Here is a 72089-nt window from a genome sequence, read left to right as displayed (position 1 = left end):
GCAACCTCTCGAGCAAAGCCAGTAGTACCTACTTGCAATAAGCCTTCACAACTTTTGTCCATATTAGGTATTTTTTCCACATACTTCTCTTTGAAAATTATGGTTTTTTTAAAGAAAGACAAGTCTTTAATAAGGAATACCCGTGAATTTCAAAAGAGTTTTCTTCTATCCCGACTTATGCTTCGTTATTGGAGCTTGGAGTTATGGTTGACAGGTGACAATATTTCCCAACTAATGGTGTTGGTAATGGCAAGGCATTTATGCTGATTGCTTTTCTTTCTTTTTTATTTCAATGGCTGTCTTTTAGTGTTTTATTTTTTTTGTTTTTAAAACGTTGGTGTTTGGTATTATGGAGGCTTGAGGGATGGACTGTTTGGCAATGCTATGGAAGCTTAGAGACTCGTGTGGTATTGATGATAGTGGTGGCAATAGATCTGTGTTGATGGTGATTGTTCTCATGTAGCATTGGAGGTTGCAGCAATAAAGGTGGTGTTTCGACAGAGATGGCAGTGGGATGATGGTGATCTTTGGTGATTTCTCTCTATTTTGCTTACGATCGTTTTATAGGGAAGACCACAAATCCAAGCAATGTTCCACTAGGATTGGATTCTTAAAAAAAAAATCCAATTTATCATCGGATTAAAACTTTGATTAATTATCCAAAAAAACAAAACTTAAAAGTTTAAGTTTAATCAGACCTCAACTGGTTAACCAAATCACTGTCTTTTGATTTTATCCATTTTTTTCTGGTTTTTTCCTTTTTTTAATTATTTATAATGTATATAAAAAAAACAATTGGACTTGAATCAAATTTGAGATTAACAAACTCAAACCTTGGACTAAATAGAATATCTACAACGATAATACGACACGAAAACAATATATAAAAAAATGTATTTGTATTTTTTAAAAAATATGCTTCGTATTTATTCGTATTAATATGAATTTCGACATGATATAATTCATGTTATATGTGTTGACACATCTAAGCACGTGACACGATACAAATAACGTGTTTAATTTAATTTTATCATACGAGTACATATTAATATATTTAACATGTTTAATACATTTTTATATTTATTTGAATTTTATATAAACATATAAATATTATTTTAATTTTTAATTTTTTTAATTATGATACTTAATTAGCTATTTAATATCATATAAAAATTATGTTAAACATTTAATTATGATACTCATTTAATAATTATTATAAAATTATTTTTTATATTAATAATATAAATACAATATAAATATTAATATTAGTCCCATACATTATTATTTTATTCTTTAATCTTTAATAATTTATCATTTTGAATTTATACTAAAAATTAATATATTTATATAATTTAAATTTAACTTTAAAATATATATTAAATACATATTAAATTAGTATTAAATTTTTTCATTTTTTAAATATGTAAGTATTTTTTATATATTATTAATATGCCAAATTTATTAAGTTGCAAATGATTAATAGTTTATAGTTATTTATTATTTTAGTTGTGTTCTTATATATATTCATGTTAGTCGTATCTATACATGTATATCCATGTTAGTCATGTCTATTCGTGTATACTTGTATTATTCATGTTTATTCGTATTATGTTTAAACGAATTAATTGTACATGTGTTGTAGACACCTTTTTTCATCTGGGCTTACACGATATTTTTTATTTTTGATTATCAGGCTCGAGAGAGGCCTATTGGGCCTTTTGGACTTTGGATAAGCCTACTCTAGTTTCGAGCCCAGTGGAGGGTTTTATGTTGTTTAAGTTTTAGGCCAAATTTTGGTAGTTTTGGTGTGGGCTATAACCCATTGATTGTTTTATTTTTCCTTTATTTTGGTGTAGGCTATGGCCTACTGATTGCTTTATTTTTGTTTTTTTTTTATATGTTTTATAAAAATTAACTAAAAAAGGGAAAGAAAAAATCTAAAGGTCTTATAGGATTCAATCAAGAAATCAAATTTGTAAAATATGAAACTAAATTACAGGATGTGATTGAATCTATTTTTAAAGAAATGTAAGAGAATCAATAGATTAGGGCATGGTTTAAATCCAAACCAGGAATGGCGCGATGATTGGAATCAATTTTAATAAAACCCTAAATCAATTCGTGAAATTTGATTGAATGAAATCTCTAAAATCTCTGTGAAAATGAACCTTATAAATGAATCTTAAATCACACAGAAAAAGAGAGGAGAAAAATTTTGGGCATAAGGAAATTTTCTATTTTTCTTTGCTGGGATACTTTTACAGATTTGGGTTTTGTTTGTGTGAAAATTGATACGTAGGATTGTGTTGGATTCAACATGATTGTTGGTTTCATTTGAAAATTTTGGATTTCTAGGAAAATTTGGATTTTAGGAAGAACATTTAAATTTTCTGGTTGAACGTTTCGGTCATACTTGGGGTTTTCGACCAAAGTCCAACAAGTTTTTCATAAACCAAGGGCTAAACTTAGTTTCTGGTGATCAAATTTGGGGAATTTAGAAAGAAGCGAAAGAGAAAAGAGCTAATGAGAGAAGGGGGCTAAGGCAGATTGAAGGAAAAGCTTGGAAATTAGGTTTTTATACCCATAGGCGTTGTTTTGCACACAAGGTTGACTTGCATGACTTATGAAGGTTTGTGCATGACCCATTTCTTCAGACCTACCGTTTTGTAGGTTTTTTTTTTCTTTTTTCATTTTGTTTTCTATTTTTATTTTATTTATAGATTTTATTATTATTATTATTATTTTCAATTATTATTTTACTTATTTTAAATTAAACAATTTTTTAAATTGCCTTTGTGAATTTTATTTTATTTATTTATTTTATAAAAAAACCAAAAAATATTTTTAAAATAAATTCATGAATCTTACCAAACTATTGGAGGATCTTTCATGAATTTAATTTTTTTATGAATTCTACCAACTATTAGAGAATCTCATAAATTAATTTTTATAAAAAAATTATTACTAATAAAATATTTTGTTTGGATCCTATCAAACTATTAAAAGATTTACATATTAAATTAAGTCTTATTAAACTATTAGAAGATTTAATATATGTTCTAAAAATAAATTTACAAGAAAATCTCACCAAACTATTGGGAGATCTGCATCAAAGTAAATATTACCAAACTATTAAAAGATTTTTACTAATTATTTTCTTGAATAAAAATATATTAATGAACTCGATAACAAAGCCTCTTCAGAGTAGGCCACTAGTCTCTATAAATACTTCTGAGGTGAAAAAATTATCTTAAATTGCTAACTATTAGAGCAAATTTTGGATTAGTCTCCAATAATTAAACGATTTGATAAAATTATAAGAATATTTTAAGGCTTAGATAATTTGAAATCAAACTGGTACCATCATTTGGATAGGTGCTGTGAGGGTGCTATAACCTTCTTCATGCGTAATCACACTCCCAAATCAAAAATTTGATTTCATAGATTAGAATATACTATTTAAATATACCTAAGTCAATCTTAGGACTCAATTTTAAATAGGACAGATTCTGATAAGTAATCAATCACACCTAACCAAAAAAGATTAGTGGCGACTCCTAAAATCCATATTTAGCGATAAGTCCACTGATTTATGCGTTATTACAGTTTGACAACTCCATTGGGGACATAATAAGTCAGGCCAGTAAATGATTTTTAGTTATCCAAGCCTAACTTAACAAATTCAAAAAATTTTTTGCTTGTATTTTATTTCTTTATTTACTTATTCATTTTGTATATAACTATCACTCATTTACATGTGCAAAACATGGACTTTACATTCGAGTTTTGTCATTTAAGAGAGAGTAAAGTACCTGCACTTTCGTGAGATTTCATGTCTTCATATGCACTAGAGAAATACTCTCACTTAAATTGAACCTATTCTACTTGTAGCCTATAATGGACAAAGATTAGGATACCTTACTAGTCTGTGATGAATAATGATGTAAGAAATAATTTGGAGACCTCTTAGAAGTGACCCAAGCTACATATAGTTAACTTTATGAGCTTAACCTGTACGTAGAGCCATGTTCCTTTACCATTCATAGTTAATCCAAAACTTAGAGTCATGTTGTTGTTGTATTTTATTTGTTGTATTTATTTTTTATTTTATATTGAGATAATCAATTGATTTGTTTATTTGTTTTTCTTTTCTTGCATATTCATAAACATACATACAGATTACATATTATTCTTGCCTTAAAGATATCTTCAACAAAAGCTTTCATGGAACCCACGAATGTCAAGTTTGCACCTCATCTATGTTCTTCAAGTGTGAGTCACCTATTGATGTGAAGGTGGAGCCAAAAATGAGACAACAAGATGAAGGAAATTGTTTACCATCCGTTATGTTTCTACGTTACTTAAGGAGATTCAATTGCTTTTTAAATAGAATGATTTGAAAAACCTAGCAGACATATGGAATAACATGATTCCTTTAAGACAACAAGCCTTTTGTCAGAAGTTTAGGTATGTTGCACATCTTTTATCGGTGAAAGTTAAAAATTTACTCATTAAGGCTATGGTACAATTTTGGGGTCCTTCATGTCATTGTTTCATTTTCAATTAAGTCAATTTGGTACTAACCATGGAAAAGTATTCAATTTTGATGGGTATGCATCTCCATTATCTGGATAGGGTATACATGAAAAAACAAAAACTAAGGTATCATAAAAAGTTGGCCCATATTTTAAGGATAGAAAAAAAGCTCAATGATTCACATATTTAAAAGAAAGCGTGCATGAATATATTTCATGGGAATTTTTTTGACATTTCATTGTTAAACACCTTAATGATGACCAATGAATGAATATGATTACTCTAGCAATATATGGGATAGTGATCTTCCCTATAGTCCTAAGCCATATTGAGATAGAGGTGGTGGATTTATTTGAACATATTGAAAGAGGATGTAATCTTTTATCGATGATATTAGCAGAAACCATTAGATCTTTAAATTTTTACAAACAAAATGATAAAATACATTTTCTGAGTTGCATATCACTATTGTATTTGTGGATGAAGAGCCATTTTGAATGCTAGAAAAGTGTTTTCTCCGAACTTTATTTCTGCAATCAAAATCCAATTAAAAAATTTTGTTAGAGTGAATGGCTAAAAGCAAAGACCTAGAAAAAATGAGAGTATTTGATGCAGAAGCTCACAAATTATCAGGTGAAATGGTTAGTTCCATGGATGAATCAAGAACCCATGCTATATCAATGTGGAGATGAGATAAAGGTTTCACTTTTAAGCTTATAAGAGTCAACAGGTTATGCACCGTTAATGGTAAGGAGATAGTATGGAGCTGAATAGTTCATTTCTATGACATACAAGTTTAACCAATTTGACTGTTTATATGAGAAACCTAAAACATTTCAAAAAATTGACAGTATGATTAAGGCCTAGAAAAAGCCTAAAAGAGTGAGCCTTGGATTATTTACTGATAAAGACACTTATGAATATTTAGTATGGAGAACCAAGAGAGGTAAGGAGGTTGTGTTTACATTCAAGGATCATTGCCAGTCAGTAAATCAAGAGTTGGATGAGGTACTTTCAAAGTTGGAATTTGCAAAGAAAGAATTTGAAGTTTAGAAAGATAAAATGAAATAAAATATTTTAAGGTTTCAAGAAGAGATGAGGCAATGGACAAATAAAGCAAAAAAGTTAGAAATCCAAGTCTATAAGATTTCCAATGAGCGTGATACGATAGTTAAAGATTTGGTTAAACTTCATTAACAACACAAAAGATAAGAGGTTGATAGCAAGGCTCAAAAGGTTGTCAGAGAGCATGACAATGCCCTTAAAGAATTTATGGAGCTGCAGTAAGAGTATAAAAGACTATGCATACAAGTAAAGGCCAAAGAAATAAATATTATTGATCTGACTTACGAGAATGAAAAAAATGAAAAGAGCATGTTCCCAAATGGAAGATGATTATGTGAAAGCTCAATAAGAAAATGAGATGCTTAAAAGATATATCCAGACACTAAAATAAAAATTAAATGAGCAAGGGGATCATATCATGGCACTCACAAATGAACATAAAGAGTTATCCTATCAAGTATGGTTTGGCAAAAGAGAAGGGTTGGGAAGGCAAAGGTTCATAGAGCATCTTGCAACCCAGATAAGCAAGGTAATAATTAAAGTAAGAGAAATGGTGAAAAAGGCTGAACATTGAGAACTTTGGTCACACTAACAGGAGAGCAGGGGCAACTACTGTTAAACTTTATTGAGAAAGTCAAAGATCAATATAAGCAAATTAAGCATTTTTACAAGTGAAAAATATTAGACTTGATGTAAAATAGACTTTTGTGGAATGAATAAAAATTTACTTTTGTTGAAATCTTAAAAAAGGGTAAATATTTTTCCTTTTTCTTTTTCCATGCGTTACATTCCTTCATTCATAAATAATTCTTAATTATGTTAGTCCATAATAAGATCACTAATTTTAGGTTATGGTACATAAGATTCAAGGATAGCTCAATATCAGTATAATACATGGGCTCAAGTAAGAAAAATGGAACAAGACAATACAAAGCCATATTGAGAGATTGGAAAAAGCTCAGGAAAAAATCAAAAAAGAGTTTAGTAAGATCTTTAAAGTTTTAGATAAGCTAAACAAGGGAAAAATAGTAGAGGAAAATGTTTCACATGAAGTCATTGACTTATTATATCTTTCGAGTTATGGCCTGAACTAGGCCCAATCCACTCAAAACTTCCCACTACAACAACCTGCATTCCCAAGCTATAGTTATTTGGGAATGCCATATGTGCCTAGCCAAAGAAATGTTTAGAATTACATTAATCTTGCTTTCACTGAAAAGGTAGTTGAACCAATCCAAGTTTCTAATATGGATGAATCAAAGGAAATATTAAAGTTGAAAGTGGCTGAAGACCCTAAGGCTGATCATGTAATGAATATGCTCGATGAGAGGTTATGAGCTATAAAAGGCATTGATTTTTATGGATCTATTGATGTCATTAGGGTTTGCTTGATATAAGATGTGATGATACCTCCAAAGTTTAAAGTATCAGAGTTTGAAAAATATAATGGCATTAAATGCCCTATCACCCATGTCACGATGGATTGTCATAAAATGGTAACCCACGTTAGTAACGAAAAGCTACTCATGCATATATTTTAAGATAGTCTAACATGGTTTGTTTTAAGATGGTATGTTTAATTAGACAAGACTCACGTTCAAACATAGAAGGACTTAACCTACTCATTTATTAATCAATACTATCATATTATAGACATGGCTCTTGATCGCCTTTCTTTGCAAAGTATGAAAAAAAACAATTGAGTCCTTTAAGGAGTATACTCAAAGATGATGATATATGGCTATTCGAGTCTAACCACCGTTGACAAAAAAAGAAACAATGATTCTATATGTGAGTATTATAAAGTCGCCTTACTATAATAGATGGTAGAAAATGTAATTAAGAACTTTGTTAATATAGTGATCTCGAATGAGATCATTGAAAATGCCATAAAAATTGATAAACTTGAAGAAGAAGAATCTTTGGTAACCAAGAAAATGCCCAAGCAAAAGGAGAGTGAAACTCAAACTATGAGTTTCGAAGGGCAACAATTCAAAAATTACATTCCTTATCCACAACCTATTTACCAAACATACCATTCCACCATAAACAATGCCTTAACTTTCTTATAGCCATCAATGCCTCAATCTGCTTATCTATTCCTTTATCAACCATCATTCCAACCACCTACCAACATTTACTATCTTAGTACTACTCTCATAGCAAGACATTTCGTATGCTCGTCCAACTCAATAAGTTGTCTAAGGGAACCATGGAATAATAGAAAAAAGCCTATTTTTGACCTCATTCCCATGACTTATATAGAGTTATAATGAGAACTCTACAATAATCATTTGATTGCTCTTTTTCGTATAAAATCACTCGAACCTCCTTATCTTAAGTGGTACAATCTCACTACTCATTGCAATTATCATTATAGAATCACAAGCCATTTCACTAAAAATTGCAACGTTTTGAAATACAAGGTGTAAGGTCCGATCAAAGAAAAGCTGATTAATTTTAATACTAATGGAAAAATAACACCCAATGTTAGTGGCAATCTATTGCCAAATCATGCAATCAATGCTTTGAATGAGGATAAAGAATGTATAAAGAGAAAAGTAAAGAAGATCAAAATGCCATTCAGTTATTTATATAATGCTCTATATAAGGCTGGGATAGTACAACCAGTAGACCCATGCACCTTTCATGAGAGATGTGTTCTAAATTAAAAGTGCAAGTACCATAGTAGGGCTTCAGGTCATTCTATTAAAACTTGTAAGCAATTTCATGAAAAGGTATAAAAATTGATAGATTCATACCAGATTGAGCTATATAAGGAAGGAGAAGCCTCAAAAAAAGTAAAAGTTTTTATGACCAACAAATCAAAATTGGTACCAAAATCGATAACTATATATTATGGCGAGAGGCTAAAGTCAATTATAAACAAACCTATCCCGAAGCTAGTGACTTTTAAGGTTTCGAGTCCATTTCCTTACGAGAATAAAAAGATCATACCATGTAGGTATGGCTGTGAAGTGACAATCCAAGGGCAGAAAGATATCACACCTAAGCTAAATGTCGTTAACATAACTAGTGTAAGAAACATAACTGAAAGTAGCAGATGCTACACTCCGGATATGTTAGAAAGGGTAAGAAAAGAGAAGACGATAGTGGCAAAAAAATAAGTTGAATTGTAGCTAACCCCAAAAAAAGATAACGTAAAGCCTGTGTCTGAAAAAGAAGCTTATGAGTTGGTAAAACACAGTGAATATTTTATGGTGAAGTAGTTAAACAAGACGTTAGCTATAATCTTTTTGTTGTCATTGTTATTGAATTTAGAATCGGACTATAACGCCTTACTGAAGGTGTGAAATTAAGCTTATGTGATACATAATGTGTTTGTATAGTATGTGAATCTTCTAACGAGAAATTTGATGGTACCGCACTATGTAGCCTTTAGTGATAATGAAATCCCAACTGAAGAAAGAAAAAGCAAAAAGACTTTACACATTATTGTCAAATGCAAGAGTCACATTATAGCTAAGGTGCTTATTGACAATGGTTGTGCTTAAATATTATGCCCATTTCCATGTTAGCACGGCTATCTATTGATATGTCTCATATAAAAAGTAGTCATATTTTCATTCGAGCATATGATGGGATCAGGCATGAGGTATTAAGAGATATTGAGATGCCGTTACAAATTGAGCTTTGCACTTTTGATGTAAAGTTTTAGCTTATGGATATCTCTTCATCATATAGTTGTTTGCTCAGCAGATCATGGCAGGTGTTGTTCCATTTTACTTATATAAAAAAATCAAGTTTAATATGGAAGGGCAACTTAATATGAATGGAAAAAAAGACTTATTAATGACCCAGCCCATAAATGCTCCTTATGTGAAGGCAGCGGAAGAATCCTTGAAATGTTCTTATTGATTCTTTGAACTTGTCAATACTGTAGGTGAAGGATCTAAGCTATAGTGACCAAAGTTCAGTAGAATTATGATTAGCCAGATTGTCGATAAAAATTGGTATCCAAGAGTTGGGTTGGGTAAAAATCTACAATAAATTAAGGAGCCTCAAATAATAATAGACAATAGTGATAGATTGGGCCTAGGATATGAATTCAAAGACTATGAAGTGAAGAGGATGTGGGACAATAAGGGAAGAAAAAGAATAGCAAGAAATATGTCGATTGTCATACCGTATCTATATGAGATTTTTAAGCTAGAAGAATATATGTATCCAGGGATAGAGAAAGATGTTGAAAACAAGTTGAGCATAGAAAAAGCTTTCACTAAGATGTCCATCCAGATGGTAGAAGAAGAATTTCAGAAGAAAGAGATGTTTATTCATTCATGTTTGCCAAGCCTTGAACTTACAAATTGGAGCATCATTGAGATGCTTGCTATCCTTGATACCCATCCAATGCAAATACAATTCTCAATTGTTTATGCTAAAAAGCATTAGGATAATTTTTTATCTATGAGCCTCTTATTAATTATTATTTCAATAAAAGCATAAGGTTATGCATCTCCATTCATTTCTCCAATTCAGTTTCCATTTTTTTCTCTTTTTAGTCAAAGCATTTTGTCAATATTTTCCATTTTATTTTAGGTCCTTAAATGAATGTGAGGATAATCATCATAACAATCAGGGATTTAATTCTGAAAATTCAATTAATACTGATGAACTCGACACTGACAAAGGCTTTGAAAAATATACTTTACCTTCGGATCTAATGAGATTGATTGAACATGAGAATAAATTTATTGAGCCCCATAAAAAAACTACTAAGATGATCAATTTAGGGGATAATGAAAACAAAAAAAGAGTTAAGGTTGGCATGTTGCTTTCATCTGCTAATAGATGAATGTTAGAAAATTTATTTTAAGAATTTATAGATGTGCTTACCTGATTTTATCAGGATATGTCGAGGCTTAGCACTAAAATAATAGAACATAGGCTACCCTTAAAGCCTGAATGTAGTCTTGTTCAACAAAAATTGAGAAAGATAAAACCTAAAATACTGTTGAAAATTAAAAAAGAGGTAAAAAAATAGTTTGATATAGGCTTTTTATAAGTGATCAAATATCTTGAGTAGGCAACTAATATAGTACCTATTCTTAAAAAAGATGAAATGGTACAAATATGTATGGATTATCATGATTTGAATAGGGCCAGTTCGACATATAATTTTTCTTTACCTCATATTGATACATTGGTAGATAATATGACTCGACATTCTATGTTCTCTTTTATGGATAGATTTTTAAGTTATAATCAAATAAAGACGGCCTAAGATAAAACAGAAAAAACCATTTTTGTAACTATAAAGGGATATTTTTTGTTATAATGTTATGCCCTTTGGATTAAAAAATACTGGGATAATATATCAAAGGGTATGGTAACACTTTTCCATGATATGATATATAAAGAAATCGAGGTGTATGTGGATGACATGACCATAAAGTCCCATAAAGGAGAAGACCATATAGCTAACCTTAGAAAATTGTTCGAGAGATTAAAAAAGTTCCAACTCAAGTTAAATCCATTCAAATGTACATTTGGAACTAAGTCAAGAAAGTTGCTAGTCTTTGTGGTTAGTGAAAAAGGAATCGATGTTGATCCAGACAAAATAAAAGCCATCCAGAACTTATCTCATCCAAGTGCACAAAAATTTTTTTGAGTTCTTTTAGGCATATCGAACTACATTTCTAAATTCATTTCCTAACTGACCTCCAAATATGACCTTATCTTTAAGCTTTTTTGAAAGAACAACCCTAGTGATAGAATGAAAAAATGTCAAGAAGCTTTTGATAGCGTTAAGCAATACTTGTCAAACCTTTTAGTGCTAATACCACTTGTTTCGAATAGACCATTAATTTTGTATTTAATTGTACATAAGAAGTCGATGGGTGTGTGTTGGGGCAACAAAATGACTCTGGTAGAAAAGAAAAAGCTATTTACTACTTAAGTAAGAAGTTCATAGAATATGAGTTAAAATATTCATCATTAGAAAAAATGTGTTGCACTTTGGCTCAAACAGCTAAGAGACTCAAGCGGTATATGTTTTATCATACCACTTAGTTTATAGCCAAACTGGACCCAATCAAGTAAATTTTTGAGAAATCATTATTGCTAGGAAGGATTGCAAGGTGGCAAGTAATGCTTTCGGAGTATGACATTGTGTATGTGAGTCAAAAACCAATTAAAGTAAGTGCCATCTCAAAATTCCTTGCAAAACATGCTTTTGAAAGCTATAAGTCAATGAAATTCAATTTTTTGGGTGAAGAGTTAATGACCATCTCAAAATTAGAGGAAGAAGATACTGAAAAGTCATGGAAAATGTACTTTGATAAGGTCGTTAATGTTTTGGGGCATGAAATTAGGGCAATTCTAATATCTCTTTAGGGATATTATTATTCTATTACAGCAAAATTAAACCTCAATTATACCAATAATTTGACTGAATATGAGGCATATGTTATGGGTTTACAAGCTGCTTTGAAAAAAAATTAAAGCATTGAAGTTGTTTGGGGATTTAGCATTTGTTATCTATCAATTGAAGAGTAAATGAGAGATAAGAGATTCAAAGCTTATCCCATATCATAAGTACATTTCAAAATTATGCAAGCAGTTTTAAATAGTCTAATTTGAACATTTGCCTTATGAAGAAAATTAAATTATGGATGCCTTGGTCACTTTAGTTGCAATGATCCAGATTGATAACAATATTGAAGTTCAACCCATTAAGTTAAATGTTAAGGACATGCCAATACATTAGGCCAATGTGGAAGAGAAAAAAGATGGAAAGCCTTGGTATCATGATATCCTACAATATTTAAGGAGTTAGTAAAACCCAAATTAGGCAATAAAAAATGATAATAGAGTCTTAAAAAGATTGGCTATGGGATTCTTCCTAAACAGAGAGGTTCTTTACAAAAGAGGTAAAGATTAGGTGTTATTGCGGTGTGTAAATGCAACTGAGGTAAAAAAGATTATTAAAGATGTGCATGATGGAGTGTGTGGAGAACATGCAAATGGATGCATGATAGTAAGATAGATTATGAGAGTCGAATATTACTAGTTAACAATGAAAGCTAATTGCATCGATTATGCTCTAAAGTATCACAAATGTCAAATTTATGCTAACAAAATACATGATCCGCCTATTGCTTTACATGTTTTGGCATCACCTTGGTTGTTTTCTATGTAAGGTATGGATGTCATTGGGCCTATTACTCTAAAAGCATTAAATAGGAATAAATTCATTTTTGTAATGATATATTATTTCACAAAATAGGTTTAGGTAGCTGCTTATGCAAGTGTGACACAATCAGTAGTTTGCAAGTTCATCAAGAGAGATATAATTTACAAATATGGATTTATCGAGAGGATTATTTTAAATAAGGCTAAGAATTTAAATAGTAAGATAATGCAAGAAATATGTACTCAGTTTAAAATTAAGCATTATAATTCAGCATTATATCGCCTAAAAATGAAAAGATTTTGGAGAAAATGACCAAGATGTATAAAGATTGGTATGAGAAATTACCTTTTACTTTAAATGCTTATCGAACGTTAGTACGCACCTCTATTAGGGCAACTCTATTTTCTTTGGTTTATGGGATGAAGGCTATATGTTCAGTAGAAGTAAAAATCTCATCTCTGAGGGTTTTATGAAAAGTGGGGTTAGAAGAAGCTGAATGGGTTCAATAGCGCTATGAGCAACTGAATTTCATTGAGGAAAAGAGATTGGCATCCTTATGTCATGGTCAACTATACTAGAAAAGAATGATGAGAGCTCATGATAAGAAGGTTTGACCTCGTCAATTCTGAAAAGAAAAGTCAGTTTTGAAAAATTTTTTCTGAATCAACATGATAATAGAGAAAAGCGTACACTAAATTGGGAAGGGCCGTATATTGTAAAAATGGCTTTTTCAAGAAGAGCATTGATCTTAAAGGAGATAAATGGAGATGATCTTCCCAATCCCATAAAATTTGATGCCATGAAGAAGTACCTTTATCATATCCAATTATTATTATTTTATCTTCAATTATTATTTTACTTATTTTAAATTGAACAATTTATTTCTTTTTTTTTAATTGTCTTTATGAATTTCATTTTATTTATTTATTTTATGAAAAAAATGTTTTTAAAATAAATTCATGAATCTTACCAAATTATTGGAAGATCTTTTATGAATTTAAATTTTTTATGAATTCTATCAAACTATTAGAGAATTTCATAAATAAATTTTTATAAAAAAATTATTACTAATAAAATGTTTTGTTTTGATCCTATCAAACTATTGGGAGATTTACATCTTAAATTAAGTCCTATCAAATTATTGAAAGATTTAATATATTTTTAAAAAATAAATTTACAAGAAAATTTCATCAAACTATTGAGAGATTTGCATCAACGTAAATCTTACCAAACTATTAGAAAATTTTACTAATTATTTTTTTAAATAAAATATATTAATGAACTCGATGACAGAGTTTCTTTAAAGTCGGACATTAGTCTCTATAAATACTCTTGAGGTGAGAAAATTATCTTAAATTCCTACTAAACTGTTAGAGCAAATTTAAGATTAGTTTCCAATAATTAAATGATTTGGTAAAATTATAAGAATATTTTAAGGCTTGAAAAATTTGAAATCAAAATTGTCTATAACCTTCTTCATGCATGATTGCACTCTTGAGCCTAAAATTTGATTTCATGGATTAAAATCTATTATTTAAAGATACCCAAGTCAATCTTGGGACTCTTTTTTAAATGGAACAGATTCTATCAAGTGACCAATCACACCTAAATAAAAAATATTGATAGTAACTCCTAAAATTCATGTCTAGTGATAGATCCACGAATCTATACGTTATGACATATATGTTATGACATATGTTAATCGTGTCATGTCATGTGTAACACTTATATTAAATGTATCAAGTTCATATTTAAGATTTAAATACGTTTTATAATTCGCATCATGTTTGTGTTTTAATAATTTGTGTCATCATACATGTTAAACACAATACGAGATACGATACCGAAACATGAATTATCAAATTTAAAGTCATCTAAACATCTAAAATATGACCCTACAAATTACAATCAAAACAATACAATTATTGTTAATAAAAAATTCTTAACTTTTTTGACAACAAAAAATTATATTATAAAGTAAAATATCAATTACATTATACTAAAAAAACTCTTAATCCTCTTCCATGAGACAACTAATTCAATATTGCTATAGTCCTTCCAAATTCCAGTATTTCATCATCTTCTTCATCTAATAACATATATAAAAATAATAATACGTTTATTAAAAAAAATCTCGATGAAATTATAGTCAATGGCAATAAAATCTTACTATTTTGATTAATTGTTGCATCATGTCCGTACAAACAATTACGAGTGGCAATCAGTATTTTTGCATTATGGGGTTTAAGACAATTTCTCCATTTATTGATAACTCTACCACCCATACTAAATGTTGATTCAAAAGCAACTGTGGTAATTGGAATACTTAATATATCATTGGCCATGAGTGAAAGGATAGGTATCGAAAGTTATGTTTCTTCCAATAATCAAGAACATCAAGTTGCTTCTCACAATTTTCTCTTATTTCATAGAAATAGACATCCAACTATGATCTATATGAAATAGACCCAATGTTATAACTTTTAAACCCCTATGATAATAAAGTAAGTCCATATGTTAAATTATAATAACAAATGCACAATTAGAGTAAAAGAAAAAAAAACTAAATTACTTTTTATCTAAGAAAAAAGTAACTTATATTAAACTTTTGGCTAAAAATAAAATAAATATTAAACTTACAATCAATATTTCTTTAGAAACTTTTCTTTGATTACTTTGATCACTATCAAAAGCCGTCATAGATTATTGAGAACAAATATTACTCTAATTCTCATACTCCTTGAAAAGTAGCTTCAATTCTTCTAGAACATCCAAACACTTGCTTTCATATTCACTACCCAATTTTGGCAAAAGATATTGCAAATTTGTAGTTTAAAATGAGAATCAAGTATAACTACAAAAGATAACACCATATTGTAATCATCCCAATACTTACAAAACTTATTGTCCATCTTTTTTGCCATTAGTACCATGATTGGGTCTTTAGACACAAGCATATTTTGAGTATTTTTTTGAATTTTCCATATTTTTTCAAAATACATATTACTAGTGGGATAATCTCTTCCTAAAAACAAAATGGTAATATAAAAAAAAAGGCTCTAAAAACTCGAAAACCTTCTCAATCCAAAGAAATTCTTCAAAACTTGGAATTGTTTCGTAATTTCCATCCAACAAACTCAACTTCTCAAAAGCTTCATGAAAGTAAACAAATTTGTCTAACATCAAAGATGTAGAGTTCCACCCATTTACCCCATCCAACCATAATCCTCTTGAATAATTCAAATTTGATTGAATTAGACATCGGCGAAACTTGATCTTTCTTGCTTAAGAACCTTCCACATATTTTACACTTTCTCTTACTTTTTTCAAGGGTTCATTAATGAAAGATAAACCTTTTTAAACAGCAAGATTCAATATATGAGTCGCGTAACGAATATGAAAAAATTTCCCATGACATAGCAATGCACCTTATTGATCAAGATGGCTATGTAAAAGGTTTTGCATGCTATCCATATTGCTAGCATTATCCAAAGTAATACTAAAAATTTTTTCTCAAGTCCCTAATCTTTCAGTAAATTATAAATCTTGTTATAAAAAAGAAATACAATATGTGGTGGTAGCACATGTCGAAAATTCAAAATTGTACTATGTAACTTCCAATCATCATCAATAAAATGTACAGCTAAACAAAGATATCCATCAGTAGTACAGGATGTCCACATATCAGCAATCAAAGAAATTCTACTTGAAATTTTTTCCATGCTAGATTTAACTTTCTCTTTCATTTTATTTTGTAGTTTCAAGCAATCAGCCTTACAAGTATTCTTACAAGTGGGTTTGAAATAATTATTCAAATAGGAATGAAAGGCTCTAAGTTTAACATCCTCTCAATAATCTTAAATGGATATCCATGAGCAAGCACACTTTCAACAATCATTTCACAAGCAACAAGTGGGTCTATTCTTTTACTTCCACCCACATCCGAATTAGAAAGATCTATTTTGTTACATTTTTCTATATGACGCCTCATGGTAGACGTACTTGAATAAGACCACCAATCATAACAATCCCACAAAACTTGCATTTAGCTTTTTCTTTGGTATCATTGTTTTTCACTTGATATACCAATAGTTCTTTAGGATCAAGTGGAACAAAAACAGTCTAAACATTGGATTTTTTTTGCCACTTTAAAGGATTAAAAATAGAAGTAGGTGTTGTGGAGCAATTTATAATGTTAAGGCCATCATTACCATTAAAGTTTGATTCTACATATGTATCTGAAAAAAAAAATTAAGATAGATCAGTCCCATCAAACTTGTATGAAGAATAATGGAAATATTATAGTATTATATAATGAAAATAAATCATATAAATATATTAATTGCATGCACTAGTTAACACTTGTAATTAGTATAACACATTTTAAAAATTGCACAAATACATTATTAATTAATTGAATTTTACTTCCAAGTTCCAATTGTTTATTTGATTTTGATTTAAAGTAAATATGAAATGTAAATAAAATTTCTTTTAATTGCAATCATACAAGTACAACTTACAAGTGTTTTCCATGTGCTTTCAAAAGAAAAAAAAAACCTTTATCTGCATGATTCATAGCTTATGACCCATCCAAGTCACTAATTAAATTATCAGAATTTACATTGCTACTCATAACATGCAACATTTCTTTATAAAACAAAAAATTACCCTTTAAGAGGAGGTGATGGAGGAAAAAAATTTTCTAAACTTGTTTGACAATTGTTATTACTCTACTAATTTTTTTCTTATTATGCCAGGTGGAGAGAATCCTTATGATCTAAGCCTAATGGTTTTCATGGATTACAAAGACTATGCTAAACAAGAAGCTCCATGTTTAGAAGCTCAATATCCAACATTTCTTTATTGCATGCCCTTGTCATCAACAAGAGTTTTCTCTGAGGTTTGTGCCATGTAATTAACTTTGTCTATTGTTCAAGTTGTATGTCATGATTACATGTAAATGATTTTGAAAGTTGCACTGGAACAAACATGTCTATTTCATTAGAAAGAAAAACCATAAAAACCTCCATACAAGCCATCAGTAACATACAAACATGTTACTCTACATATTAGAGTTTAATTTATTGTCCTTTTTTGGCTTACTCCAGCATCATGTAACTTGATTGGCTCTTCAACAAAAAATAAAATAAAATAGAGGAAGAATGAAACATAAAAATATAATCAATCAAACTTGCTGCTACTATTGGAGAGATTCGTTGTTGCTGTTAGGTTTCATTGCTATCACTAGTTAGGAGTGGTTGCCATCAGTGTGAAGTTTGCTGATGAAGACTCAGTAGACTTAATGAAGAAGGGTGAGAATGGAGAAAATAAATTTAAAGGAGAAAAGTTTGGGTGTATCGTTAGCATTAGGAATATACTAATAGATTTATGAGTTATGAATTGAATTATGATATGATATTAAGGTTTACTCAATTTTTTAGTTATTTTAATTTTTTATTTTTGGAAATTAGAAATTTAGAATTGTGAGATCCTGTTCCAGTTCACGAATTTTAATTGCTAAAGTCATCTGGAGTCTGGACTTTTAATTGTTATTAATCACTTGAAATGTTAAACTATTATGGTAATATAATCACCTTTTAATTGCTAATGTCATACGGACTTTTAATTTCTTGCCTGCAAGTCATAAAATAATTAAAATTATAACAATTCAATCAAATAGTGTTTTTCAACATGCATTTTTGTAATATTTTTATATAATTATATAAAAAATAAAATTAATTCTTACGTCAAAATTAAAATATATATTTATAAATTATAACTAATAAAATTTAAAATTTTTTAAAATTATTTAAATAATAAATTTATTTAACTCGAACAGAATCTAATTAAAAATAATTTGAATTCGAAATAACCGAAATTCAAAATTGTTGAAATCTGAAATTATTTAAATTCGAAATTAACTGAATTAAAAAAATCTGAATCAAAAAAATTCGAATCCAAAAAAATCCGAATTCAAAATTCGAAATAAATCCAAACCCAAAAGATCTAAAATGAAAAATAGTTCAATTTGAACGCATTCAAACCCGCCCGTTTGCTACCTCTTCCTTTCTCTTTATTTTCCCTTCCCTGGCCCCCTTAAGTCCCAAACGGCAGAAAACAAAAGGTCTCACTAAATCCTACTCCTTATTCTCGTATGACCAAAAACATGATTACACGTTCGCTCCTTTCCTCCATCAAAAATTCTAATCTCCAAAATTTTCCCTCCCATTCCGTCCATCCATTCACCATCAAAAACCCAACTCTTAAACCCCTTTCCTCTTCCTCCCCAATTTCCACCCATCACCAACCGACCCCCACTCCCCCTCCGCTTTACAAACTAACCCACAAAGACTGGCTCTCCCCAACGGAAGTCCTCAAAATCTTCGACAACCTTAAAGAACCAAACTCGCTCATTTCTGTCCTAAACCAATACTCAACACGTAAAGATTACAAACCAACCGAACCTCTCTTCACTCTTGTCATTAACAAACTAGCAGATATCCAGGATTTCGATTCCATTCAAAACATCATGGAAAAGCTCAAACACCAAAAAGCTTGTCGTTTATCCGATACTTTCTTCCAAAATGTAATAAAAAAATATGGGCATGTTGGCGGTCGAATTAAGAGGGCAATTGAGACCCTTTTTAGTATGCCAGAATATGGGACTTGGCCTAGTGTTAAGACCTTTAATATCGTATTGAGCTTGCTCGTATCGAATAAATTATTCGATGTAGTTCATGAGGTTTATGGGAAAGCCCCCAAGTTGGGCATCGAAGTTGAAGCCTGTACTTTGAATATTCTCATTAAGGGGTTATGTGAAAATGGGAAAGTAGAGTTGGCATTCCAAGTGCTTGACGAATTTCCTAAACAAGGGTGTAAGCCTAGTTTGAGGACTTTTTCAACTTTAATGCACGGTTTGTGTGAAAAGGGGAAGGTTGGTAAAGCTTTTGAGCTGATGGGGAGGATGGAAAAGGAAGGAATTGAGGCTGATGCTGTTAGTTTTAATATTTTGATTTCGGGACTTAGGAAGCAAGGTAGGGTTGAAGAGGGGGTGAAGCTCTTGGAATGGATGAAAAGAAAAGGGTGTTATCCGAATGCAGGGTCTTATCAGGAGGTTTTGTATGGTTTGCTTGATGCTGAGAGGTTTATGGATGCGAAAGAGTTGATGGGGAGAATGATTTTCGAGAGGGTTAATCCTAGTTTTGATTCATACAAGAAGTTGATTCATGGTTTTTGTAAGAAGAAGCTGGTAAGTGAAGTTGATTGGGCTTTGAAGCAGATGGTGCATCATGGTTTTGTTCCTAAGATGGGTATGTGGACACAGATGGTTCAATGTATTTTTCATAGGAGTAACACTTGTGACTCTGTTTTACTTGGTGAAATTGCCAATAGCTAATGCTATCATGGACCTTTCTGCATTTTTAAATGTGACATATGGCAATGGAAAATTCTCGTTTCAGTATTTAAATGCTATACCCAATTCAGATGGATACATTTTCATAACCTGTTTTGCCCTTTTGTGATGGTGTCATACTTGGGAGAACTTCTGTCCCCTGTTGCTGCTGAGTCAGGATTTACTATCTCATCAAACTAATGAATAGAAAGCTGGAGTATGAAACATTAGAAACCTTTTTTTCATAGACGATGCCCACAGTGATCTACCATCCAATCAAACTCCAGTGATCTCCACTACATTTTGTCTTTTCACAGCTATCACTTTGAGATTAAGAGAATCAGATGGTTTTCCATGAACAAGGGGACGAGCGAGGGGGAGGCCTCTTTAGATTCGGACAGCAGGATACTGTTATATAAACCAGAGAATCACAAGTCGTCAAACCCGTACAGATACTCTTCAGTTCTAGCAGCTTAGAGCAATTTTCATCAAAGAGTTCCGCAATTGACACCGATGGTTGGATCATCTATAATAAGTACATTGAAGTTTCCTAACAATAAATTTTGTTTCTGTTCAAAGAGCCAGAGAGACTCCATTATAAAAAAAGTATTAAAAATTTTCTGTTCAATGAGTTAAACCAATTACTATTAAATTCAGATTAAAAAATAAAAGTTCTTTTTCCTCTAAAAGGGTTAATTTTAAAAATGTTTCTTTAATTTTCTTTCATTATACGTTCCAGTCGTTAAGACTGTTCGCTTTGTTTGTTAGTACGTAAGCCTGTTCATGCAAAAACGTTTTGACAAATGGAGTAGAGAGAAAAGGACAGACGTGAGGTAAAGCGTCACTTTCTAAGAGGATCCGCAGCGTCGGCAAAAGAGGGTCAAATCCTCTGCGGCGTCCCCTATGTTTCCATTAAACACAATCATTGGTTTATTCATTAAAATTTCTCAAAACTGATCAGAAGTACATTGTTGGAACGCGTAGAATACACGTGATGAACACGTGGCAAACGAGACTGGAAAACACTGAAAACTGACAGTACCAAACACAAAGGCATCCACTTGGAAAAGATTTGACTTTCAGAGGCGAAACTTTTTGCCTGTATCAATCGACCGGCTTCCCCACTTGGATCATTCTGTTTCAAAATCTCCTTTGTGTTGTGATGCTAACAAATGTACCACCACCTATCTATATTGTTTAATCTATAAGGTAGCGTTTTCACTTGAGGAAGCCAGTCAAACTAAATCACCATACTTAAAACTTTTTTAATTAAAATATTTAATTTGTTTGAAAAAATATCTGCCCGGATCATACTATAGAAAGGAAATTGCTGCTACCATAACTGTCATTCCATTCAAACAAACACGCCCCTTGAAGTCAAGTCATTTGATTCAGATTCCTTCCTAGTTTTTTTCCTTAAAATCTCCATGAAAGTTTCTGTTCTTTTTTTGATTTGGTGGTTATGGGTTATGGAGAATAAGTGAAAAGTCGTGATATTTTTTGAAGTGGATATTTTTCTTTTGATGTATTTAGAAATGGGTTTGATGGAGATTTCACTGATGCATCATGTTGGAATAGTTTTGGTGTTGCTTTGGATGCTTTCTCACTTCAATCTTTGCCACCCAGTTGCTTATTTTGTGTCTCTCATTTATCTCTACTTGGTAAAAGATTCTTCTTCTTTTGAAAAATGTAGAATCTTTCCCTCTTTATCCTTTTTTTTTCTCATGAATTTCTCTACTTCTAACTTTGGATTGGCATTTTTTTTTGTTGAAAATTCCTTTTATTTTATTTTCTAATGGGTTCATTTCCTTGTTGATTAAAGGCTCATGAAAGGTATGTAATGAGATTGAAGAAGAAATTGGAATTCGAGGGAAAAAGGCAATCTTTTAGGAGAAGGGTAATTCTCAAATTGGAGTTTTAGATTCTTGATTTTGATCTAGTAAAGTATGTCCCTTTAATGCTTTGTTGGCCTTATCTTTATCTTCAGGTACTTTCAGATTCTGAATCGGTTCGTTGGTTAAACCATGCTGTTGAAAAGATATGGCCTATTTGTATGGAACAGATTGCATCACAGAATATTCTGCTTCCTATCATACCTTGGTTCTTGGAAAAGTACAAACCATGGACTGCTGTATGAATTTTGCTTTCTAGCACTTTTGTTTTATCTATCTCTGGAGAATCATTACATAAAGATTCTGTTTTAGTAAGAAGTCCAACTTTAGTTCAAGAATTATGAGCAATTTGAAATTTTTTTTTCAATTTCTGAACTTTGTTACTTGCAATGACAAGCAGATGATTGTTTTCTGGTCCACGTAGTGAGTTTTTTATGATAATACTGAGATACATGCAGAAGAAAGCTATGGTTCAGCACTTATATTTGGGAAGAAATCCACCTTTGTTCACAGAGATGAGGGTTCTTCGCCAATGCTCTGATGATGATCACTTGGTATATGTTCTCACTAACCGTTGTCCGTATAATCGTTTTGGCTTTGATTTTTGGTTTCAATTTTGCCCATGGTAAAAATTACAATCTAATGTATGCAGGTACTGGAGTTGGGAATGAATTTTCTCACAGCAGATGACATGAGTGCAATACTTGCTGTGAAACTAAGGAAAAGACTGGGATTTGGAATGTGGGCAAAGTTGCATATAACAGGCATGCATGTTGAAGGAAAGGTACTGATAAATATGGAACACTTATTCTTGGCCATTCATGTTGCGCATGAAAAGAGTTTTCCATCTCTTGCCAATTACAGATTTAATTAGCGTTATTAGTCATTTCCTTACCCTTTCTTCTGTCTTGCAGGTTTTGATTGGGGTGAAGTTTATCCGGCAGTGGCCTTTCCTTGGCCGTCTGCGAGTAGGCTTTGCTGAGCCTCCATATTTCCAGATGACTGTGAAACCCATCTTTACTCGTGGACTTGATGTTACTGAACTTCCAGGGATTGCGGGATGGCTTGTAATAACCTTTTTTTCCCTGAATAAATCTTCAACTTCTTTTTTCATCTCTTCCTTTCTCCCAATCTTATTGTGTCCTCTTTTTCTTGGCTAGGATAAGCTTCTCTCGGTTGCATTTGAGCAGACACTTGTCGAAGTTAGTATTTTTAATTCTGGTGCTCTATAAAAGTGATTGTGTTTTCCATTGTTTTCTTTTGCTTATTAACTCTGGTGCTGTATAAAAATGAATATGTTTTCCGTTGTTTTCTTTTGCTTATTCAAGTTTCCTTATCATGTTTCCCTAAGTCCTCCTTGTCATAAATTCTATCTTATATTCTGCAATCGACTATTAGTATGTTACACTTCCAGGATGCACTGACAGGTTTTAGGTTTCCAGCCATATGCCATTGTGGATACAACTTTATCTCTAATTGTTTGTTTGTTTCACAGCCCAATATGCTGGTTGTTGATGTTGAGAAATTTGCTTCACCCCAACCAGGTAATTTTTGTCTTTATTTACTCTGTTTTTCATTGCACTTCTATTAACGATTGTTCATTTTTGAAGTCATAACTAATTAATTATTGTGATGAGTTAATATGTGTTATTGTCACTTCTATATTTTTCATTTACCTTGTCATTGATTATATATCCCAGAAAGCTGGTTTTCTGTTGATGAGAAGCAACCTCTTGCTCAAGCCAAGGTTGAAATTATTGAAGCATCTGATATGAAACCTTCAGATTTAAATGGTTAGTTTTAAATTCAGTTTCCTATCTTTCACTTGTGTAATATCTTGTTTTATGGTCGATAATTGGATATAAATTTTCAGGGCTAGCTGATCCATATGTGAAGGGGCAACTTGGCCCTTATAGGCTCAGGACTAAGACGCACAAGAAAACTTTGACTCCAAAATGGCATGAGGAATTTATGATCCCTGTTTGCACGTGGGAGACACCTAATGTACTGATTATTGAAGTTTGTGACAAAGACCACTTTGTTGATGATACCCTTGGGTTTGTCTCTGAACCTCTAAAATAACCACATTGTGTAATCATGTTTGAATACTTGCCGCGATATTTCTTTCCAGTTACCCCTATTTTTATGGATACATTTTGAGGCTCATGGTTTTGCACTGTGTTGACTACTTTTTCCATAGCCTCTACTCCATCAATTAGAAATAGCATGCTTTGGAATAGAATATATGTCTACGAATTGAAGTAAATGCATTTAGTGATTTAATAGATATTAGTTTGCTGACCCTAGCCTCAGCACTTTATGAAAATTGAGATATAAACTTATCTTCCATTGTTGTCGGGTGGATAAAAAAAATTTATGATCCTAAAAATATTGTGTAGTTTAACATTGGATATCATCAATTGTTGCTTTTGTGATCTTAATCTTAATTTCCTTTTGGCTTGCCATCGTTACTTAGGTTAACAATGGGTGGAAGTAGCTGTTGATTGTTTTTTAATCATTTTTTCTGCATATTCTGTTTTCCCAATTTGCTATAACTCATTTGCGAATCTTCATCTGATGTACTGATTTTGCTACAATTTACAGCAATTGCACGGTAAATATAAGTGATTTTAGGGGTGGCCAGAGACATGACATGTGGTTGCCTCTTCAAAATATTAAAATGGGAAGGCTTCATCTTGCTATAACCGTGCTTGAAGATAGCACTAAGGTAATTTATTCTAAGTTACACTTAACGACAAGTGAAAGTAGGAAGGTTTTAAGTTACAACCTTAAATATATGAAATGATTTTACGAGTTAAAGAGATGTGCAGAGAAGCTTAAAATGAGTCTGTGGACAATTTACACAGGGAAGTGATGATGCAGCTGATGCTGAAGAGTTAAACAAGGAAGAAATACAAAAATCCTTTGCAACTAACGCTGCTGATAAAGGTTCATTCTCACCTATATCTTCGAAGAAATCTCCAAACCTGCCGGATCATTTTGAACCTATAAATGTTGAAGGACAACAAGAAACCGGGATATGGGTTCATCACCCAGGAAGTGAGGTGTCACAGACTTGGGAACCTAGAAAAGGGAAGGCTAGAAGCATTGAGACACAGATTCATAGAGTGCCGAATCATTCTATTGGCAGCACCCTTTCAGTAGCATCTGCATCCCCTAAAAGTGACCGCAGCAGTACCGAAGAAAACCCTGATGCAAAAGTCAACAGAGTTAAGCGAGGTTTGCTGAAGCTCAGTTCTGTATTTCAGAGGAGTCCCAAAAGCGAGGGTCACTCAGGCAACCTTGAAGAGGCAGTTCAGTCTTACAATGCGAACCTCAGAGCAGTTAATGACAAGGAGGTTTTGGTGAAGTTTGTAATAGACGACAGTCTTTCAGGGCCTTCTTCTGATAAGGTCTCAAATGATGGAAGCTTGAGTCCTGCAGGAAGCAGTCCAGAGAGCCCTAAAAGAATGAAAGACATGGCAAAGAGTTTTTTAAAACATGCTGAGAAATCTGCTCGTAGCATAAAACATGTTCTTTCCCGTAAAGGGTCAAAAAAATCTTGCGATCCATCAGCAGTGGTAGAACAAGAGTGTTCAATAAAATCTGATTCCTCTGATGCTGGATCTACGTCATACCCTGAAGTCAAGAGAATACAAGTTGTTTCCAATCCCATGTCCAGTTCCAGTGGCAATGACGATACTCATGATGCTCAGGAGCATGTCATTCTGACGGATTCAAGCAACCAGGTGAACCCTGCAATAAATGTCGAGGGACAATTGGAGAAAATGACTGTTGAAGGCCCTAATGAAATAGATGATAATGAGGTGAGCAGTCCCATTAAACTCCGTAATGAACTGACTGAGTCTCCAAAACCAAATTCTCCCCAAGGAAACTTGGATTGTGAGAAAAAGGTAGAAGACACTCCTCAGACTGATATCAAACTTTAGGCTTGCTGAGGCATATGCTTTTCTTGATATTTTTTTTTGTTTTTGTTTTTGTTTTACATCTACTGATAGATAACTATCAGTGGTAGTGGTACAGCAATAGAGAGTCAGATGAATAGCATACATATAGATTGGTTCCTTGTAAATCTCCATGTTTTTTTTTTCCCTCAATCTTACATGTAAAATTCGAAAATGAAACAGTTTGTACAAGTTGATGAACTACACTTGAGTCTTGAGTGCAATAGTTTTATCTTCTTATCAGTGCACCGGAATGTATAATATCCCTATTCCATTTTTTGCTTTGTGATGAATCGGAAAAAAAGTTTCATCCAAGTGAAAAAAGAAAAAAAGTAGAAAAATTTTTGATCAAATCAGGTTCGATTAGGTTTAGATTCAAGCTTTTCAAATAGATTTTCAGGCTATCTCATCCGAGAAAGTTCAAAATTTTGGTATGCTAAACTGGTGTCGCCAAACAAACTTAGCCAATAAAAAGCACAAGGAATTCCATTCTTTCAAAGAAAACATGTTACATGTAGAAATTACCCTAAAAATTTTAAGATAATTCACTACCTCTATAGATATAGAGTTAGTTTGTCTTCATGATGAGATTCTTGTTCTTTTCACTCCTATACTATAATATGAATTACCTGAGAAAAGATTGTAACAAACCATTATTCACGTCAACACATATCCTTCCATTCAGATCATGCTATGTAATTGAAAAAAGCCATATATTTATTACAAGAATCATTACTGAGTCAGCTCCCCATGCATTTTCAAACCAAGTTAATTAATCAGCACACAATCAAGAAATGAAAATTTATCAGCTTCCGCATTGATCAAAAACTTTATTGTGTAACAATTAAAATAGAGAATTATTTCTCTCCAGACCAACCTATAATAATTGAATAAATTGATATTGGGAGCTCAAGTCAAAGCTCAATACCTTGTATGAATATACAATCAGTCACATGGAACCTGGATTCAGCAGGACTAACCAACCAATGTGCCATGAAAGCTTTTCTATGGGGATAGAGGCTTCAACTTCAGGCCTTCCTTTTATGTCTCGGATGTGTTATTGAAGAACGATCCTTCATAAAGGAATTGCTTCTGTAGTGAAACATATCTAACTAATCAATCCTTTCAAGATTAAACGTCACCATATTTTCAAGAGCTAACGAAAAGCGCTATGAGGAAGACATTGTAGATTCTTAATTGCATGATCAGCTTTCTCTTTCGCTAATTCTTGCGTTCCTTCAATTCCTCCACATTCCTTAACCAATTCAATTGCTTCATCAAGGGAGCCAGTCTCACAGAACTTCAATGATTTCTCTAAGCTTTGGCTCTTTTTCTAGAGCGAAAATTACTGGTGCTGTTAGGTTGCCTTTTACTAGATCAATGCCAGCCGGCTTCCCCAGCTGCTTTGCTGATTGTGTAAAATCTAATATGTCATCAAAAACTTGGAATGATAGACCAAGATTCTTGCTGAATTCATACATTTGCTCAGTGACACTACGACCAGCCCCACTACAGATAGCAGCTCCTTTGGTACTAGCTGCAATCAAAGAAGCTGTTTTGTAGTAACTCTTTAGAAAATACTCCTCGAGTTCAAGGTCACAGTCGAACAAACTAGATGCCTGCTTAATCTCACCAGTTGCAAAATCCTCAATAACCTGCAACATCATTAATAAGGATGCTTTTTAGACTATTTAATGAAAATATCAATAGTTTGAAAAAGATATCGATAGCCGGAGCATACTTTCAATCCCTAAATTTTGAATTTTTGACTCAAATACCATATACCTACATTTATATCCAAAAGAGATGGTAAATGTTTGGCAGAGCTCATATATACCAGGCTGATGAGTTTAATTACGTCAAGGTTTTCAAGATTTGCAAGGTACCATGAAGACTGAGCAAACATGAAGTCCCCAGCCAGTAGTGCTACTCACGTGCCGTACAGTTGGTGAACAATTTCTTTCCCTGCAGTTAAGTTAGTAGCAGTTCCCAAGTGATAAAAGACTTGAAGCAGCATACTATTTGATAAAAGTGACGATCCCATAGGATTCAATAACTTAGGTAACAACGTCTGAACTCTGAACTTTCAATTATGATACAGGGTTAGCATAAAGTAACTTTTCACACCAAGATGATCCATCCACTGTAACAACAATCATTGTGGTCATTACTCCAGTTTATGGAAAGAATGTAATTTATAGTATTGATCACGTGCAATAAAGACCAATAACCGCAGACTATATTTCTAATTAATGAATACAAGAATTAATATCTCTTTGGATTTGAGATTGCTGCTACTTCAACTTCGAAGACTTAACCGAAGAAAAACACATTTAACACATGAAAAGAAGTTAAATGTATTGGCCAACCTCTTCGCATGTCACTTTCATCTAATACATCATCATGTATCAAGCTTGCAGTGTGAATCATCTCAATGATCTCAGCTAAATGCCGATGCTTTGTAGTAAGGTCCCCGGAAAGAAAATAGTATGAAATGGACCTCAATCTAATACTATATTTAAAATATATTGAATATCTTGGTAAGAGTTCTGAACATTACTTCAACCCAACTAACTCAGCCATAGCTCTTGAAACAAGGAACACCAAGGCTGGTCTCATTCTCTTTCCACCAGCACCAAAGATCTGCTTAGCTGCAGACCTCAGAACATGGTTCTCTGCACCAACAATCTAGCAGAGTATCATCATCAGATACACAACTAACATTAAGATCTTGAAAGAACTAAACAAATCAAAATCAGAGTCAAATTGTCGATCCCTCCATATGCAGCAGACAACAATTAAAAGAACTTGGTGATGCTTGGTAAGAAATGACAGTTCAGTACAAGAAATAGTTGCAGGAAATTTAGGTAACAAGGTAGCTTTTATATGCGTAATCTTTCAACCAAACTTAAGATTCTAAGGCTCTGTTTGGTTTAAGAAAATATTTTTTGTTTTTATTTTTTATTTTCATTTTCTAGAAAATAATTTTTATATTCTGTTTTTTGTTTTCTAAAAATGTATTTGGCAAATGAAAATAAAAATTGTTTTCTAAAAATATAAAAATATGAAAATAAATAAAATAGTCAATGATATTATTATTAATGTCATCTAATTATAAATATAATATATATTAATTAATTAATTAATAACATTAAAAAGAATTCAAATATGATAACTTGCAAAAATTAAGAAAAAAAGTAATGTAAATACCTTGTTTTCACAATTGAAAATATCTTTTTTTTTTTTTTTTTCATATTTCAACCCATTTCATTTTTATTTTCTAAAAATTTGTTTTCATTTTTAATTACCGAACACGTTCTCACTCATGTTTTTTATTTTCCAAGAAAATGAAAACAGAAAACGGTTCTATTTTCTGGAACCAAACACTACTTAAGTTTTTCCTTTTAGGAATATAATTTTTAAACACCAGTAAATCTTCCATTTCCTAAATGAGAATCATGAAGTAACCAGCATTCAGTGTTGGACTTGTATTGTTGAAGCCACATACAGTTTGGCTTTCAAGAAGGAAGCAACATACAGATTATAATTTAATTCATCTGGCATCAATTGATGAGCCAAAACATGCAAAACCATATGAACAGGTATATAGCTAGAAAAAAATTATTCCAAACATGCAGAAACCTGATCTGTAATATCCCAACAATCAAACAGCAATTGTGAGCACTTACTGACTGGAGATTTTGATTTAGAGGCTGGAGGTCATCAGCAACCGCTTCAAACAAGTTTGCCAGTGAAATGGGACTCCTAAGCTGTTTCTTCAAATCCAACATGGATGCAGTACGTTGAGCAACTCCTATATTGATCTCAAAAGTGGACAAAAATTATAATTCCAAGTACTGAACTCAAAAAGATAATAACAAAGTATGATAAAGCAAACACAACCACTACAAACAAGAGAAAGAAATCATCTATAATTGAAACAAATCATGTTTAGAGCAATCAAAATATTGCCATCAAGCAGAGCCTCAGAAGTTATTGTGGAGAACACACGACTTTCTGCTAATTTTTTGTCCGCAATAAACCATTATTCTAGCTCCATTGACTTCACTACTAACAACGGAAGTTGTTTTTCCATAAATTGTCACTCATTGCCTTTCAATTGAAGTATTAGAAGAAGAACCAACAGTAACCAAATCAAGCACTCTTGTTGCAAAAACAAGATTATGGCATTTCATTGACATCATTCTCAATACCAACACCCAGAAAACAGCCAAACCGCCAAACGTGCACTCTTTATATCAAAAAATTCAATCTTTTTTGTCAATTTCCATTAAAACAATTATCGTAATGAAGAAAACAAGCATTCAACAAAAACTGGGTATTCAACAAAAACTGTAAAACAACTTCACAAGAACTCAAAAGGGCGTCTTCAAATAAAAAAAAAAAACCTGGTTTTTTAGTTACAAGAAAAAACCACAGTATGAATTTTGTAGAGAACGGAGAGCATTGCACCTGTCCTTGCCATCAGTGTTTTTTTTTTTTTTTGTTTTACACCTTATCACGTTTTTTGTTTTTTAGAATAAAGGTTGCTCGTACAGGGTTAGAGCGGCAGTAAAAATTAATTTTTAATTTTTTATAATTTTTATAAACATATTGGTAAAAATTTAATTATATGTGAATTGGTGATAGAAGTTGACGTGAGATTGAGTTGTACATAAAAATAAAAAAGTCAATAAAAAAAAGTTGATGTGAAGGAAATTAGTGAAGATTTGAAAAAAGTTAGTGAAAGAAAAATAAAGAAATCTGATAAAAAAAACAGCTGAGTGAGAATTACGCGAGGAGTTGGATATCCACGTGTCACGTATTTTTTACTTTTTTTTATTATCCATACAATAAAAATGAAAGAGTTTTGAGTAAGTTTTAAGAGCCAAAGGATGTTTATGTGGTTTATTTTTGTTATTTTTAATTTATTTTTAAAATTTTTCATTCGTAAATAGAAAACATCTTACTTTTTTACTTTTATACAATGAAATTTAATACATATCAAATATCAAATTAATATCAAATTGTAGATACCAAATTTATTTAGATTTCGATTTAAATTTTTTGATTTTACGAGCTCATGAATCAAAGCTCGATTTCTTTTTCAGACCCAAGCCCATTGTTGTTGTTTCATTTTTACTTTTATTCATCAGATAATAATATTAATTTATTAATTAAACACAAAAAAAAAAAAAAAGGTAGGGGGCTGGTGCCTGGGTGCCGTGCACGACACCATTGGCTCCACCCACACTTGCTTCCCACTCCCTTACCCTCAGCATCAAACCAGCCATATGCCTCACTTGCCCTTGAACACCCACTCCCTTAATCTCAACACCTCCATGCCCTGGCACCAGCCATCACCTACTTTTCGACCCTAAACTTGAGCTCTCTAAATTACCTAAATCCTTCCATTATTGACTTTTGAAAAATTATGAATGACCCCCCATCCATTAAAGTGTTTGTCAAGAATAGGTTGCATGCTTTACCTTTTAACTCTAGTCTCTATTAGGTTTACTATTATTTCAAGTGTAGATAACAATCTAAGAGAGGGTGAATTATATTGTCTTGAAATTCTTTTCCAAAAATGTGTTTCAATTAAATTGAAAAGAAAATTAAAAACAATAAAATTTGTGATGAGAATTTGATGAGATTAACAATAGTAAAGAAAATTAAAGCACATATAAACAACAATGAAAATAAAAGAGTAAGGATAGAGAAATCAAATATAAATATTTATAGAGGTTTCGTCCTTCTTCAAATACACTTATGTCCTTTCTCTTAGCTCTTCAACCTAAGCTCAATCCACTAATTGAGAAATCTCTTACAATATATAATCTCTATCTTTTAAACGTTAAGTAATATCCTTTATCTTTTTGTAGGATTCTACCCAATCTCACTACAAAACTATCAAGAAGATACCCACCTCTTGACTCACTAAGTTTCTTTTGAATACAAAGGCTTTTGCAAACTAGTAAAAACATCTAATAGGTAAGTGTTTGCTAAGATTAAGTACAAAGATGAAAAGATAAATATGATTTGGATGCAACAAATATAAATGATATAGAACTGAAGCACCATTAACTCTAAAGCTCTTAATTTCTCGAGAGAATGAATATAAGAATTGTTATTGCGTGCTCTCTTGCTTTATAAGTGTGTTGGAATGCCTGATTTATAGAATAAATGAGTTTGTACCCATTGGGAATTGATTGGATAAGAAAATGCCTATTGTTCTTTTGAAAAAACTAATTGTTTGGGCAAAAATCAATCAACCCATTTTTAAAGGAGATCGATCCATTTTGTAACCCGATCGATCCATTTTGCTAGGGGATAGATCTTTTTTGCAAGATCTAAAATCTCGTGGCTTTTTGTATAAAAAATTGATCAATCTTTTTTCATAAGAGATCAATTCATTTTTGCATTTGTGAAGTTTGAGACAATTCTGTATAGAAAAGCAATTGATCCATTTTTAAAAGAGATCCATCCATTTCTTAAAAACCCATCGATCATTTTTCAAAGGGGATTGATCCATTTTTTATTTTCACCAAAACTTCTTGTTTTTGTATAATGGGGATCGATCCTATTCATAAGGGGATTGATCTTTCTTTCCCAAATTTGTATAAAACATGTTTTCAACGAGAAAATAAGTTTGTTTTTGGTCTTAAATCATTTTTTATTCAAAAATGGCTAGCAAAATTTTCTTTTGAGTTTAAAGTAATTTTCTAAGATATTTTTCAAATCAAATATCACTTTGAAAAACATATTATTTATTTAATATAAAAAATAATAAAACTTAAGAACATGTACTAAATAAATCTTTTTCAAAATCTTAATTAAACTTATTTAGCTTAATGTTTTATCATTTCAAAATAAGGATTAATTTAAGGCTAAGATATATAATATCTACATTTAGCCCTTTTATTCTATGTACAACTTCCTTTTACTTTTGAGGATCATTAAATCCTCTAGTATTCCAGAATAATATATCACATGAAGAAGGTTGACTACTTGAGGCTGCAGTACTTGCCATAACCTATTTCTTTCCTTTATCAATAAACCTTTTCTTCTTAAAAGCTCTCATCAAATCTACTACTTATGTTACTACTATCATTGCCCTCAACTTCTTTGGCAAAGAAAGAATCAAGTCTTATATCTCCTGATCCTTTACTTTATGTTCTACCCTATCTGGATCTACAACAATTTCTAGAATGGCAAATCTATTTAGTGATCCAGCTTTAGTAATAGGGCGCTTAGCCTTACTTCTAACACTAGCTAGTTGTACTTTCTTCATAGTTTTTATTTTATTACCTCTTGTACAAGGGCACTAATCTTGTCCTCTCTCTCCTTAGGTACCTATACTTTTCCAGCTTCCTTAACAAGTTTCTATGAACAATATTTATTAGCATGTCTAAAAATGCAACATTGATGACACTTTCAGGAATGGATGCACAATAGAGGTAGTGGTGGCAATTGCCTTTATTAAGCTTTTTATGCTCCTTAAAAATATACTATAAAAATACTAAAAAATTTTTAAACCCTTTTATAATGCCTTCACTAAAAACAAAAATAAAATATATAGTATATGTAAAAGTCAAAAGCTATATTAATTAGAAATAAATGATAAATATTTGAAAAGAAAAAAGATTTCAAGTTTATTATTAAAAAAGCAAGTGAAATGATTGTTAACTCTTATTTTTCTTTACTCACCCTACTTGTAGCTTTCACTTTTTCAAACCAAGAAGTTAAAAATAATTTTTAATAGAAAGAAGAAACTAAAGAAGTAAAAAGAGGGAAAAAAAAGCCATTAAACTAAAGAAACAAATTAAAAACTTGATTATTTTCTTCTTCCAACAAGATATTTAAGTAAATTTTTTATATTTTTATAATTTGTTAATTAGTTAATGTGATAGAGTATTTATTTACTATTTGAAATTTGTTATATTGATGAAATAATTTGATTATGTCATTGATAACATGTATATTTTTTTATCTTGTTTGAGTTTTTTGTGTTTTATATTTTTCTTTATTTTTTAGTTATTACTTATTTGACTAAATTACCTCTAAGTTTGGCAAAGATTAATTTTTATATAGAGATTATAAACTTAGTTAGAAGTTCTATCTAATTTCTTGCATGGCAATATGTTTACAATATGTGAATTGCATTTTTACTTCTATATTTCAAATGTAGGGTAGGTTGATCTTCATTATCATGCATAATTGTATTTTGAATATATCTTCTTATTCTTTATAAATTACATAAATAAAATTATTTAATTTAATTAGTAATAAAAAAATATCTTATTAAAAGAAAGTCATTTTTTGAAGAATCATCTAAAATCAATACCAGTGGCACACAATATTGTCCAAAACAAGTTCATATTGAATTAAATTTAGATGATCTTCCTTCGAATCCTAGGTTGTGAAAAAAATTTTGGACTATAATGCTAATGTTAGAAACAAAGTTCGAAGAGCTTATTTGTAAAAAGGTCCATGTTAACCTTATGAGCATAATTTTCCCCAAAGAAAAATTGGAAAAGCATTACGTCTTTTTATTCTTACATGGTTCAAAGATTATGCTAATTAGTTGGAATATAGTATAGAGAAGGATGTCACTTTTTGTTTATGTTGTTATCTTTATAAATAGGATATTGGAGAGTAATTAGGTGGTGATTGTTTTATTTCAAATGGATTCACAAATTAGAAAAAGAAACAAATATTTGATATTCATGTTAGAAGTCCTAATAGTGCTTATAACAAAGTTTGGAAGTGTTGTCAAAATTTGCTAAATCAAAAGCAACATGTTCAATTTGCTTTTGTAAAATAATTTGATCAAGCATGAAAATATTATCAAGTTTGCTTAACTGAGACACTTGATTGCATTCATTTTCTTTTATGCCAAGGTTTGACATTTTGTGATAGAGATAAAACTAAGGATTCTCACAATTAAAGAAATTTTTTTTAGCCTTTTAGATTTCTTGCCAATCATAAATAAACTATCAATAGTGTTGTTTTAGAGAATGCACCAGAAAATTCAAAAGTGATAACACATGATATTCAAAGAGATTTTATTTGTGTTGTAGTAATTGAGACTACCAATACTATCATGTAAGATCTTGGAGATGGATTATTTTCTATTTTACTTGATGAATCTCATGATGTTTCAATAAAAGAACAATTTGCTATTGTTTTACGTTATGTGGATTTTAAAGGGCATGTTATTGAATTTTTTTAAAGTATAGTACATGTTAATGATACAGCCGCTTTGTCAAATAAAACAACTATTGAAACATTATTCTCTAAGCATAATTTGAATATGTCAAGAATTCATGGGCAAGGTTATGATAGAGCAAGCAACATGCAAGGTGAATTCAATGGTCTAAAAACTTTGATGATGAAAGATAATACATATGTTTATTATGTTCATTGTTTTACTCATCAATTTCAATTGACACTTATAACCATGACAAAGAATCATGTTCAAATTACATTACTTTTTAACATTGTGATAAATGCAGTGACTATTGTTAGGGTTCATTTAAACAAAGAGATGTTCTTTGAGAAACACAACTTGATAAAGTTGTTGAGGCATTACGAGTCATCAGTGAACTTTTTATGGGAAGGGATTTAAATCAAGAAATAAGCCTTCAACGACCTAAGAATACATAATAGGGTTCACATTATGGGACTTTGATAAATTTGATCCTTATGTTTAGTTTCATTATTAATGTGCTTGAAATTGTTGTGGAGGATAGGAATAGCTCAGAGTAAAGAGGTGAAGTTTCTGCTTTATTAGATTTGACTCAATCTTTTTTTATTTTGCTTTTAACTTGCATTTGATGAAAAATATATTGGGGAGTACAAATGAATTGTCCTTGGCATTACAAAGGCGAGATTAAGATATTGTGAATGCAATGGCATTTGCAAAAGTAATAAAGCAATGACTACAAATGATGAGAGATGATAAATGAGAATCCTTATGCAAGGAGGTTTCTTTATTTTGTGAAAAATACAATATTTATATCCCAAATATGGATGATATGTTTGTAACTCGTGGAAGACCTTGACGCAATGCTCAAACAATGACACATTTATATTATTATTAGGTTGAGTTGTATTACACAATAATTGATACGCAACTTCAAGAGCTCAACAATAGTTTTAATGGGGTGAATATGTAGTTATTTTTTTATGTGGCTTCTTTAAATCTTTATGATTCTTTTATAGCTTTTGATGAGAAAAAGTTGATCCATCTTACTCAATTTTATCCGGCCAAAATTTCTAATGTAGAGCTACTAGTTCTTGATGATCAACTTGAGACTTACATTGTTGATTTAGGATCTTATGATGAGTTTGCAAGTTTGAAAAGTATAGGTGACCTCTCAATGAAACTTGTTGAGACAAGGAAACATTTTATGTATCCATTGGTATACTTGTGAAATTAGTTTTGATATTACTAATTTTTACTATATAAGTTGAAAGAGCTTTTTTCGCTATGAAGATTATGAAGAACCGTTTATGAGATTCTTAAATGAATGATTATTTGGTTACATATATAAAAAAAATATATATTTTGTAATATTGATAATAAAAACATTTTACAACACTTTCAAAATATGAAAACTCGAAGGGAACAATTGTAATATATTATTTTTATATACTCATAAAACAATTTTTTTTATGTATTTTAGTTAACTTATATATATTCAATATTATAAAACAGTTTTTGCTCCCAGTGAATATGAATCCTGGATTTGTCTTTGGACACCTTTGAGACATCCATGTCACTTCCGCTGAGACTAATAGTAGAGATCCATCCCTTAGTTCCACATCAAGAAACCGTGTAACTTCCAGGATAGCTTTCATCTCAATACAAATTTTGGCATAAGCTAGTCTCTATTGGCTCGCTGTTATAATCTCCCTGTACAATGGATTCCCTGAAGCACTAAAAATATAGCTTAATCCCCTCTTTGAATAAAGCTCTAGAAGAACATTGCCCAAATGAACCCAAACAGGTAGTTTTTCCATATTAAACTTTAGAGATTTCATGCCAGGTTCCCACTTCCATACTATCAGTGACTTATTTTGTATGTCATAGTCCATACTTCAATACCCAGTCCCTAGCTTCAGCATTCGAGAACTGAATCACAAACAAATTTATTCTAGCTGGTTTTATCTCAATTAAACTGTCATTCCCCAAAGTATATTTACCATCTTCTGGAAAAGGCTGAAATTTGGAATTCTTCTGATGAACTGAGCTATCAGATTGTTCTGCCAGTATAGGATCCCTTCCTCAAATACTCATTCTTCCTTCTTCAATGGTGGAAAGTAGTCCAAAGCCTGATTGGTTGAAGCAGAGAATAAATGTCGCCAGTCCATTGCAGATTGCTTATTTACCCAATCATCAGAATTAGTTACGACTCCTTCCCCACTCCCATCTCTACTTCGATCTGGATATGTCAGGAAGGTACCATTAGGTTTTGAAATCGCGTTCATTTCCGATCGAGATCCCCCAATTTTCAACAAACCAGGGGGAGTTTTCAACAGATTCATTTCATGATCCAATCGATTCAGAATTGACAATCAATCAAGAGAAACAAAGAATTTAAGTGGAAATCAATGAAATACAATCAATATTAAATTTTGGCAAGAAATTGAGTTAAAGCAAGAAAATCCTTAGCTCAAGAAAATCTGAGAGCATTTCCTAACGTGCGCCTTCCTCTTAGATTTTTGTGATTCTTGACAGCTATTCTCAATCAATAATTATGTGATGATTTATATCATAAAAAATTGACACTATTTTAGGTTGATGTCCGAATTTTTTGTGTTAGAGCTGAATTCCAAGGGACATTTACTAATAATCAAGGCAGTTGAACGTATACTGTTAAAAAGATCTTGCGATCACCGAGTGATTAAGACCCACTCTTTATCTTATGATTCATGAGTTTGTTTGTGATTCCCTGAACTTGTTAAAAACAATAAATTGTTTTTGATTATTCATTAAAAAAAAAAAGACGATATAAATGATGCATGTACAGGAGTTTTTGGAAGGCTACTCTACGAATGTAAGATTAAGAATCATTTACAGCTTTCTCCGACTTTATCTTCTCCAGCATCTTAACAACCTCAGCTATTGTAGGTCTCTTGATGGGATCTGTTTCAAGGCACATCAATGCTATACTGAATGTATTGTTTATCTCATCCACAGGACAAGAACCTAAGCTACTGTCAACTACATATTCTTCCTTCCTTTCTTCAACAACTCCCTTTACCTGTTCAAATATTACCAGAATGATTATTACTGTGAACTGTGAATGAAGTTTATAAATCTCTAAATACATATACTATCAAGGAATTTCACATAACCGTTCAAGATAAAACTTAAAATGATGTTAATCTTTACTATGAGCTAGTCGAGGAATTTTTCATAGTTGTATTTGTTGGTTGCTGGTAACAAGTAGTAATATTTTCATGAAACTACAAAATTACCCATGTAACAAGCTTTGTTCCCTCCTCAAGAAATGCTTCATCCGTTGGTTTCCTTCCTGTTAAAAGCTCTAGCAAAACAACTCCAAAGCTGTAAACATCTCCCTTTGCTGTTGCTCTTCCAGTATCGAAATATTCTGCAGAAGAACCAACTTTAATTATCAACAGAAGAGGAGAAGAATGACTACAAATTTGGTCATCATACCTGGGGCTAAATAACCGAAGGTTCCAGCGACAAATGTTGAAACATGAGTCTTGTCTGGCTCCATCAATGTGGCAAGTCCAAAATCTGACACTTGGGCTTCCATGTTCTGGTCGAGTAATATATTGCTTGGCTTGATATCTCTGTGGATTATATGGGGGATACAATCGTGGTGAAGGTATGCTATTCCTCTTGCAGCACCTAATGCTATTTTATATCTTGTTGGCCAATCTAAAATCTTACTGTCCATTGATTTCCCTGCATCACACTTTAATCTATCATCAAATAACCCCAGAAAACTGGAACAAAGTAAAACTTTGATTTTGTGCTTCAGGCACAACTCATATCTTTAACTTCCTGCAAAATCCTACTCTCTGGAATTATGATAGTTTCTACATTTTGACCTCTTTGCTTGGGAAAAATAAAGAAGAAGAGAAGTTATGGTCCCTCTCAACTTTGAAAAATATGGATGCTGAACATTTGAAGAAATAATGTGTATACCATGAAGAAAAGCATGCAAACTTCCATTAGGCATTAGCTCATATATAAGAAGATTATAGTGAGGGGTGCTGTAGTATCCGTGAAGAGTTACAATGTTGCGGTGCTTAATATCGCCCATTGCCTCCAATTCTCTCTCAAATCCTTTATCTCTATCTGCTGATCCTCTGTTTAGCCTTTTCACAGCAAAGGCCATGGTGTCATTTATCATTAATCTATAAACTGTACCATACCCTCCAGCACCAATGATGTCTTTGTTGCTTAACTTCAATATCTTCTTTAAGAACACATCAGATGTTAGAGACTGCAACACTGGAGACCTAAACATCACCATCTTCCCTCCTGCATTTATGGATATGCCAGAAAATACCAAGAAAGCATGTTTTTGCTTTACCACAAGTCAAAATATAGGAAAAACATCAATTCATTGTGTAGCAGGTTATGTACCTGAGAAACCTTCCTCATAAATCATGTTCTTTCTTTTCCATCTCTTATAAAGGAGAATCGAAAGAATGATCTTCGATATGATAAGGGCAATGCAACATATGGTGATGTAAAATGCTAAGCCCATATCATATGCCATTTACTGCAAGCCAAGGTGAGAGTTAACCAACTTGAAAATTGTTTGGTTGAGCATCATAGAATGATAATATATTGCAGCAGAGGTCATGGATAGAAGTAACAAACACTTTTGCTTGAGATGCCAATCATTCCAGGCCAAAAGCTCTCAAACACAATAAGAAGAATCAGACAAACACCTATTTGCTACCATTGACAGATTTCTTAAAGCACACACTACTTCTGGAAGTTGTAACTTTGATTTCAAAACCACCATAGATAGCAACTAAGGTGCATTGAGAAGCAGCTGCTGGAGTCAATCACTTCCTGTGTTTTGTACAGAACTTTTCTTTCATGAGAAGGAAAGATGAAAAAAGGAGAATCATGACAAACTAGGAGTTAAAGACTAAAATTTTGGTTCAACTCTCCATTGTTATTCTTACAAGCAACATCTCCCAATTATTTGGAGCTAGCTGGCTACCAACTTTCAAACCAACTCTTACACGGTAACTTTCAATTATTGTTTCCAAAACTCTTTCTCACCCACTCTTTTCAAACATAATAAAAAATTGCTAAAAAACAGGAAATTGGAACATGGCACATTAAAATTCAATGGAGTTCTGACCGTAGCAAAAAGTATAAGATCTTAAACTCTTCTAAGAAACAAAAAAGTGAAATGTGATATTACTAAAGATGGAAAATGTGAAGTATACTAACTTGCCAGCTGCTAGAAAGACACTTTGGTAAGTAAAGAAGCAGAAACCTTGGAGCTTAGAAGCTTGAAACAATCTTCTCATGGAGTACCAGTTGGACCCGGAAATTAAAGCAAAACAGACAACGAAAAAGTGAACAGGAAACAGCTAGCTCGAAGACCCAAAAAAAAAAAGGGAGAAAAAATGCTCATTTGTTGATTCAACATTTTCACACATTAGAATTTATTAGAGAAACACGACCAAACTCACTTTTGTCAGTTTGCTTTCTTTGACATTTAAGTTTGGTGCATGTCACATCCTTCACTTCAGGTTGGAGTTGAGGCCATTTTCTCGTGAATTTTGAGGGGCCACGTCATACGCATATGTGGCGGTCGGTGTCGGTATGATGACTAGTGTCTAACCATGCATGATTCATGTGTGAAGAGTGACATTTGCCAACCTTTATTTTAGACATTTTAGTGCTTGAATCCTTTCCTCCAAGGCATCCCTTTGTACAAAATTCTAACTACTTATGATAAGGTGATGGTTGAAACAAGGGTACTTAATTCTGACATTGAATTCTCAAGTTACTTTGGGAAAGAAAATGTGAAAAATATTTGGACCAATCACCGATATAGTAGCAAATATATTACTGGTTTTAGCCAAACTGCCAAGAGAAGCTAAGATCAATAAAAAGGTTGAATATGGAAGAATGATTAAGTTTATCATGTGAAATTCTATGCTGTAACCATGAATTTTCCACCACATCTCCTTTACTATTCATGTGGGATGGAAATTTCTTTTTAAGCCAATAGGACATCTATCTGTTTTGGATAAAGCAAAGTAAATGTACAGCTTTGAAGGCAAATAGTTAGGCACTTTTAGTTGAATCTTTATCCATGACAATCCCCCTTCACACTGGTGTTCATACAAATGGTAGGTTTGGAATGAAATCTTTTATTAACAAAAACTTAAAATTAATTAGGTCAAAAATTAAATAAATTTTTGTTTAAATAATGTTAGTTTCGGAAAAAGCTGAAAAAAATTGAACCCAAAAGCTGAAATTCTAAACTGAAAATTTCAAGACAAATTGTACTAAGAAGCTTATAGATAAATTCTGTATACAAAGGAAACAAAAGTAATTTCAATCTTGCAATCCTGTGTAAACAAGCTTATCATTAATTCCATCAAGCTTGGAATCTTCAATTCCATCATTTTCCTTTCCTTGGGCTTATTATCATCAGGTATTGGTGGCAGAGATAAGAAGCAAACTCCAAATAGTCAACAACATGGCTACTACATTGATGCCATCTAGTTTTTCGTGATAAAACAGCACAGCAACCAAAGGAACGAATAGCAAAGACAGCAGACTAACACCATTGGAGAAGAGAAAAGACACCAAATAGATTAGTTCCACAATTCCTACTGTGCAAATCTGCCAAGCTAAAGCTGCCTCAACCAGATTCAGGACATGAAGCACACTCCCCTTTTTAAATGTTTCCATCTCAGAATTTAACTTCTTCCATTCTGAACTTGAAAACAATCTGACTACACAAACAAAAGTAGAAACCAATGAAATGTAAATTTGGAGTTCAAATACAACAGCAAATGTTTCATTCTTCAGTATTTGTTCGCAGACAAATTGTATAAGAGAAAGCAATAAAGCATAGGCTGTTGAAGCACCACCTATGCATAAGAAACCAATGACATGTTATTTTTTTCCTCCAGAGACTTTCTCATCTTTACGTTCAGAATTGCCCGCAGAGGCTTAATGAAAAGAATTATTATTATTATTATTAATATTATCTTGTTCCTTACAAAACTCAAATGAAGCATTAAGAAAAGCTTTTAAATTGCCATAACTTTAGAATGATTTATACCTTGAGCATGGGGAAGTCATGGCTGGATTGTCCAACTTGTCTTTAGAATGATGCTTGATGATTAACTAGAACTTCAGGTATGTGGGTTGTCTTCGACCACTCAGGTTCTTGATTCATATGCACTGGTATGTTAATTAGCAATGGACAATTCCAAATATATAATTTCCAAAGGGAAAGAAGCACATCTTTTTCAGGAAGAGATGTGAGGTTAATGCAATAAAATATCGACAATTCTTGAAGAGAGGTCAGGTTTTGAAAAGCCCTTGGTGGATAAGTTGCCCAGATTTTCAAATTTTGCTCTGGTTATATTAGTGAGAGAGGGAGGCAGGGTAATTCCTCCCTCCCCTAGCGGAAATGTCACCACATCCCAACATTCTTCACCATTAATATAGAGATACTTCAGAGAGGTGAGTTTATGCAAGCGAGCTACAAAGTTTAGGTACTGAGATTGAAAGTGATGTCTGCTCGTAGGAAAGGCTTCTTCTGCAAAGGACATGCGAAGCGAGCAATCACATAGTATCAATTCCATAAAAGCAGTGAGGTTCGGCATGTTGGGCAGGGCTCCCAAAATTGGACACCTACTAATCCAAATTATTGTGAGTTAGTTGGAATGCTTTGAGAATCTGTTATGATATATATGTAGAGGTTTAAACTAAAAATTTGTGAGATGATTTTTGTGAGATAAAACCGTGATACTTTCTAGTTAAAATGAACAATATCTTGAAGGTTAGATGTAGATATCCACAAATGATATCAATGCGTCACCAATCGAACGAGAACTAAGTGTTGCATTATGGGAGCTACCTCTAGAATCTTGCAATAGCTAAATACTACACGGTGTAAGCCACTTATAAAATCTCAACGTCTAAGATGATCTTGTGATCTGTGTGCCATGTATTGGGTTTGCCCAACATTTGGTGTGATTTGGTAGATTTGTGTGCTTTGTGTTGGGCTTGATAGGGATGTCAAGCTTTAACGAGGAGAATTTGTAACGCCGCAATCCCACATCAGGATAATCTGAGGTTCTACTATGATATATATATATATATATATATATAAAAATCTAAATTCAAATCTGTGAAGTGTCTTTTATAGAACAAAACGTGAGACTTTTGGGGATCAAAGTACATAATACCTCGTAGGTTGGATGCAAATTTTCATAAATTATCTCGATATAGGATTGGGGCATCCCAGTTAGATTCCTTTTAGGGGTGTTCTAAATACACCACTAAATTTTTTCTATACATTTCCAAAATTTTCTTTTAAAAATAACTATATATCAAATATCAATTTTAACTTTTAATAAATGACAAAAATACCCTTAATAACTTATACACCCCAAAACCACCTCATATTTCTCGAAAATAGATTTTCTAAAGTTATATTGTATTCTTGAAAATTCACTTTCGAGAAAACAATATAATTCTCAAAAATGGATTATTGAGAATAAAATACACCTCTTCAAAATCCATTTCTGAGAATTTTTTGAGTTGTTGAAATAGATTTTCAAAAGTCATCATATATTCTCAAATTTCCATTTTTGAGAGTACATAAGATTTTTTAAAATATATATTTAATTATAAACTTTTGATAACAAAAAAATTGAGATCTCTAATATTTGAGATATTGAAAAATGTCATCAAAAGACTGACAAATCTAACAGTAAGGATTAGCAACTGAAAGAATAGGTACTGTCGGATTTGCTAATCAATTGATGACATTGTCAGCGTAAATGTTCTCTATAGGGTGTTCAAGTTCGGACTACTATGCATGCACACATATGAGTCATCAATGTGCCCATTCTTTCTTGATCATATATGTAAATAGAAGAGACATGTTAGTTCTCAACCATACTTGGGCATAAAAATGTTTTTGTCCTAAGCCTAGAAAACTAAAAACTCTATTTTGACCATGCAAAATCAGAAAACCAAAAAACAGTATTCTCGATTTTCTGAAAACTCAAGAGAAAGAACAAGTTTATGCCATGCATGTTGAGAACATTGATTTCAATTTCATTTGCACATATAATCAAGTAAATGAGTTCATAAGTACATGATTAAGGTTTTTGATTAAAAGCAAAATCGAGCTCTTTGAAAATAGATATCCAAAAAGCCTCAAATCTTCTCAAATATTCATTTTTGAGAAGACTTAAGATTTTTTGAAAATGGATATTTGAAAACCTTTGAGTTTTCTTAAAAATAAATATTCGAGAATCTTTAAAACTTCTCAAATATCTATTTTTGAGAAGCTTCAAAGCTTATTGAATATTCATTTTTAAGAATCTTCAAAGCTTATCGAATATTCATTTTAGAGAATCTTGATTTCGTAATGTGAAAAAAAAAAAAAAACAGAAAGGATAAAAATAAAAAAAGAAAAGTAAAAAGTGAGGTATATTTAATAGAAATAAAAAATTAAGTTTTGAATTTGAAATGTATTTAAAAATAGGGTGTATATAATAATAAATAAGGTAAATAGAATTCTCTTTCCTTTTCCCTCTAATGGATTAATTTATAAATGAAATTAGGCTTTCACATTTTATATCCGTCCACACTATAAATAAATTTTGTTGCTTTTGACTCTCTTAAAACTTGCCACATAGCATTTTCTTTGCTCTCTCACTCATTTTTACTCCATTTTCTTTTTTTTTTTTCATTTTTATTTTAATATCCCTTTTTCATTTTTTCTCTATATATTTAATAAATTTTTATGTTTAAAAAAATATGCTAGACTCATTGGGATCATTAATTACAAAATAATTTTTTCAGTTGTTCTCTATTTTTAAATTAAATAATTTTGTATAAAAGATAAACATGTCATTTGGATTTTTTTTTCTATTTTTTCAACTTTGTATAGTTTTTATGTTTTATATCCAATTTATCATTTTTTTTTTAAATTTGGGATTGGGTCAATTTTTTTTTTTTTTTAATAATTGGGATAGGTTGAAGATATGTTTAGAGTGTTTCGTTTTGTTTCAAATATATATACAAATCTAATACATCTAATACATAAATTTTACTAATGCACAAATAGCATAGGTTTTCGCACCCTTTTTTTCTGCATTTTTTGCTTTTATCATTTTAATTTTTAATAAATATTTTAAACTATTAAAATATATAAATTTTAGTACTACACAGATAGCAAAGATTTTGCCACGTGTCAGACATTTTTTTCTTTTACTTTTTTAATTTCTTTTTTGTTTTTTAATTTTTTCTTATTTAATATTTAAGAAATATTTTAAACTTATGAAAAATATATATCTTTTTAAAAGATTTTATTTTTTATGTGTGAGATCCATTTATACGAATTTTTTTTTTCTTTACCCTTATTTACTTTTCTTTTTAAAAAATATTTAACAAAAAAATTTTTAGATTTTTTTTTGGGTGAAATCTACTTAATACCAATAATATGTAATGAGTTTTATTTAATTTTTTTATATATTTAATAAATATTTTTTTATTTTAATTTTTTTAATACCTACTTGATATCAAGAATATATCATATATCAAGCCATTTAACCCTTTATTTTTTTCGCTTTTTCTGTTATTTACTTTTTTCACGTTTTTAATATTTAATTAATTTTTAAAATATTTAAAATTTTTTTTAACATGGGCCTATTTCATATCCATAATAAAAATTTTGTTGAAGCACTATGAACAAAAGTATTCTTTTGGGCTGCTACGTGTTGCGTTATTTTTTTCTTTTACATTTTTAAAAATAATTAATAAATACTTTTTAACTTATAAAAAATATAACTTTTAAAAATTATACTTTTTATGTACGGGGTATTCTTATATCAAACTTTTTTTCACTTTCTTTTTTGCCCTTTTTAACTTTTTTTAAAATATTTATTAATATTTTTTAAAATTATAAAAATATATTTTTTAAAATTTTATTTTTTATGTGTAGGATTCACTTATATCAATTTTTTTTTTTGTTTTTCCCTTTTTCTTTTGTTTAAAAAAAATTAGTTAAGGCTTTTTTTAGATTTTATTTTTCGCGGGTATGACAGTGCTTTTTTTTTTTTTTTCATTTTTTATATATTTAATAAATAAATTTTTTATATTTTATCTTTTAAGATCCCTTTGATATCAAGAGTATATGGTGTGTTAAGTCATTTGACTTTTTTTTTGCATATTTTTTAATTTTTTGCTATTTACTTTTTTTTAAAAAAAAATTAATACTTTTTAAAAATATTTTAAAGTTTTTAAAAAATACGATTATTTAAAATAAAAATTTTTTCTTTTTGTTTTAATTTCTTGGACTATCACACATCATTTTCATGCTTTTTTTTGCTTTTTCATTTATTTATTTTATTTGTTTCCTTTGCTTTTTGACCTTTTTCTTTTAGACTATTTAATAAACAATTTTTTTTAAATTATAAAAATATTATATTTTTTAAAGATTTTTATGTGTGGGACCCATTTATACCAAACTTTCATTTTTTACTTTTTTTTTTTGTCATTTTAACTGTTTTTTTTTTTTTTTAATTTCATAAATATCTTGTTTTAGATATTTTTTGTGTGATCCACTTGATGTTCACGGTGTCATGTCTTTTTTTTTTTACTTTTTCTTTTATATTTTTTTACATATTTAATAAATAATTTTTTTATTTTATACTTTAAGTCCACTTGATATCAAGAATATATCATGTTAAGTTATTTGACTCTTTTTTTTTTTTTTTTTTTGCTTTTTGTTTTGTTTATGCTATTTATATTTGTTTTTTTTTTTAATATTTACTATTTCCTTAAAAAAAGTTTAAATTTCTTTAACATGAGTCCCATGTGATATGATTATTTAAATATATATTTCTTTTTTAACTTTTTTTGTTTAAATTTCATAATTTTTAAAGAAAAAAATATTAGTAAAAATGTTGATGTCACACTGTGATTTAATTTTTTCTGATAATTTTTTATTTTTAAAATCTATAGTATAAAATTAAAAAAAGAATTTCATTATTTCAAGTGTTGTGTTGTAACTCAACTTTTTTCTTTTTCTGTTTTTTTTTTGTTTTATGTCTTTTATTTTTTTCTTAAAATAAGATTATTTTTTAAACAAAAAAAAGAATATGTACATATGACACCTTATTTTTTATTTTTTAATTCTTTAATTAATTAAATTATTATTTAATTCCTTAATTTAAAAAAATTAGTATTTTAAACTCAATTGGGATGTTCAAATAGTCTTTCAATAAACTCCTTTATTTTTTTTCTCTTTATTTCCTAGTTGTGTTTTTTTTTTAATCTTTTTTGTACTTTTAATTAGATAAATTTTATAACAAAATGTGTCAATTGATAAAAGTACCAAAACGAAATGTATTTAACATGTTTTAATTCATCATAATTCTATAGGGATAATTTTTTTTAAATCGAGATCGAGTTGATACGAGTCGAGTTTTTTTCTATGAGAGACAACATTGGAGCAAAAGCGTACTTAATGTGGTTTGTCCCGCCTCATTTAAGGGTAAATATAAAAATATATATTTTATTATTAATTTAATTTTTTTTATTTATATATATTATATTAATAAAATTATTATTTAATACTTTGAATTAAGAAATTAATATTTTAAATTCAATATGACATTCATGGGACACATTCTTTGAACTCCTTTATTTTTTTTTTACCTTTTACCTTTTACAATTTCTTTTGTGTTATATTTTTATTTTTCATTATATATATTGTGATAATAATAGATTATCCACGTGTCACCTTTATTTGAATTTTTTTACTTTTTTTCTTTTTTATATTAGATAAACTTTGAAAAATAAATAATTAATAGAGATGACAAAAAAAAAACCCTATGATGTTTTTGTTTGATAAAAAAAATCAGCATCAAATAGTTTCGATCCATCTTAATTTGATATGATCTTTTTTTGCAAAAATTGATATTGAATTAAGTTGGATCTATTTCTTATAGAAAAGCGGGGATAAGTCAAAAAGCAAATTTAGGATATTATGCCCCAAGCAATGTCATGATATATATAAAAAGTATATATTTTATTATCTTTAATTTTATATAAATTTTGTAAAAAAATAATGTTAATTGAGCTGCCCACATAGCACCCTTATTTATTTATTTTCTTTGGTATTTTTTATTATTTTTAATTAGGTCGATTTTAAAATAAAATGAATCTATTGATATGGATGACAAAACAGCCACAAACCATAATCAAAAAAATGATGTAGAGTCAACTGCAGAAGCAGAGCTTGGATGGCAGAAAGAGGTAAAGAAGGGATTGGACAAGGGGCCAGAAGATGTACGAAGGATCAATGATGAAATGCAAATTAATGGTAGAACAAAAGGTAAAAGCTCTGTCATGCTTCTCACATGCCGGCTTAGCCAAACTTGTTTTTGTCAGGAAGGCGATTTCCATGAATATTGTCTAGTAATTCATAAGCCATGATCAATTGGAGTGACATTGGGGACAACAGCATTTAGAAGGTGAAACTACTGCAGATGAAGAAATTTGGAAATACTTGATGGATGATAAGGCTGGAATGATTGGAGTTCGTGGGATGAGAGTGATAGGGAAAACTACCATCATGAAGCATATGGACAATCAACTGTTGGAGCAGACTAAGTTTTAAAATGTGATATGGATAACTGTTTCAAGAAAACTTAATGTTGTTAAATTACAAAATGACATTGCAGGTAACATGAAGGAAAGTCCTCCAGAACATGAGGATCAGTGAAGTGGGCAGCAGCATTGATGAATATTTTGGTAAAGAAGAAATGTGTATTGATTTTAGTTATGATCATTTGCAAGATTCAAAAATCCTTCACTGTTTCTGTATTGCTCTTTGTATCCTGATCAGATTGGAAAATTCCAAGGAACGAGATGAAAGAATACTGGATCGCTGAGGGATTCATTGATGAATTGGACTAGACAAGTAATGCATGATGGAGGTCATGTTATACTAAAAAACCTTCAAAATAATTGGTTGAAGGAGGGTTGATGAAGGAAATAGTATCAAGATAGATGCATGATGTTTTAAGAGAGATGGCATTTTATATCAAAAGTAAATCGGTAGTATAAAAGTTGTTATGCAGCTGAAGGATCTTTCAAGACTTAACCTATTCATTTTTTCCACAAAACAGATAAAAGGGCTAATTTCTAATTTGCAAGGTCATGTTTATCTTGATATCAACTTTTTGACCACATGGATGATTGTTTAATTTATAGAAAGTAGAAAGAATCTCAAAACTCAATGCCAACAATCCACTGTCTTATTAACAAGACTTGTCCACCTCTTCACCCGATAAAAGGCATTCTCTTTTTGTTCTTTTTGCTGAAAGCCTATGTCACTTGGATCCTCCATTGATTAAAATAAAACCCTTTTTCACTCTTCCCTCTTTCATATATGCAATATATATCATCATCAACTACCTCTAGCCTTATCCCTCTTACATTTTTTTTCCTTGGTCCTCATGACACAATTATTAAAGCTATGAATTTTTTATCTTCTCTTCTCATTATTTTACTGCTCACCCCTCTCTTTCATCATTCAGCCATGGTCATGACAAAACTTGAAGGTACCCTCCCCTACCCCTTTCTCTCTCTCCAAACATATATGATTTTATAAGTTAATTAATTTGAAATGGTTTATGTTTTAGATTTTGGGATTGACAAAGCTAGAGAATCATCTATGGATCTTGATTATCAGGATAAAGTAAGATAAATCTTTGGTTTTGCAGTCCCTTTTTAATTTATATTTTCCCATTGGTTTTCTGTTCTTGTTTTATTTCATTCATATTTCCTATATGTTCGTAATTTCCTAGGTATCTATCCCTAAATTATTTGGTTAATTACTTGTTCTAATGCAGTCGTTTCTTGGAGGTGATCATCATTTTCAAAGGAAAGAACTGCATGAAGTACATACAGGACCAAATCCCATTAGCAATTCAGTCCCAAAACAACGATTGAAAACAAAATTAAGAAGAATATTGCCATAGTTTAATCATTTTCTTTTCACTTTGTCTTTTTCTTTTTCAAAAAAGAAAATTAAAAAAGTTTTTGTTAATTGGGATTATGAATTGCCTACTGTTTAAGTAGTTTTAATGATCAATCATTACAATTCTCTCTCTCTTATGCTAATTTTTTTTATGACTTATGGGGTTTACTTCTAGTCAATATAATTAAAATATGATATATGCAGAAATATTATTTATAATATAATATAAATTGTTTTGGGGGATTTTATTCTAATTACTTTGTGGGATTCCTAGTCTTAAGATAATGGAACTTTTGCTGTATTAATAGTAGTCTCTATCATGTCAAAGACCAAAGACTAATGATTTTGCATGGTCCATTAGCTATAAAGAAAATAAATTCGAGAAAAAGTGGCAAAATTTTTATTCTTTTTTTCGGTCAAGCCAAAGTGATTGAAGGGAAAATTGTCTTCAAAATTCTTCTTTTTCTCTAAATTCATGTGTTTTAAAAAATTCATAGCCATTAAACTAAATTGAAATCATAACTAATAAGTAAATAAAAGTTCAAATGCAAGATCAATAATTTGTACCGAATTACTTGAAAATAAATAAAATATTAAACTTGTTAAAATTATTTTATTTCATTTAAGCATAGCATAGTTGTTTATTCAACTAATAGTCATATATTGACAATATATCATATATAAATTCATTCATAAATTACTATTATCAATTCATACACTAGCAACGTACCGAATTTGAAGTTATGAACTACATCACAAATTGGTAATTAAATTACCATTACCAATGCTGGTTATAGTTAAAAATATTGTACCTAATTCACATGCACAACTTGTTCATTTCCTTTCAACAGGAAAACAAACCAATCCATCTTTGACAATAATTTCAAACATACTTTAGTAAAGTTTTAAAAAAAAAAGAAGCTGAATTTATTCTTTTCGGCTTATGACTTTCACTATTTATGTTTATGCAAAATGCTTGTCATATTTCTTTGAAAAGTCAAATTTATATAATGTACCTTCTATACTTTTTTAGTTCATATTTTATAATTTTATTGTGTTCAATTTTTTTTACAAAAAAATATTACAATTGAAAATAAAAAAATTTATAGGTTTTTAGAATTTGTCAACTTTTAAAAGGTAATTATAAACACCCATCTATGTCTAGATTAATCAGATCATGTCTGGGGGTAATGGGCCGTGTTCAAGGTCAAATGGACCAAGTTTAATTATTTTGTTATATTAGATTATAGTATTATTATCATATTCTTATTATTAGTATATTATATAATATTATATCATATTATTATTATTTTATTTTATTTTATTTTTTCCTTCCTTCTTGACCGGTAATCTAAGAAACTGAAATCTAAAAATCAATTTAGTCAAAGGTTTTAATTAGGGTAACTTTTGAATTCAATTGGGATTAAATCAAAGGCCTAAGATTATGCTTGAGCAGAATCAAATTCCAAGATTCAAGCTTGGATTGATTCTCTCAGTTTCTTAAAATTTGTCCTAAGGGTGGCTATAAATTGGATATTCTCCAAAGAACATGGGAGAATGGATTCGGGAGACATGATGAAAATTAGAGAATTTTGGTTGTTGTAGTTTTGGAAAATTTTATGGGTAGTAAGGATTTTTTAAGATTTTGATTTTGAGAATCCTAGGTTCAATTTGAAGTTTGTGGGTTAGATTTGGCTTTTTGAAATTTGGATTAAGGTTCTGGAGAGTTTTTGAAGAAATCTTGGCAAATTTAGGAAAATTTGAGATTTTTTTGGAAAAATCTGGGTTTGGATGAATTTTGCAATAAATATTTGAATTTTTTGGTTGAATTTTTTGACGATGTTGAATTTTTTGATGAGATTCTAACAGCTTTTCCAGAAAAATGATGGGTTTTTTAGTTTGCGGTTAAATTTTTTGGTGACTTTTTCAAAAATCGATGGGTTTTTCAGTTTTTGATTGAAGTTTTTTATGGTTGTTCTTGGGGTTTCTAGAGAGAAGTCAGAGAGAATTAAGGCTAGAAAGAGAGAGAGAGCAGAAGGGTTTTGAGAAAAAAATGCTAAAAAGTGCCTTTTATAGCAGCCCAAAATGGTGTCATTTTGGACATCCCAAGATCTGTGCACTAATGCTGACCCACGCGTCGACCCACACTCTGACTCGACCCGATCGCAAGTTTTCTTTTTTTCATTTTCATTTTATTTTCCAATTTCATTTTATTTTATTTATTAAGTTTAATTTTTTTTATTTAATTTTACTAGTTTTTATTAAAAAAATCTTTTCAAAGTTTAAAGATTTGAAAAAATAAAAAATAAAAAATATTTTCAAATAGGTTTATGGAATTCACTAAACTACTAAGAAATTTCATAAATCTATTTAAAAAATAAAAAAAAATAGAAATAAAAAAATCTTTTTCAAATAAAAATCTTTACAAAAGAAATTCATAAAATTTACCAAATTATTGGAGAATTTTCATGAATTTAATTTTTTAAAATGTAATCCACCAAACTTTTGAAAAATTTCAAAAATTATTTTTTTCAAAAAAATAATAAATAATAATAAAAATAATTTTTATCCTCCAAACTATTGGAGGATTACTCCCCAAATTAAGTTTTACCAAACTATTAAGATATTTAATGAATTTTCTCAAAAAGAATAAATTTTTATAGATCTTTTTACAATAAAATCTTACCAAACTATTGAGAGATCTGCTTCAAAGTAAATCTTACTAAACTATTGGGAGACCTTACTATTTTTTTTGGAATAAAATAAATTAATAAATTCGATGACGGAGCCACTTCAAAGTAAGACATTAGTCTTCATGAATACTCATGAAATAAGAGAATTATCTTAAATTGTTACCAAACTATTGGGACAATGTTAAGACTAATTTTCAATATTTAATATTTTGCAAAAGCATAAATATTTTTAAGGCTTGGATAATTTGGAATCAAACTGGTACCATCTTTTGATAGGCGTTATGAGGGTGCTATAACTTTTTTCATACGTAACCGTACTTCTGAACCTAAACTCTGGTTTTATAGATCAAATTTGATCATGTGGCTACTCATACCTTAACAAAAAATATTAGTGGTGACTCCTCTAATCCATGTCTAATAGTAGGTCCATAAATCTATACGTTATGACAATTTGGTGACTCTGTTGGGGACATTAAGAGTCAGGCCAATAAATGATTCTTATTAACTAAGCCTTGCTCAATAAATTTGAAAGTATTTTCTTTCTTTCCTATTTCTTTCTTTTTGTTACTTATATTTTATTTAGTCATCCATTTATATATATATATCTGTCAGTCATTTGCATATGCATAATATAAACTCTCTACCAGAGCTTTACCTTTAGGAGGGAGTGAAGTACCTATGCCCTCGTGAGATTTCATGTCTCTGCATAGGCCTATGAAACACTCTTACTCAAATTGAACTCTTTTTGCTTGTAGCCTATGATGGGCGAGGATTAAGGTGCCTTGCTAGCCTGTAATGGACGATGATATAAGGAATAATTTGAGAACCTTTAAGAATTTATCTACACCACATGTAGTTAACTTTAAAAGCCCAACTATAAGTAGAGCCATGTCTTCTCTTTGTGTTATATCCTAAATAGGACCCATGATTGGATGTTCATTTATAACTTTATGTATTATCTTTTTGTATATTTTTACTAACCTTGTATGTTGATATTTGTATTGATATTTTTTACTGACCTTTTCTTTTATCATGCATTCATATTATTAGATTCATTATAAAGAATATTTGCCACCAAATAATTTTTAACAAGGAAAATCTCAGTTATATCCATGGAAAGCTTAGGCAAATCCTCTGTTGGCCTAAAAAGATAGTCTGAAGAGTTGAAGCTTGCAAACAAAAGGCTAAAAATGGAAGTCCAAACACTAGAGCAAGAAAAAGATGGATGGAGGAATTTATGCATTGACCTTAATACAACAAAGTCATCCATTAATCAAGAATTGGCTCAATTGTTGCAAGAAAATAGACAACTGCAAGCAAAATTACAAGAAAAGGATACAATACTCTTTGAAGCACAAAAGCACATCTAGATGCTAAATGGAGTAGTGATGGGAATCAAAGCACAAATGAAGGCCATGACTGAAGAATATCAATAGATGAAAGAAGCATATTTGAAGAAACATAACTAGTTGAAGTACCTGTTTGACCAAATCATTGTGGTTGTTCACAAAGCCAAGGATATGGCAAAAATGATTGAAAAGTGGAAAACAAAGGTGTCACCAGTGGGAACACACAATAAAAAATTAATAGATTTCCTTAGTGAAATGCAAAGCCAGTATCAACGAGCTATGGGTTTTTTTGTCTAATAGTTCTAGACTTTTCATGGATGTAATGTTAGACTCGGTTAAAAATAACTTTTAATTTAATAAAAATTTTCTTTGATAACAATTGCTATATGGTAAATTTTCTTTATTGCATTCATGCATTTTGTTTAAATGCTCATTCTCATGTATAATTTGAAAGTTTTATGGACATCATTTTAAATTTGCACATTGTGAGAAATCAAGGTTCAAGGATAACTCAACACCAACACTACACTCAGGCTAGAGCCAAAAAAATGGAACAAGATAATACGGATCAATTTGAGAGGTTAGAAAAGGTTCAAGAAGTAATTGAGGGGAAGCTAAGCAAGATCCTCGAAGCTTTAGAAAAGATAAATAAAAGGAAAGTAGTAAAAGAAAACATCTCACATGAAGATACTGAGCCACTGTATCTTTCACGTTTCATTCTACATCAGGCCTAAACCATTCCAAACTTTCAGCAACAACAAACCATGTTCCTAAATTACAATCAAGGGAATGTTCAGAGCTATACCAATCTTGTTTTTGCTAAAAAGGTAGATAAGCCCATCCAAATTTTCAAAATGGATGAAACCAAAGAAGAAATGAAGTTGTAGACAACTATGTCCCTAAAAACATCTAAAACAAATCAAGCTATGAGTATAATTGAGAAAGGATTTTGAATTATAGAAGGCATTGATTTCTATGGATCCATGGATGCTGCTAACCTTTGTTTGGTTTTAGATATTGTGATTCCTCCAAAATTCAAGGTGCCATAATTTGAGAAGTATGATGGTACCAAGTGCCCTATTATACATATCACAATGTATTGTCATAAGATGATGAGAAGTTGCTCATGCATGTGTTTCAAGATAACTTGACCAGGTCTATTGTAAAATGGTATGTCCAGTTGGATATGACTCGTATTAAGTTGTGAAAGGATTTGACTCGATCCTTTATCAATAATACCATCACATTATAGACATAGCTCCTGAACACCTATCATTGTAAAGAATGAAAAAAAAAATCTAAATCTTTTAAGGAATATGCCCAAAAGTAACAAGATATTGCTGCTCAAATACAACTTTTCTTAATGAAAAAAAAAATGACAGTGCTATTTGTAAGCACTCTAAAGTCGCTATACTATGAGAAAATGATAGGGAATCCAACTAAAAATTTTGTCAACATGGTGATTTCAGGGGAGATCATTGAAAATGCAAACAAGAGCAATAAATTAGAAGAAAGAGAGTCTTCTGCTGCTAAAAAAAATACCTAAAAAAAAAGAAAGTGAGACCCAAGCTATGCGTTTCTATAGGCAACAACCCAGAAACTAACCTCAGCCAACCTATCCCACATACCATTTTTTTGCAAGTTATGTTTTTGTTGTACTTTACCAATCAACTCTATGATCTTTTTATCTATCCTTTCTCAGACCCTCAATTCATCCTATTACCTTAACAAGTAGTATGCAAGAATCACGAAATAGGGACAAGCCTACATTTGACCCTATTCCCATGAGTTATACTGAACTATATCAAGAGTTTTACAAGAACCATATGATTACTCCTGTTCCTGTAAAATCACTTGAACCTTCTTAGCCCAAATGGTATGACTTCACTGCTCACGTGACTACTATTTTGGGGTGGCAAACCATTCCATAAAAAATTATGTCTCTTTGAAACGCATAGTGAAAAGTTTGATCAAAGAAGGCCTGATAAATTTCGATAATGGTGGAAACACTATATCCAATGCCAGTGGTAACCCGTCACCCAATCATCTAGGGTATAATTTTGAGAGAGGTTGATTGGAACTGCTGATCATCTTAGACTACTTTAGAATATGGATCTTTTTTTTATGTATTAAGATTTTATTTTGTTTTTCATCATTTTAATAAAGTGACATGCTTAAAGCATTTTCATGATATTTTTCTTTTGTATGAATACCCATTATTTACTTTTACCTTCTTATACCTTTTTTCATTTCGAATAATGAATGTTCAGACAATTATGGCAATAATTTAGGATTCGACTTTAAAAACACCATTTGATTGATAAATTCAGATTATTGGTCCATTGAGACTACTGAATAAAATAACAAATATGAGGAAGATCTTTAAAAGTGATGCAACATATGATTCTTGCAATGGTCTCTTCATAAATCTGCTCTTAATAAAAAAATGTTCTTTATTGAGAGTATTCATGTTTGAAATGAGAAATGACCTTCTTTCTTCTATCTTTCAAAAAAGAAAATTATCGCTTGCTACCCATTTGAGCCTGTTGAAAATTTCTTTTAAAAAACCTTAACTAAGGATCACCCCACACTAAGGGACAAAGTTTGAAAATTTTGTTCATTCTTAAGGGCAAAGCCTTTTTGTAATCAAGTTTTCTTGACAAATGAAAAGACAAAAAAGGAAAATGAAAAATGAAGAAATTGATGGGGCAAAATACCAATGTGCTCCACCAAAAAAATGAAAAAAGAAAAAAAATAAAGAGAAATTGTTATGGAAAAACGCCAACATGCTTTATATAATGAGATGATCCTTGTTTTGATTACCCTTCAAATATAATTTGGGCTTATTTTATCCCTTTCTTTGGCACTCTTTATCCTAGCCTACATTACATCCCTTAAAAATTCATTTTGATCAAATGTGAATACTCGATTTGAAGAATCATAAGTTGAATTAAGGCAGATTTGTTATTAGATTGAGACTTTGATCAAAATGTCATTAATGAATAAAGGAGAAAAAATGTATGAAAAAAAGGAAAAAAAACAAAAAGTGAAAAGAAATTACAACAAAAAAAAAGACTTAAGCTGAAAACCCAAAAAGTGGTTTAAATAAAAAATAAAAACTCAAAAAAATAACTTCATGTAAAGATCTCAGGAATAAAGATGATGATTGGCTTAAAGATTGAAGATATTTTTTAAAAATGATCTTAAGTTTGAGTTCAAAATTATCTGAACAATCGTTATTTTGGATGTTAAAATCCTATTTGAATAATCACAACATTTTGCTTTTGTTCACCTTTAATTTATCCTTAACTATACTCGTTGTTCTTTCAATAATAAAAATCTATTTTTCTAATCCTTCACTAAATGAGCACTCCCTGAATGAACCAAGAAAGTGCATTATATTTGTCACTAATTTAAATGATGGCAAATAAATGAATAACATTTTTCATAAAGCATTTTTCATTTTTTCAAAAGAAATCCAAGATGAAATAAATGAAAGAAACATAAGAAAATAATTTATGAATGAGGCAAATAAGGTGACCCAATGATGAATCTAGTGATAGATTGGTTTACATGATTTGTGAGTTTTGATCAGATGAAAAAAATGACATGGATCAGCTGATAAGATTTGCTCTAAGGCTATTAATACTAAGAAAGACTAATGGAGTCTTGAGAACTTTGTCACCGTAATTGAAATTTTATGACATCAGTATTACAAGCATTGTGATCACACTCGCATCCTAGAAAAGACATGCATTTGCATTGTTGCATTATTAATTATCACTCATTTCGATCTCGGCTTAGCCTAGATCATTTTCCTGACTCGTAGTTTTGTCCAGGTCAATGATGTTCGACTTCAACTCGATCTTAGTCGTTTTATCTTTTGAACTCGCGATTTCATCCCGATTAATCATCTTTGACTTCGACTCGATCTTGGTCGCTTTATCTCGTAACATTATCTCGATCATTCATTTTCAACCTCGACTCAATCTTGGTTGCTTTCAAACTCATGGTATCATCTTAGTCATCTAATCTCGGCTCAGTCTAGATTATTTTTTTGACTCGTAATATCGTCTTAGTCATTTATTTTCGATCTTAGCTCGATCTAGATAATTTTTCTAATCTTTGTGAAACTTGAAATCTTGTGAATCTTTCTTTTCTTGAGAATCTGAAAATCGTTATGAATCTAGAATCTTTACGAAACTTGGAATCTTGTGAATTTAAAAATCTTTGTGAACCTAGAACCTTTACGAAACTTGAAATCTTACGAATTTTTCTTTCCTACGAATCTAAAAGTCCTAGCGAACCTAAGATCTTTACAAATTTGGAACCTTTGTAAAACTTGAAATCTTATGAATTTTTCGTTCTTGCGAATTTAAAAATCTTTGCAAATATTGAATCTTTGCGATTTTGTTAAACTTGGAATATTGGGATCTTTCAATTTTTGTTATGGAACCTCACAAATTTTTTAATGTTCAAATTATGAATCTTTGGATTTAGAGTGAAATTTTAAACTTTACTTTTTTTGACTTGCAGTTCAATTTTAGTCATTCGTTTCGATCTTGACTCAATCCAGATTATTTTATTTTTTTGACTTGCTATTCTATCTCGGTCATTCGATCTCAGCTCAGTGCAGATCATTTTTTTAACTCATGATTTGATCTCGATCATTCATTTTTGACCTAGACTCAATTTTTGTCACTTTAAATTTAGACTCACGATTTCATCCCGATCACCTGATCTCGGCTCTCTCTAGATCATTTTCTTGACTCATAATTTTATCTCAATCATTCATCTTTGACCTTAACTCAGTCCTGGTCACTTTTCCTTTAGACTCGTAATTTCGTCCCGATCATTCGATCTCAACTTAGTCCAAATCATTTTCTTGACTTACGATTTCATCCCAATCATTCATCTTCGACTTTGACTCGGTCCTGGTCATTTTTCTTTTAGACTCACGATCCTGTCCTGTTCATTCAATTTTGACTCAATCTAGATCATTTTCTTGACTCGCAGTTTCATCTCAGCCCTGGTCACTTTATCTTTAGACTCGTGGTTTTATCCGGGTTACCCAATCTTGGCTTAGTCCAGATCATTTTTTTGACTTACGACTCAATCTCGATCATTTCTACTCACTAATTTGATTCTTGGAATAGAGTGGGTGTCTATGTCTTTGTATTATCCCTATCTAACAGATGTATACAAAGAGGGACAGCTGTAGATACTCATCTATATTCATGGTCAATTAGATTGTGTCTAGGGGTAATCGAGTCGTGTTTAGGGTCAATTAGAGTGAGTTTAATTGTTTTTGTTATAATATATTATAGTATTATTATCATATTTTTATTATTAGTATATTATATAGTATTATATCATATTATTATTATTATTATTATTATTATTATTTTTATTTTTATTTTTATTTTTCCTTCCTTCTTAACTGGTGATCCAGGAAATTGAAATCTGAAAATTAATTCAGTCAAAGGTTTTAATTAGGATAACTGTTGAATTCAATTGGGATTAAATCAGAGGCTTAAGATTATGCTCGACTAGAATCAAATTTCAGAATTCAAGCCTTGATTGATTCTGTCCATTTCCTAAAATTTTTTCTAAGGGTGGTTATAAATTGGATATTCTACAGAGCACATGGATGAATGGATTTGGGAGACACGGTGAAAATTGGAGAATTTTGATTGTTACAGTTCTAGAAAATTTTATGAGCAAGAGGGATTTTTTGGGATTTTGATTTTGGGAATCCTAGGTTCGATTTGAAGTTTCTAGGTTAAATTTAGGTTTTCGAAGTTTGGATTAGGGTTCTTGAGAGTTTTCAAATAAATCTAGGCAAATCTGGGAAATTTTGGGATTTTTTTGAAAAAATCTGGATTTGAATGAATTTTTTTATGAATATTTAAATTTTTCGATTGAATTTTTTTGAGAGGTTGAATTTTTCGATGAGATTCCAGTAGCTTTTTCAGAAACTAGTTGGTTTTTCAGTTTTTGATTGAATTTTTAGGCCACTTTTCCAAAAATCGATGAGTTTTCTAATTTTCTGTTGAAGTTTTTAGTGGTTATTTTTGGGGTTTTTAGAGAAAAGTCAGAGAGAATTGAGGCTAGAGAGAGAGAGAACAGAGGGGTTATGAGGAAAAACACTAAAATGTGCCTTTTATAGTAGCCCAAAATTGTGTCATTTTGGACATCCCAAGATCCGCGCACTGACCTGTCGACTCAAATTCTGACCCGACCCGATCACAAGTTTTCTTTTTTCATTTTCATTTTATTTTCCAATTTCATTTCATTTCATTTTATTTATTAAGTTTTAATTTTTTATTTAATCATATTGGTTTTATTAAAAAAATCTTTTCTTTCTGAAAAACAAAAAAAGCAAAGAACAAAAACAAATAATAAAAATAATTAAAAAATCTTTTCAAATAAGTTTAAAATTTCTAAAAAAATAAAATAAAAAAGATTTTCAAATAGGTTTATGGAATTCACCAAACTATTGAAAAATTTCATAAATCAATTTTTAAAATAAATAATAATAAAAAAATAAAAAAATCTTTTTCAAATAAAAATCTTTACAAAATAAATTCATAAATTTTACCAAACTATTGGAGAATTTTCATGGATTAATTTTTTTAAATGGAATCCACCAAACTATTGAAAAATTCCAAAAATCATTTTAAAAAAAATAATAAATAATAATAAAAATAATTTTTATCCTCTAAACTATTGGATGATTACTCCCCAAATTAAGTCTTACCAAACTATTGAGAGACTTAATGAATTTTCTTAAAAAGAATAAATTTTTATAAATCTTTTTACAACAAAATATTATCAAACTATTAGGAGATTTGCTTCAAAGTAAGTCCTACCAAATTATTGAAAGACTTTACTATTTTTTTGGAATAAAATAAATTAATAAATTTGATGATGGAGCCTTTTCAAAGTGGGACACTAATCTCCATGAATACTCATGAGGTGAGAGAATTATCTTAAATTATTACCAAACTATTGGGACAATTTTAAGACTAATTTTCAATATTTAATATTTTGATAAAAGCACAAACATTTTTAAGGCTTGGATAATTTGGAATCAAACTGGTACCATCTTTTGATGGGCACTGTGAGGGTGCTGTAACCTTCTTCACATGTAACTGTACTCCCAAACCTAAACTCTGGTTTCAAAAATAAGATTTGATCGGGTGGCCAATCACACCTTAACAAAAAAGATTGGAGGTGACTCCTCTAATCCATGTCTAGCGGTAAGTTCATAGATCTATACGTTATGATAGTAACGACATAATCTAACTAAACTAAATGTTAAATTTTATTGTGACCCATGTTAATTACCATAATGAAACCCTTAAAACTATATGATATATTTCGAATAAGTTAATTTATAAAAAAAAATTATTAAGGTTTTTTTTTAATCATCCACTAAATTGTTTTCAAGAGAACACTCTAATGTTTAAACTTTGAAACTCCATAGTAGAAGTCTAATATTCAATGCTATAAAAGAGAGAGACGAGATTTAAAAAATCAAAGACAATTTTATATATTTTGTATAACCCAAAATTTAATGGACCTATTGATGGTGTTTTAAAATGTCTTTACTGGATGGGAATAAATAAGGTTGAAGAGAAATATAGCAATAACCTAAAATCAAAAAGCATGGTCAAGGGGCATTAAAGTTTTTACTCTTAAATATGCTTCGATGCTCAAGTCAATAAGGTGCTTGAAGTAAGATTAGGAAGTAAAGTGAATGTAGAAAGTGAAGATGTGTGCAAAAAACTTTAGTAGTAAGAAAAAGCTTAAAGAAAGAGATGATTTTGTTCTTTATTACCTTGTGTGTCTCTAATCTTCTCATTACCTTTTGTATGAGACAAAGGGTGATAATTTGATTGAGACGATTGATAACTAAAAGGATGTTTGTATGGAACTTGAAAAGGGTCCACGTGAATGAATAAAAATTATATTTAATGATCTCAAGCTATCATGGGTTGCATTTAATAATTTCAAACAAGTAGGTAGCTCATTGGTAAGTTTGGGAATAACTACTTTGATTGGATATTAGTGGGGCTTACTTCTTTGGTGACGTCAGTGAAAGGCCAACTACTTCCTTAAAGCAAGTGATGTGGCCATTGAGGTGTGCTTCTCTAGGATGACCCAAAGGCCTTAACATGTTGGCTGAGCCTTGACTTAGTTAATTGTTAAATTAGACACAACAATTGCCTTTTAGGTATGAGGGAGTTATAAAGTGACTGCTCTTAAACTATTGGCCAAAACTTGGAAAAAGAGAAGGAAAAGAGAAAGAGTCCAAAACTTTGGCAAGGATGTTTGGTGAGTTTCGTGTGATGATGTGTCCTGATGAGGATAAGATGAATGTCCTTGGCAAGTAATTATGCTAAGGTGTCCCTCTATGGAGGGCATGTAATCAAGACATGTCTGACGAGGTGGCGTGTTGTACGTACCTGTGCTTTTGAGGGAAATGACTAGAAAAGCTACATGTCACAATGTGAGTAGGGGACTTGTCACATATATTTAATGGGTGCATTTTGTCAGAGTGCACCACTTTTAAGGCTCTTCAATTAGTATGTTTTCTCAAAAGGTTTCAATTTCAAAGAGAACATGTGAGACGAACTAAGAAATTTGATAAAAAATTACTGTTTGCATATTTTTAAAAAGGTTGTTGAAGAGGTATTTAAGGTAATTAATTCTAAGGGCAGGTGAAAAGATATTGGAAGGAATCAATGCATATCCCATTCATGAACCAATGGGAAAAGTTCTACAACTATGCCATTTCATGAGATGTTGTTTCATATTCATCTTTTGGTCAAGTATAAATAGAGAACTTTGGCTCTTTAATGCTTCACTCTTGTATACTATCCTTTAAAAGAAGTCATGTTTCGATATTATGCCTTTTCTAAGTGCAAATTTATGAGAGATGCAGATGGTTTCTAAAAAAATTACTATTGTTGAAGGCTTTAACGAAAAGAATAAGGAAAATACTAAACAAAACCCAGAGAATAGCTTCTTATTGTCTTTATTATGTCACCTGAGGTTGGTGACTTCTTATAGTATAGCTACTCAAATCATTTTGAATACAAATCCTTAGATCTTTTCAAGATCTTTCAAAGTTTGAGGAATTTATGCTATTTTGTCAGGTTTTAGGGTCCAAAACTTTATTTTGATGACATGTGCATCTTTAAATTGATTAAAGACCTTGAAATTTTAATGAAAGAAGTAAACTAAGAGGATGGTTCCCATCTCTGAATATGATGATTTCCTATTGGTTGAGCTTCTTAATGGCATTTCAATGGTTAGAAAAAAAAAAGATAGTCGCTATTGTCATATCTTCAGCCTTGTTTATGATAAGTGGATGGGAAGGGTATTGGAAGAAATGGCGACTTCATATATATTTTTTCTACTATTTTTGTATTCGAATGTGGTGGTAAGGTACCAAAATCTTGGATTTTTTACTTTTGAAGGTTTTCATCCAATGAGTTTGAATCCAACTCGCAATGGTTCAAAGTAGGACTTCCTAACATCTTAGATGCATAGCTAAAAGGAACATGATGTGAGGGTATAAGGCCCTAACAATCACAAGAGATTCAAGTTGTCATTTATGACATAAGATTCCTATAGGAGAGCTTGGTAATTGAAACAAGTATTTGTTTTCCTTGTTGAAGATTGAATTGCTAAGGAAGACGTTGTTATTATGCTGTAGGATTTTTATTCTTGAGTTGTAATCTTGTGTTTTTGAATGGTTATGTATATACTTTTCATATATCAGCAAAATAAACTTCTTATCATTCTCATATCCTTTGATTGTATTACTTTTGATTATGACAATAATGATCGATAATGTAATCTAGGAATAATTGTTCATATAACTTGGCTATAGATTCAGTTGCAGAACATGATTAAGATAGAGATAAAGGAATTAGTGATCTAGTTGTTTGCCAAAAATGACTATAATTAAGATTTAAGAGACAAGCCATCTACTTGTATAGATAATCGAGATTTCTCAAAAATAACTAAGATTAATATTTGAAAAGTTGACTATCTACTTATATAGGTAACTGAGATAGAGGTTGAGTAATCAACCAATCATTTGAATAGAACATCCAGTTAGGATTCAATAGGATAACTTGACTAAATTCAGGCCTTGCTTAAGTATAATAATCTCATAGAGATCGATTTTTAAAAGAAAGTGAATTAGTAGAGTAAATACTAAGTAGTAAGATCATGCTTCAAAAGTTCATAAGAACTAAACTAGAATGTATAATTAATGCTCAAGTAGTAGAATATATTGATCCTATAGATATCTCATTTTTTAGTAAAGAGGAAACTTATACTATAAGTATTGGGCAGTAAGATCATACTTTTATGCAAAATAACCAAGAGGTATCATTGATGGTGTAAAGTTTGTGTGCAATGAGTTAGATTATTCCATAGAATTTGGTAGAATAATGTAAATTAACCTTGTGAACTAAAATTTTCTTCTTTAAAAAGATAGAATTTCAGATTGAAGGATTTCATAGAATATATCAAAGTTGCATAAATTCAACTCTACATTGTTCCTGACTAAGAGAATAGCATTTCAAGCTTAGTGATATAGATCTTAGCTAACTCTAAGGTTTGTAGAAAAAACAATCCAATAAAGGCTAGTACTACTTCAAGGAAGTTAAAATATTAGAGTGCTATAATGAAAATATAATGACTTGTTTAAAGTAAAAAATAAGTGTACCTTTTTGTGAAGTAGTTGGTTAATTATCTAAATTTTGGCAAAGTAGCCTTATTTTAATCAGATGATATGATGCCCATTTTGGTGAGATAAAAGAATAGAGAAAGAGATATGAAGCACTTTAAGAGTGTTTGTTGAGGAGCCTCAGTATGAGATATAAAGGTGCTAGGGGCAAGTTGAGTGTGTTGGCACAGAGCTTTATCTTAAATAAATAATGGTGCCAGAGGCACATTGAGCATGTTGGCATGATTCCTTAACATAGACAGATAAAAGTGCTAGTGGCAAGTTGCGTGTGTTGGCACGAAGCCTTAAAATAAATAAATAAAGGTGCTGAGGGCATGTTAAGCTTGTTGGCATGAACCTTAACCCAGATAGATAAAAATGCCAAGCATATATTGAGTGTGTTGTCATGGAGCCTTAACACAAAAAGATAAAGGTGCCAGGGGCATGTTGAGGTGTCGGTGTGTAACCTTAATGCAAATACATAAGGGTGCCAAGTGCGCATTGGGCTTGTTGACAGGAAATAAGGGCTAAGTTAATCCATATACCTTAATGCAAATAAATGGCATGCCGGCCACGTTGGGTATGTCGACAGAAAATGAGGACTAAGTTAACCCATATGCCTAAATGCAAATAAATGGTGTATGGGGCATATTAGGCATATCGACAAAAATGGGGACTAAATTAAACCATATGTCTTAGTGCAAATAGATGGCATGCAAGGCGTGTTGAATTACATTTAAAGAAAGGCAATAGAATATTGTCCATCTTTATTAAGACATTTCTTGTAAAAGCTTACTTAAAGAGAATGTAGTTAGGCTCAAATATATATATATATTTTGTGAGTATAGTACTAAAAAGTAAAACAAGAATTAAAAAATGTTGTACAAATGTAAAGGACCTGGCTATATATAGTATTTCTTTAAGTGAATTGCATTTCAAGTCCTTGGTATAAGATTGCCCCTTAGGTCCTCCAACCTGTTTGCTCTAAACCCAATGACAGCTGACACTCTCTATGGCCTTTCCCAGTTAGGTGATAATTTTTTTTCTTTCACCTACTAGTTTACTAGCTTCACAATTTCTGAGTACTAGGTCACCAACTTGGAAGTGTTTGTGTTTTACTCTAGAGTTGTAGTATTTGACAACCAATTAAGCTCTAGCAACTGTTTTAACTTCAGTTTAGTCCCTAGTTTCTTGTAATAAATCTAGATTAGTCTTCAAAACTTTTTTCTTCTGATCAGGGTCAAAGTTTGCTGTTCTAAGTGTATTTACACCCATATCAATATGTATGACTACTTTTGTTCCATACATCAATGTAAAGGGTGTTTCTTTAGTGGCTAAGTGATCAATGGTCTTGATTACCTAGAATATACTAGGATTTTCCTTTACACATGCCTCTTTTTGCTTTATTCACTTCTTTTTTAGAACAGTTGAGATTTTTTGATTCACAGATTCTACTTGCTCATTTGTTTGGAAATGGGCTATTAAGTTATGTACTATAACTACTTTGAAATTTTGGCAAAACTGCTTAATTTGTCGACTTGAAACTGTGTTCTATTATTACCCTAATGGTGTGAGAGAGACTAAACTTACACATAATATACTTTCATACGAAGTCTTCTACCATTTTGACTATGATGATGGTTACTGGTTTCTGCCTTTATCCATTTCGTAAAATAATCACAAGCCATTATCATGTATTTTTTATAGGTGTTTGCTATAGAGAATGGTTTCAAAATATCAATGCTCTATTACACAAATAACCATGGGCTAAAAATCTTATTGATAACTTTTGTTGGTTGTTTAGGGATTTTGGTAAAATTTTGGCATTTATTACATCTCTAAACTAGTTCTACTACTTTTTTTTTCCTTATAAGCTAGTAGTAACCTTGCCTTAATGTTTTCTACACTAGTGCTTGTCCATCAACATGATGACCACATGCCTCTTCATGAATTTCCCTTAAGATATACTCTACCTCTAATGGGGAGACACATTTAAAGAGAGGATCTAAGAAAGCTTTCTTATATAAGTTTTCTTTTACTAATGCAAAATGTACTACTTTTTTCTATATCTTTATACGCTTAATAGGATTGGAGGGGTACTTCTTCTATAGACATGCCTTAATGAGGGTGCTCTAATAGTTTTCTTCTTCTATGCACAAAATAGGTGAGGTCCGTAAGTACTAAGGTGTAAAGACATACTCCAACATAATCTTCCCACGTTGCTTAATGTTAATGGATGCTACCAACTTAGAGAGGGAGTCAGACCTAGTATTATTTACATGAGGGACCTATTATAAAGTCATTGAGTTAAATGATTAACTTAGTTAGCAAATAATTGCATGGTACTTAGCAAATGTAGAATCTTAAACTTCATATTCACCATTGACTTGGAGAGCAGCAAGCTGGAAGTCTATATAAATGAGCATGTCCTTAACATTTAGACTTATTGCTAATTCTAATCCCATAACTAAGGCTTTATGCTCAACTACATTAATAGAGATAGAGAAACTAAAAGATAGTCTGTACTACCACTTATGCCTTATTGGGCTTAACAACAAAATTCTTACACCAGAGCCATCTTTCCTTAAAGAATCATCTACATACAATAACCTGGTATACTCTGCTAAAAAACTTGCCATTGGGGGATATTGAATAATTTAAGGGGCGATGTGGGGGGCTTAATTGGTTTATTTGTCTCTTATGCTTTTTGTGGCTCTAATTAGGTTTGCTCAGTTTAAGGCTTTGGATTAATTGGTGAGAGTTTGAAGTGGGAAGGCTTTGGAAAAGGTTGGATTTGAGTTTCTGGTTTAGATGTGAAGAACATTCAACAAGGAATTCTACTAGAGCTTGGGCTTTGATAACCATCCCTGGCTTGAATTTAATGTAAACCTCACTAAGTTTATCATTCAATTTCATCATTATTCTTGAAATGTCTATCTTATACAAGACTTCTCTGAGCGGCTAGTCTATTAACACAACTATGGCATGTGCTTGGAAATATTATCTCAATCAATGAGCTATTGTGACCAGCACAAAAGCTATCTTTTCATGTAATTAGTCTCCCCATTCTATAATGCCCTACTAGCGTAATACATAGACACCTAATTTTTGTTATACTCTTTTACCAATATTGCTACCACTGTTTCATCAAAAGTTGCTAGGTATCCATATATAAGGGCTTTCTAAGAACAAGATTGGCGAGTAAAAGTGGCGAGTAAAGATATTGCTTAAGTTTTTCAAAAGTTTTCTAGCATTTTTCATCCCATTTGAACCTTGTTGCACTTTAAAGAACTTTAAAAAATGGTAAACACTTGTCTACTAGCTTGGACACAAATTTATTAAGGGCTGTCACTTGCCCAATTAATATTTGCATTTTTTTAGTAGTTTTTGGGGGGCTCATGTCCAAAATAGTTTTTACTTTCTTAGGATTTGCTTCTATGCCCCTATCAGAGACCATAAAACCTAGAAATTTTCTTGTCGTCACACCAAGTGTACATTTGGTAGGGTTTAATTTCATGTTGTATCTTCTCAGAATCGTAAAGGCTTCTACTAAGTCCTGAATATGTTACTTTAAAAAATAACTCTTGACCAGTATGTCATTCATGAATACCTCTAAAGACCATCTAATCTATTACTTAAAAATTTTATTCACTAATCTTTGGTAGGTGGCCCCTACATTTTTCAATCCAAAGAGCATTATCATATAACAAAACAACCATCATTGGTGATGATATTTTCTCTTAATCTGCCCTTGCTAGCTTTTTTTATTGTATATTAAGAAAACATCCATAAAGATTAAATACTTGTGACTCGTAAAGGAGTCCACCAATCTGCCTAAAAAGAGTAAGGGGAAGCTGTTCTTTGGGCATCCTTATTCAAATCGATGAAGTCTATGCACATTCTCTATTTACCATTTACCTTCTTCACCATGACCATATTAGCAAGTCAGTCAGGATACTTAACTTATCTGATATACCTAGTTACTAGTAGTTTGTCCACTTTTTCTCTTAGCCTAGATTCACTCAAAGCCAAATTTTCTTTTCTTTTGCTTGAACAATTTAGGAACTAGATCAACATTTAAATAATAAGCAATAGCATGCTCATGTCTACTATAGACCATGCAAAGACATCAATGTTTTTCTATAAAAACTTATGCAACGTGCCCCTAACTATAGCATCCAACAAATAACCCATTTAGGTGATAAGGTTTGGATTTAGGGATATAATTAGATGAATATAGTTTGCACGACAAGATGAGTTTTGTGTTCCCTTATTTGGTCTTGTGCATCCAAGCTATCAATACTTAATATATGGGCTAACGTTTGATTTATTACATGGACTGAAAGGAAAGAATGTGTTTCGAGGTCTTTTGTAGATGAAGATAAGAATGAGTTGATAGTTTGATCTTCTTTTTAAGTAAATTAAAGGCTCAATAAATGGCATTAATAAGTCATCACCTGGTTTGTTTTCATATACCTATTCTTGCGAAGGTAGGAAACTTAACTTTCAAATAGTAGATGGCAGTTATCATTTTAGCCTTTTTCATCAATGGCTTGCCAAAGATGATGTTGTCAGTGAATGGTTGATAACCATTAGAAAGTTTACTAGTGCTATCGATGTATGCTCATCATTTTTCATCATAACTGATAAAATAATAGACCTCTTTACTACAATGGGTTAGTTGGTAAATTCAAAAATAAGCCCTAATAGCATCAAGTCTCTATCTGTAAGCCCTACACTATGCAAATGAGATTTACACTTGGATTTACTGTTAACTTAGTCTTTAGTAACTCCCACTATGACATGAATAATGCCCTGGATTGAATGCTTACCCATGGCCTTTTCTTGAGGGCCTCTTCAATCTAGTGGGATGAAATTTCACCTTACTGACAGTTGGTTACATCGCGATTTTGTTAAGGTGAAGGGTACTAGTTTGGGTTTGGGTTAAATGTTTATTAGGCTTTTTAGTCTTTCAATCTCTCTTTGGAGGGCTATGCATTCATTAGTAAAATGCTCCCCAATTTTATGGTAGCCGTAATGTCTTTTTAATGGGGGTTAGTTTTTTTATCTTTTGGGTGAGGGTTTTATCTGGCTATTTCTTTGGATGGGTCATTGGGTTGGGCATTATGTGATGGCATTTAGGGTTCTGTTCTAGTTTTAGTGCAAGTTGGACTGTGTTTATGGGTTTTTATTGTTGCTATTGTTGTTATTGTGCTAGTCTTTTATTCCTTGTTAGCCATAAGCTTGACGGTTGTAACGAAATCACTAACTTGACCTTTCAATATGTTTTTTTCACCTCGCAGATGTTCTTGATGTTGTTCATGTTGTTCAACTTTATTAATTACCCTAATTTCTCTAAGCTCAACAAACTTTTGGGCTCTTTCATATAGTCGGTATAGTTATTTTGGTTTACTCTTCATCAATTAATATCTTAATTGATCATGCCTCACCCAAAAATAAAAGCCTGAATGGCCCACTTAGCATTCAGTTCTTTGATCTCCAAAGTAGTAGTGTTGAATCTTTTTAGGTATTATCATAAGGTTTTTTCAAGTTTCTACTTTACAACTAGTAAGCTTAAAGAAAAGTATACAACAACCTTGCTATTCAAAAAGTGTATCAAAAGTTGCATACTCAGGGTATCAAAACTATCTATAGTGGTTAAAGCCACAGATTATAACCACATCCTAGTCTTTCCACATAGGGTGGTAGGGAATGTCCTACACTTCTCCGCATTAAAAGCCTTGTTCATGTGCATAAAAGTCTTGAAGTGGTCTAGATGGTCTTCTGGGTCAGTAGTCCCATTATAAACATCTTTTGGTAGTTTAAGGGAAGACAAGATGTCAGCTTGTCTAATGGTGAAGGTAAGATGGTTTAGGTCATCTTCGAGCCATTGGAGGTCTTTATATTTGTCTTTTTTAAGTTCAGCTAGCTCTTTACATAAGGTAGCAACTTGTACAGCTAGCTTATATTCCAAGTTAGGGTTCACATGTGTTTAGTTTTGTGTTGTGTCATGATAGTGGATGTTGTTGGGCACTGTTTCCTCAAGTTGGATTACGTTTTGAGATGGTGGTTGTTCACTGAAAAAGGATGCTAAGCTTTCTCTAAGATGGGTTCATTCTTGGGGAGGCTGTTGAATGGCTTATTGGTATTGCTAAAACAATTTTTATTAGATGGCTACTTGATCATTTAATAACTATAACTGAGTCATGAAGGTTTGGTAAAATTCGAGGGAGTTTGCATGGCTAGCTTATATGTTAAGATCTGTGGGCATGAATAGTAAAGGTCACAAAAGAAATGTTTGGCCACAAACTCATATTAATGGGTTGTGAGGAGTGTATCTATGTTATAGGTAATTAATGAACAAGGTTCAAAGATCTAAGTAATATGGTGTGGACCAATGGTAGTGTCAGTGTTACGTTTGAAAACATCATCCCCATTAAAATTTGATAATAGCTTAGGGGTTATGATGTCCACACATTTAATAAGAGCTGATTATTAAGGAGCAAAAAGTTCCAAAAATGTATATTTGGTGATGAAATTTTAAAAAAAAGTTGAAAAAAAAGATGTTACCTCAGTAGTAGCTACTGCAAGTTAAGTAGTGACATTAATGGTGGGAGTTAACATTTTAGAATAATGTGATTAGTGAGACATGGCTGTCATTCCCACAAGCGGTGCCAATTTTTTATGGTGTTTTTAGATGTCTTAGCTAGAAGGGATAAAGTGAGGTTGAAAGAAATGATAGTTATAAACTATCGCCAAAAAGCATATTCAGGGGGCACTAGAATTTTTACTCCAAGGTGCACTCCAAAACTCAAGTCAGTGGGGTGCTTGAAGTAAGGTTAGGAAGTAAGGTGAATGAAGAATGTGAAGTGTGTGTAAAAAGCTTCAATAGTGAGAAAAAGCTTAAAGAAAGAGATGGGTTTCTCTTTTGTTACTTTGTGTGTTTTTGATCTTCTCATTACCTTTTTGTGTGAGATGAAGAATGATGATCCAATAGAAACAATTGACAATTGAAAGGTTATCT

General features: G+C 31.1%; 4 protein-coding genes, 1 long non-coding RNA gene and 1 pseudogene across 11 annotated transcripts; 4 read left to right on the top strand and 2 right to left on the bottom strand.

Moving 5' to 3' along the window:
* The first annotated feature begins 18784 nt into the window (after nucleotides 1-18784).
* LOC111287614 (Pentatricopeptide repeat (PPR) superfamily protein) lies at nucleotides 18785-20260 on the top strand. The gene has a single exon (XM_022878267.2). The coding sequence runs from the start codon at nucleotides 18912-18914 to the stop codon at nucleotides 20151-20153; it is 1242 nt and encodes a 413-aa protein (XP_022734002.2). The 5' UTR covers nucleotides 18785-18911; the 3' UTR covers nucleotides 20154-20260.
* Nucleotides 20261-21227: 967 nt separating this feature from the next.
* On the top strand, nucleotides 21228-26250 carry LOC111287600 (C2 domain-containing protein At1g53590-like). 4 transcript variants are annotated; one of them, XM_022878252.2, is made up of 12 exons: nucleotides 21228-21359; nucleotides 21973-22047; nucleotides 22138-22281; nucleotides 22501-22596; nucleotides 22695-22826; nucleotides 22957-23109; nucleotides 23203-23244; nucleotides 23538-23586; nucleotides 23743-23835; nucleotides 23916-24099; nucleotides 24647-24770; nucleotides 24910-26250. In XM_022878252.2, the coding sequence occupies exons 2-12, from the start codon at nucleotides 21991-21993 to the stop codon at nucleotides 25990-25992; spliced, it is 2157 nt and encodes a 718-aa protein (XP_022733987.2). In that variant the 5' UTR covers nucleotides 21228-21359; nucleotides 21973-21990; the 3' UTR covers nucleotides 25993-26250. The 4 variants fall into 4 exon arrangements, with proteins under 4 accessions (XP_022733987.2, XP_022733983.2, XP_022733982.2 ...); XM_022878248.2 differs by having other exon boundaries at nucleotides 21305-21359; nucleotides 22148-22281; XM_022878247.2 differs by lacking the exon at nucleotides 21228-21359 and adding an exon at nucleotides 21436-21811.
* A 735-nt stretch (nucleotides 26251-26985) lies between these two features.
* LOC111288234 (solanesyl diphosphate synthase 1, chloroplastic pseudogene) lies at nucleotides 26986-27796 on the bottom strand (annotated as a pseudogene).
* An 8878-nt stretch (nucleotides 27797-36674) lies between these two features.
* Nucleotides 36675-40648, bottom strand: LOC111288501 (receptor-like serine/threonine-protein kinase At1g78530). 4 transcript variants are annotated; one of them, XM_089759370.1, is made up of 7 exons: nucleotides 40466-40648; nucleotides 39878-40075; nucleotides 39638-39776; nucleotides 39194-39532; nucleotides 38696-38950; nucleotides 38494-38627; nucleotides 36675-38276 (listed from the first exon to the last, which is right to left on the bottom strand). In XM_089759370.1, the coding sequence occupies exons 3-7, from the start codon at nucleotides 39771-39773 to the stop codon at nucleotides 38076-38078; spliced, it is 1065 nt and encodes a 354-aa protein (XP_089615496.1). In that variant the 5' UTR covers nucleotides 39774-39776; nucleotides 39878-40075; nucleotides 40466-40648; the 3' UTR covers nucleotides 36675-38075. The 4 variants fall into 4 exon arrangements, with proteins under 4 accessions (XP_089615496.1, XP_022735141.2, XP_022735144.2 ...); XM_022879406.2 differs by having other exon boundaries at nucleotides 39638-40075; XM_022879409.2 differs by lacking the exon at nucleotides 39878-40075.
* A 7812-nt stretch (nucleotides 40649-48460) lies between these two features.
* On the top strand, nucleotides 48461-49182 carry LOC149519087 (uncharacterized). The gene is made up of 3 exons (XM_089760208.1): nucleotides 48461-48706; nucleotides 48753-48901; nucleotides 49137-49182. The coding sequence occupies exons 1-3, from the start codon at nucleotides 48461-48463 to the stop codon at nucleotides 49180-49182; spliced, it is 441 nt and encodes a 146-aa protein (XP_089616334.1).
* Nucleotide 49183: 1 nt separating this feature from the next.
* Nucleotides 49184-50350, top strand: LOC111288790 (uncharacterized). Its single transcript, XR_016341921.1, has 3 exons — nucleotides 49184-49854; nucleotides 49936-49991; nucleotides 50146-50350. It is a non-coding gene; the product is annotated as an uncharacterized LOC111288790 (long non-coding RNA).
* The last annotated feature ends 21739 nt before the right edge of the window (nucleotides 50351-72089 follow it).

The sequence above is a fragment of the Durio zibethinus genome, chromosome 4 (genome assembly GCF_047325235.1).
Source record: "Durio zibethinus cultivar Kanyao isolate XHJ-2024 chromosome 4, ASM4732523v1, whole genome shotgun sequence".
Lineage (NCBI taxonomy): Eukaryota > Viridiplantae > Streptophyta > Magnoliopsida > Malvales > Malvaceae > Durio > Durio zibethinus.
Note: the sequence above shows the minus strand (reverse complement) of the source record. Positions and strands in the feature narration are given on the sequence as shown.

Excerpts from the sequence above, each read along its gene's own strand:
- LOC111288501 (XM_022879406.2), bottom strand. The coding sequence starts at position 39,773 with ATGGCATATGATATGGGCTTAGCATTTTACATCACCATATGTTGCATT. Across the intron at positions 39,533-39,637 it reads TTATGAGGAAGGTTTCTCAG|GAGGGAAGATGGTGATGTTT; the intron begins GTACATAACCTG and ends CCATAAATGCAG. Across the intron at positions 38,951-39,193 it reads TTTGCATGCTTTTCTTCATG|GGAAATCAATGGACAGTAAG; the intron begins GTATACACATTA and ends AGTGTGATGCAG.
- LOC111287614 (XM_022878267.2), top strand. The coding sequence starts at position 18,912 with ATGACCAAAAACATGATTACACGTTCGCTCCTTTCCTCCATCAAAAAT.
- LOC111287600 (XM_022878247.2), top strand. The coding sequence starts at position 21,674 with ATGTATTTAGAAATGGGTTTGATGGAGATTTCACTGATGCATCATGTT. Across the intron at positions 22,827-22,956 it reads GCATGCATGTTGAAGGAAAG|GTTTTGATTGGGGTGAAGTT; the intron begins GTACTGATAAAT and ends TCTGTCTTGCAG. Across the intron at positions 23,836-23,915 it reads GAAACCTTCAGATTTAAATG|GGCTAGCTGATCCATATGTG; the intron begins GTTAGTTTTAAA and ends ATAAATTTTCAG.
- LOC149519087 (XM_089760208.1), top strand. The coding sequence starts at position 48,461 with ATGGATGACAAAACAGCCACAAACCATAATCAAAAAAATGATGTAGAG. Across the intron at positions 48,707-48,752 it reads ATTTCCATGAATATTGTCTA|CATTTAGAAGGTGAAACTAC; the intron begins GTAATTCATAAG and ends TGGGGACAACAG. Across the intron at positions 48,902-49,136 it reads CAACTGTTGGAGCAGACTAA|ATTGGAAAATTCCAAGGAAC; the intron begins GTTTTAAAATGT and ends TATCCTGATCAG.